The sequence below is a fragment of the Lytechinus variegatus genome, chromosome 13 (genome assembly GCF_018143015.1).
Source record: "Lytechinus variegatus isolate NC3 chromosome 13, Lvar_3.0, whole genome shotgun sequence".
Taxonomy (NCBI): domain Eukaryota; kingdom Metazoa; phylum Echinodermata; class Echinoidea; order Temnopleuroida; family Toxopneustidae; genus Lytechinus; species Lytechinus variegatus.
The window spans coordinates 21,811,285-21,883,373 of NC_054752.1; the positions used below are offsets into that span (position 1 = coordinate 21,811,285).

A 72,089-nucleotide genomic window follows, 5' to 3' on the forward strand; every position below is an offset into this window, starting at 1 on the left:
AAACATAGAGCTTTATACAAGAACCATCTACTTCGTAAGTTTCAGAAAACTAATTTTGATAACAAGTTTGCAACAAGTTAAAAGCTATTGAAATAATTCAGTTTGATTGGATGATATGTGCATTTGCTATCAAAACAAGTTTTTGTGAAACATGACCCTGGATCAATTGTAATTTATCAAGCTGTTTGCAATTTACAGATGACTTACATTGTTCTTTGGACAAAAAGTAAACAAAGGAAAAGGGTGAAGTATCATTTCATTTTCTAAATAGTACATCAAATCACAAAATTAAATTTGGGATAAATAAGGTGAATTAGATGTTTGGCTCACTCGCTTCGCCCTCTTGCAGCTTTAGAATTTTTAAACATCGTACGCCATGTCTAGCCACCTCAAATTATTTTGTTGGCTCATTATTACCCACCCCTCTGCCCTCAGATTATCCAACATTTTTATTCCCATCAGCCACAGCTAAATCCAATCTTTGAAGATGCAAATTATAATGTCGTAAAAAAGCACCATTTTTTGTCAAAATAGGATCGCAGTTACCATAATTACACCAAAGTCATTCAGTCATTTTTGCAAGTGAAACCTCGGGTAGGGGTCTTACCTCATAAACACAATAATAGGCCACCATTCGTGCGTATTCGTAACTTCCATTATAGGCTATGACTACCCTGTTTGCAAATTACTGGTTTTGATTTTTTTACCCCGATATGCCAAAAATGGAGAGCTTGAAAAATGTCAACTAGAAGACTTCATTTATTTTTAAGGAGGCTGTTTATTGCATGTATTCAACAAATCATAGACAAAGCGACATTGGGAACGCCATAAAGCTTTCACTTTTGAAAAGGAATATCAAAGTCATGGTTAGTTATGTTTCATCCTTGCTATGTGTGCTAGACACATAATGCAGCTATGTTATTTTTTGTAATATTTTATCACATTGTATGTTTTTTAAATGAATGATCAATAAATACTATTAAAAAGAAAATATATCTTAATAATAAAACAATGAAAAAAAGTTTTCCATATATATCACAAGACAACATATTCGAATAGTTATTTCTAAAGTATTATGATAAAACAAACATTTTAATCACAAAAGTAAACAATTAGCATATCAATGAAAAGATCTATATGCTCTCCTCAGGTTGTAATCATTTATAATGTTTACGAGCTTGTTGAATTCTAATCCAAAAGAATCTCGATCCTTCGGTGATACTTTGCTTTGATATACTATTGAGCTTTGTTTTTTTACCAAATGAATAGATTGTTCATAATAGAGTTAAGCCTTGTAAAAATCTCAGTATCGTAATCAATAATTTATCATCAACATCTTTCTGAGTTTATATTTCCTATGAATAGAATGGCCTTTGGAATTTTCCCTCCTTCATGTCAAACGATGAAATAAAAACGTTTTCCATATATATTACAATACAACATATTCGAATAGTTATTTCTAAAGTACTATTTATAAGTGCCTATTAATATTATCATAATTATTATTAATATTACGACAGTCTTCCACATTTCAAAATGTTTTGTGTCGATATTTGTATTTTATCTGCTATACATGTTTCAATAATTAAAAAAAGGAAATTTTAAAGTATATTGTATTTTAGTTGGAATAATGTTATATATGTATATGTTATTCATTATATTATTTGCTTATTGTTATGTTATGAAAAAAATGATTATACTTGTCTTTTATTATTGGAATGTGGAAATTAAATCAAATAGAGCGAAAGTACCATGAATGATCAATGCCTAAAATTTGTTAATTCTGCCACATTTTCTGATATCTGAGTATTATAATCAAAATATTTTTTTAGGTTTTTTTACAAGAAATTTACTAAACACAGACAAAGGTCTAGCGATTGTCTCTAATAAAAGCAGTCTTTGAGTAGTTTCAACATTTACTAGAACATCTATGTATAGTAATTGCTGGGGAATTTGTGGAGAATGTTCTTAGATTTTTAAACGAGAGAAGGAAGCACGTAAAGCTAAACATATGGCAACCACCATGAAAATGATAATGGTCTCAGCACAGCACCCAAGCAAGTTCAGGGTAGTCATGGCAAAATTACCAAAGTATTATTATTCATTTAATGGAGCTAATATGCAATTTGGATATCTAACACAACCATTGTTGATTTTGATGAAACTTAGTAACTGGAATGCCAGGCACACAACAGGTTCTTATTTAGTAACTTATACGACGGTGCATGACCAAAATATTTGATTTAGAAAATCGTTGAGTGCTCGAAAGAAAAAAAAATCATGAATAAAATATGGTAAGTTTACTGGCTCCCTTCGCTCACTCGCAAGAGCAATTTTAGAACGTAACCAAAAATTTAAATAATAATGATCCACCAAGATCTATTGCTTGGAAACCAATTGTGATTCATTACAAATATGCATGACCGATGGGCATTATACTGCATACAAAAATAACGCTGCAGCAGGGGGGCAGGCGCTAGACCATAAGACTTGGATGCAAGAGTTACGGCAAATAGGCCTCGCAATTCAAGATACAAAAAATATACAAAAAATTTCTAGACGCAGTGGCGTAACCAAGGGGGAGGGGGGCATGGGGGGCACGTGCCCCCACCACTGAAAAAAATGGCGGAGCCAAAAAAAAAAGGAAAAAGAAGAAAATAAAAAGAAGGGGAAAGACAGAAGGAAAAAAAAGAAGAGAAAAATAAGAGGAGGAAGAAGAGTGAATAAAATAATTTTTGGGGAAGACTTGTAAAAAAAAAAATCTTTCATGTTAATATTTAAATAAAAATTTTCTCGCGCTTCGCGCTCGATAAGATTCTTATTTTGCTCAATAGGCTGATATGGAGCTTAAAAAATATTAGGTTTTGAAGTCAATGTACAAAACATATTTCAGCTCGGACATCGAGCTTTTATTATATTTTTTCCATTTACAAATTTATTGCACTCTGTAAAATGTCCGTTAATATGGTCTGCATATCAACATTTTAAGCTCACGCTGTGTGGTCGCATTATTTGATTTGCCAAGTTCCTATTGTCTTTGTGTATTCCATAAAGTTATCAAAATATCAATTTTCAGATGTGACTTTCAAAACGTAGGCCTATGCGCGCTCGCATTTTGATTGGTGAGTACGTACTCTATATCACTTCTATATAAGCAAACAAAAACCCCAAGCCTTTCCATTACATTTTAGTTTTAAAAAATCAGCTCGCGATTTGCGCTCGCATTAATTGTTAAAATGTATTAACCATTGTAATGCCTATTCATAATTTAAAAATGCTTAAAGTTTCTAGTTTTCAAGCCTTAAAACTAACAACTTCCACACTGCCATTACACATATTAGATTAACAAATAAGAAAATATCATTTTCATGAATTCCTATTAACTAATTTGGGTCTTTTCAGAATGGAATATATTGACAAGCTTAGGAATAATAGAAAGATAGTCATCATTTTTATATGACAAAATGTCCTTAGAATGGCCCGGTCCTTTGTTATAACAATAACAAAAATGTATGCTTGGCTTCGCGCTCGCATCATTCATTAATTTAATTATACTTGCTTATACAGTGCGTATCACAAAAAATTTACACTTAGAAAAAGTCCTGTAAAATTATACATATGTAATATTTTGAAATTTTTTCCACATTTTAACATTGGTATAGATCCATTTAAGCAAATGACGATATAACTGTCGAAAAATATTTCCGCTTGAGTGAGCACCACCCACTTTTGAAAAGTTAGTGAAAAATGATTTGCGCAGAACTTTGAAATAGTTATACAAATAAAGGTAGACCTTAATCATGAAGAAAAAGTGGAATTAAGCTCGTAACATTGATTTGAAGATATATTTTACCATTTTTAACTTGTTTCCTCGCCCAAAACACTTCGAAGAGTGGATTGCGCCCCACCCCACTTCCCCACACACTGAGGCCATCATGACGATATTTGCTTAACACTGAGCTGTGATTTACATGAAATGGCTAAGGCTCGATTTCCATTATCTTAATCATTGCCAAGCTTCGGAAAAGTGGGGAGATACCACTATCAAGTGAAGAATGAAATGTAAAAATACTTTAAATGATAAAACTTTAGTGAAAAATGCTGGATATGTCTGATACCGGGGGGGGGGGGGGCACTTCCATTCACGAGTGGATACCATGCGCGACCATGGGGTCTCGAAAAGCACCCTAAACACGTAATTTTCATATTCTGAAAATGCACCCCTTAACAAGTATTGGCGTGTGAAACCCTACCCTTAACAAGTATTGGAAACAAAACGATACTCTTGGCAAATATTCCCTGAAATGAGCCCCTAAACAAGTACAGGAATGTTTTATTGTTACGGGTCCTTCGGTCGTCGGCTTTACCTTATTTGGTTTAGTACGACCCCACCTTCTACACCTCGCGCAAATCGGACTCTAAGCACGAAGTGTTGGGGCAGAAAGGACATCCTTTATAAAACATTTTAATTTTGTTTTATCATCCCCGCAAATTCGACCCCAAACATGTAATCTTCCTAGCGAATTAGATACCCTTTTTTCATTATTTTTGTGTTTTTGACACCCTTTTCACGTTACGTACGTAACTTTTTACGTGTTTTGTGGTCGCGCATGGTATCCACTCGTCAATGTAAGTGCTCCCCCCCCCCCGTGGTCTGATATAAACTTTTGTTCAGATTCAGTTATGTCCTCAGATCCAGCTGGGACAAAAAGGGTAAAGTTTGTGCTTACTAAGTGTTGAAATTTCAATTTGGGTGGCAAAATTATTACTAAATGCTTGAATGTATCCGTTTTATTTCAATTGACTAAAAGAGCAAAGGAATAGTATGATAAATGTTGTACAGGATAAGTTTGATTTTGTCCTTTCCCCATGACACAGCCTGAAAACAAGCATTTCTGCGCAAACAGATTTCTGCGAGCTTTACGAATTCAAAATGGACAGTGCTCACTCAAGTGTAACATTCTGTCAAAACTTTTAATTTCATTGGATAGATGAGACCCAAATCCAAGATCATATGTGAAAAAATTACCCACATACTGTATATTTTTTAATTCCCAGGGCTTTTTCAAAATGTAAACTTTTTTTTGATACGCACTGTATAGCGCTTAATACTTACTTTGTCAGAAGTCTCTAAGCGCTCTACAGTGTATGCAGCATAATTACCATGGCTTTAGCAGTGCAGCTGTTACGCGCGCTGCGTTTCAAGGAATATCCTGCCAGGTACCCATTCACCTCACCTGGGTTGAGTGCAGCACATTGAGGATCAATTTCTTGCTGAAGTGTGATCCACATTTAAAATATGCTTAAATTGCAGTTTCAGATCAGAATATCAATAATTGTCTGCTCGCGCTTCACGTTCGCATTATTAATGATACCCAATTAACCATATGATTACAAAAAGTGCTTAGAATGTCAATTTTTTAGGTTGGAATGTCAAAAAAAAGGTTTTAACTCGCGCTTTGCGCTCCCATTATTGAAATGTGTAACGTATTTGTGGGTAGCTGTAAACAGTCCTTATAACAGGTACCTTTCCGATCATGCTAGAACATGACATTAACATTTCTGCTTGCGCTTAACGTTTGCAGTAATTATCTTGTTACATACACATCTTGTTCAGGGTCACAAACATTGCCCAGAATGTTAAATTTTCAGGACAAAATACATGAAAGATTTTAAAAGAAATTCGCTTGCGCTTCGCGCTCGCACTTTTAATATTTGGCTTATGAGATTATTTCATATTTATGTTTTATAAGAATAAAGCTAAGAAGTGATTGGGGAAAATATAGGTGAAGATATTTTTGGGCCCCATCCCCTATTGGTGAAAGTCGGACCTGGGACATGCCCCCCCCCCTAAAAAAAGGTTTTCATCCCAAAAATAAGGTCATCTCGTCCTAAAATACATGTTTTATTTCGATTTTGAATGATGAATTTCTTATCATCATAAAAGACCAGAAATAGTAGGGGATGACATTTGATAGTGTGTCCCCCTATTTTGAGTAGGGGGGACACGTCCCCCTTGCCCCCCTGGGATTTCCGCCCATGTATATACATTGACATGCAACGTATATTTAACGATCGAACAATCATAAAATGCTTAATATGTTTTGCACAAACTGTCGAGTTGACAAGAGAGATTCAGACTGCATTCCCGGGGGGGGGGGGCACTTGCATTGACGAGTGGATACCATGCGCGACCCCAAAAACACGTAAAAAGGATCTCTTTTTCATAGGGCACGTTACGTACGTAAACGTAATAAGGGTGTCAAAAACACTAAAATAATGAAAAAAGGGTATCTATTTCGCTAGGGAAGCTACGTGTTTAGGGTCAGACTAAAATGTTTTATAAAGGATCATGCTTTTTGCCCCAACAGTCAAACACTTGTTAAGGGTAGGGTTTCACACGCCAGTACTTGTTAAGGTGTGCATTTTCAGAATATAGAAAATACGTGTTTTGGGTGCTTTTCAAGACCCCATGGTCGCGCATGGTATCCACTCGTCAATGGAAGTGCCCCCCCCCCCCCGGGAGAATTAGCAAACCTAGTACTAAAACGTACCTCCCCAAGCTGGCCAAGCAACACTACAGGTCTAATTAATGAATTTTCTTGAAATTATTTCGACAGATACAAATATGCCTCGAAGCCAAGTGATTTCACAGGTCAGAGCAGGAGCCAAGCGCTTGGGCTACACCCCGAGAGGGGTCAAATCCGGTACTGCCGCGGCTGGTCAGGTGTCATCCACCGCCAAGAGTCACGGCGGGTCAGTTCCAAAGGGAAGTCTCGTCTCCCAGTTGCAGTCCGCCGGAACCAAGGGCAGCTCCCGCAAGTAGGAGAGTGACTTGTCCGCCCAGGACGTGATTCGACATTGTTCATGGAGGCTATTAAACAAGAGTTGAATCTGCAAATTCATCTTCGATCTGTAGCAAATAGAAGTAGTCCATAGATCTTGTTCCTCGCTTGATGTTTTCAGATGCCATTCAATTATGTTGTAACATGTAGATGGACACTGTCACAGAAAGTAATTAATAATTGTAATTACTGAATTCTTACCTTCGGTAACACTAGTGATACATATCTGTTAAATTTCATATTAAATTGAATGATGCACAGACGTAGAAATAAATTCGTGGGAAAAAATCCATTAAAAAACGTTTGAATTATTTGCAAACGTTCTTCCTTAATTTAATTGCCATTAATTCATAGTTTCCACCCATTTCGATCGACGAAACAAATCGTTCACCGTTAGAAGTTTGTTTTTTGTTTAGTGGCGATGCAGGCAACTTTCAATGTGAGTGTGCGAATGCACTCGGCAATAAAGCCTCGTGATTCTTGTATCTTCATTGATACCATCTACATTTATGTTGTATGCATGTCACGAACACCACAACTGTGCATTATTTTGTACACCATTCCGTGGTCCCGTAACACAAACGTTAGCGATAAATAATCGTACGCTTGATTTTCACGACTGAATTGTAGTCAATGCAATCAATCGTAAAAAAAATACTGCCACTTACATTGTAATCACATGAAATTAAAGGTGCAATAGAATATTTCATTAAAAATGTTCAAACGACATGAAGGAGGGAAAATTCCAACGGCCATTCTATTCATAGGAAATATAAACTAAGAAAGATTTTGATGATAAATTATTAATTACGATCCTGAGATTTTTACAAGGCTTGGACTCTATTCTGAACATCTATTCATTTGGTAAAAACAAATATTTATCAAAGCAAAGTATCACCGAAGGATCGAGATTCTTTTGGATTACTATTTGATTCAATAAGCTCTTAAACATTATAAATGATTATAACCCGCAGAGGAGAGAGCATATAGATCTTTTCATTTAATTGTTTAATTTTGTGATAAAAATGTTTGTTTTATCATAATACTTTAGAAATAACTATTCGAATATGTTGTCTTGTAATATATATGGAAAACTTATTTTTATTGTTTTATTATTAAGATATATTTTCTTTTTAATAGTCTTTATTGATCATTCATTAAAAAAACATACAATCTGATAAAATATTACAAAAAATAACATAGCTGCATTATGTGTCTAGCACACATAGCAAGGATGAAACATAACTAACCATGACTTTGATATTCCTTTTCAAAAGTGAAAGCTTTATGGCGTTCCCAATGTCGCTTTGTCTATGATTTGTTGAATATATGCAATAAACAGCCTCCTTAAAAATAAATGAAGTCTTCTAGTTGACATTTTTCAAGCTCTCCATTTTTGGCATATCGGGGTAAAAAAATCAAAACCAGTAATTTGCAAACAGGGTAGTCATAGCCTATAATGGAAGTTACGAATACGCACGAATGGTGGCCTATTATTGTGTTTATGAGGTAAGACCCCTACCTGAGGTTTCACTGGCATTTCAACAAGACTGAATGACTTTGGTGTAATCATGGTAACTGCGATCCTATTTTGACAAAAATTGCAGTGTGCTTTTTTACGACATTATAATTTGCATCTTCAAAGATTAAATTTAACTGTGGCTGATGGGAATAAAAATGTTGGATAATCTGAGGGCAGCAGGGTGGGTAATAGTGAGCCAACAAAGTAATTTGAGGTGGCTAGACATGGCGTACGAAGCAAAAATTCTACAGTTGCAAGAGGGCGAAGCGAGTGAGCCAAACATTTGATTCACCTTATTTATCCAAAATTTAATTTTGTGATTTGATGTACTATTTAGAAAATGAAATGATACTTCACCCTTTTTGTTTGTTTACTTTTTGTCTTGGCCATGAGACTTTGGGTAGGGGGGCATCAGCTCAAGCCCCCCCCCTTCCACTCCATTTGTACTCTATTGACTAATAACACCAAAGAAAAAAAAAGGTCACCGGTTGTGTAAGTCATCCGTAAATTGCAAACAGCTTGATGAATTACAATTGATTCAGGGTTGTGTTTCACAAAAAAATTGTTTTATTAGCAAAATTATTTCAGTAGCTTTTGACCTGTTGCAAACTTGTTATCAAAATTAGTTTCATAAAACTTACGAAGAAGATGGTTCTTGTATAAAGCCCTATGTTTTACCGTATTCAGACCAACGATTGCGATTTCGTAATTAATTAGAAAATCCCCAATACGGCGGAGGGGTGATGGTTGCCTATTACTCCGTTCTAAAAATCCCAAGTATGTAAATTTATGTCACGCCACACTCTAGGTAAGAAACGATGCAGAATAATCATGATAATCAAGCCAGTATAACCAGAGGGTCGAGGGTTCGATCGAACCTCTAAATTTTTCAAAGGCAAGGAAAAAGAAATAGGGGAGAAAAAGGAAGAGCAATGAAAGAGAGAGAGGAAAAATGAGAAGAGAAATGAAAAAGAGAAGGAAGGGGATGAGAGAAGAGCAAGGGTTTATAAGGTCCGTGAGGGGATGAAGAAAAAATAAGGCGTATATATGAAGAGCTCACTTGCAAAAGAGGTTAGGTCCATTTTTCATCAAATTTGATTTTTATGTCTCATTATAGATTTTTAGTAGCTCTATAAGATGATACCAAAGAAAAGTTGAAATTTCTATTAAAAGTGAACTGAAATGGCAAAGAAAAATCTCCTTTTTTTTCAAAAGGGGTTAAGTCCATTTCAGTTTAGTTGTAAAAGGGGTTAGGTCCACGATGATAATTATTTTAAGAATATATAGAAAAAAATTGAAGACAGGTACATTTCTTTTATGCCCAATTTTATGCTCACATGATAGGTTAGACGTATCATGACAATTTAGTTTCTCATATGAGTATTGCAATAAGTGAAAGTAAAAAACAGGTTTTTTCTCGGAATGGTTCAAAATGGACCTAACCCCTTTTGCAACTACACTCTTCATATATATATATATATATATATATAGTACACTGCAAAAACTCCGGTGTTGATTTAACACCAGCCCGGGATCTTTGCTGTTTTACTACTAATTGCTGTTGTATAAACATCTATCTGGTATTAGACCAAAACGATGGTGTTTCACAAGTTCTCTGGTGTGGACATATAGATTCCGGGCTGGTGTTAAATCAACACCATATGAGAGAGTCGATGATGTCACTCACTCACTATACAATATTTCAATTTTTACAAATTTGATGATAAGGACCTCCTTGCCTGAAGCACAAAATTTTAACATAATTTTAACTCCCCGTGTTCAGGGAGGAATGAAACTTCATTTCACATGACAATGACGAGAAAATGAAAATATTTCATATGATAAAATACAAAAGAAATAGTGAGTGAGTGATGTCATCAGTTCCCTCATTTGCATACTGACCGAGATGTGCATAAAAACTGTTAAATGAAGCGAATCTTTAAAATGTCATAACTTTCTTATTTTACATCCGATTTTGATGAAACTTTCATTGTTATGCTTGTTGAATTTTTCTCTTTTTATTCAAATCAAGCTTTTGTTGGGATTGACTTGCCCTTGAAGTATTCCCAGAATTGAGCCCCTAAACAAGTACATCGATGTATTTTCCATATTCTGAAAATGAATTGTAAACAAAACGATACTCTTGGCAAGTATTCCCTGAAATGAACCCCTAAACAAGTACAGCGATATTTGATTATGTCACGGGTTCGTCGGTCGTCGGTAATATTACACACCGTTATTTTTGTTTGGTACGGCGCCCCAGCTTCCACACCTCGCGCAAATCGGACTTTAAACACGTAGTGTTGGGGCTAAAAGGACACCCTTTACAAAACATTTTGATTTTTTTTATCATTCCCGTGTATTTGACCCTAAACACGTATATTTTTCCGATCGACTCCCCTTTTTTCAATTTGACACCCTATCACGCTATGTACGTACGGAACGTGCCCTATCTTGAAAAAGACATGTTTTTTGGTCGCGCATGGTATCCACTCGTCAATGTGTGTGTATTTGAGTTTTGTAAGACGTGTATCGTGTGTCTGGACCTAGACCAAAAGCTTCAGTCTCTGTATTTTGGTTGTTCCGCTGAACTACGTTGGCTCCACTCACCATACATAGTAAAATGTCAGAAATTATGTTGAATACCAGACGTGACCAGGGCTCGAACCTCTACCTCTGCATCAATTTGTAACTTCCCCTCAGCTTGGATTACAGGCGCACGCCACAACGCCCACAACTCGTCAATGTAAGTGCCCCCCGGGATATATCCCCCCCCCAAAAAAAAATAAGGGAGATCGACAAGGGGGAACTGGGCCGGGGAATCCCCATATACCAGACAACGCTGCGCGCGCACACGTGACGTGCACATGTGCATTTTATTTTCGACGGAGACATTATTTCGGAAACACATCTGCTATTAAATTGATATTACCAACAAAATATGGGAGGTTCGAAATCACAAAGGAGAAAGCGAGGCAAGAATAGGAGTACGAACTCAAGAAAACATGGAACTGGTAATTTTATATGATGGGTTTAGTTATATCGTTTCATTTGGACTGATGATGAGCTGAGCTGATGAGTGTGATTTGCATTCGCATCTGTTTGGTCCGGGCCGTCGCGGGTTTTTAGACGGCATGGGGCCTGTTGCATGAAATGGTCTTTCGTAGAACCGTTCTACGTAAGAACGAGATATCGCTCAACTGTTTCACAAAGCCGATTTGGGCGATACGAAGAATGGTCCTTGGAAAGACACCTCCAGACATGTCCTACGTAGGCATGATCTTCTTTGCACCCCGCCCGCCACCATCGGCAATGAGAGAAAATGCGGTTACGGCAAGCCACACTGACATATCACCTTTAAACATATTTTTAGGGGTTTTTTATTTTATCTGGGATGGCACCAAGTTATTTTTTTTACATGGGGGATAGTTGTCATCACTTTTTAGGTCGACAAGACGACCATAACGGAAGTCATTTTAACTTCTCTGAGGGTAATGTAAGCCCAAATATTTTCAAAATATGTTTTCTTTTATTCTCCCTATACGTCCTATCCCCACCCCTTTTCCATTAAAAAATAAATAAACTTGAACTATGAAATGGGCTGCACTCCCTCTCTGACTCCTTATGCTTTCTCAATATAGATAATTAAACAACATGAAAACAAATTTCTTAAAAAGTAATTGATGTAATTAAAAAACGTGTTAATAACGTTCAGCGAAAAAAGACACAAAACTAAGATATTAAACATGCTAAATCATTTATTTTTATTTATTTTCATTATAATTATTATTCTTGATGAGCTTGATTACAATCAATGAAAATTAATTCTTGAATGGATTTGGGATAACTTGAGATGTAACAAAACAAAGATCTGCAGAAATAGCTAATTGAATTTAAGATACAGATTAGGCCCATAGCTTACGAATCCATCACAATCATATAAATGAAGATAAGTTCAAGAAGAAAAGATTATGAAAAGTCCATACGAAGAGGCGCATTTCAAATCGCAGGGTAGGCCCTAAAAGAATCACGTTAGTCATATATATTTTGTATATTCTTAAACCTTATATTCTTATATAAATTTCCATTGATCAACTTTAAATATGACCAACGTTTATGATCGTTTTTTTTTTGCATTATTTCCGGTTAATGGTATTTTTTCCATTGCGGATTACACAGCCTGAGTCTATGCTTTAATTATTATTGCATAGCTACTTTATTCACTTGGCCATGTTTGCAGCAATTATCATATTTTCCTTGTCTTCGGATACTCATCATGCAACTGAGGTATGTTTATACTCTAAACACTCACATTTGTATTTCTTGCGTTATATCTAACAAATAAAATAAATAAATTACATATTTCACACGCAGCCTCTCATATTTTCCTTTTTAGTCTCATACAATCAGACACTGTTGATTTTGTTTACACCATTCAAACCCTATTTTTACCTCAACAAATAACATATTAACGCATAATTTGCAAAATTGTCATCATATATAAGTATTCTATAAAATAAAGAATATTGAACTACTAAAATGTCTAAATTACTAAGTTAAATCAATTTTTATATCGGGCAAGGGTCTCTTTCGTTGAAATATCAATGAAAGGTGTCTTTAAAAGGACATCGTGTTCTAAATAAGGGAAATAATGAAAATTTCGATTTTATTCAGTTATGTTTGTGAATCTTTAAAGATTTTTCTCTTTTTACCTCATAAAGTAAGCTCCATACATCAATTCTACAATCAGTAATAAATAAAACATCATTTGATCTCTTTTTATTGAAATAAGTGATTTTAAGAAAACTCGTCATTCCGAAATAAAAGGTTCAGGTGACGATGAAGACTAAATATTTTTCAGATACTATCGATATAAAACGATGTCGTGGACTTGGAAGACAAAATTGCCTTCGTGAAACGGAAAGCGCTGATTTGTCGCCAATCTTCCTATCTCGGAAGAATGGTCCTAGGACGTTCCTACGTATCGCTCATCTCGTCATGCAACAGGCCCCAGTTTCCGCTGCGCGATTGCGAAGTGAGGGGTTGATTTTTACTGTCTGCACTGTAGTCTGCAACATGCAAAATTTGAATTTTCGTGGTTTATGTCAGCGGTCCTTTTGATACTTTTGTTTACTTCGACAGTGGTGGTTGGAGACGTCATTCAACTCTACTATAGGCCTACTATAGCTCTCATTCACAGCTTTGTTGTACTGAAGATTTAATACTAATACTAGGACTGCTGACATGACAAGTCATTATTTCATTCATGAACCAGAGTAGAAGACTCCAGTTAATCTATATGCAAAAAAGAGGGGAAGAGTTCCTTTCACGATAGCCACCCAGGAAAGACTTTCTTATGTCCCCTCCACTAATTAAAAAAAAAAACTTCTCCAAAACCCCCTTCTTTCGTTCTCTTTTTCTTTTCTTTTTGAGTTGGAACTTGGACCCGAACCTCTCGCTGCGGAACGAGGCATCGCGCATCTCCAGTCTGGGCAAGAGCTCCATTAACCCAGGAGCTCTCCGGCCTGCGGGCCGGAGCCCAGGAGCTCACCGTGTATTTACTCATACTCCCGGAATAAGGGTAGATTGTGGTCACAATAACTTGGAAAGTAAATTGTGAAAACAGAAATTATGCACTTACCACTATTATATGGATGGATCGTGTGGCAGGATCCTGACATCGAGGCACAGACTGGAACCTCAAAAAAAAAAAAGTTCTGTCGTGGTAGCTCTCCTTCTTCCAAAATTCAAAACAAAATGGCCGACCGAGACGGAGGCTATAGCACTAGCGCGCATATACTTGGTCAAATTGGTGCATGCACGACAGAACTTTTCATTTTTTGAGGCTCCAGTCTGTTCCTCGATGTCAGGATACTGCCACACGATAGACCTTCATCCATAAGTGCATAATTTCTGTTTTCCCAATTTACTTTCCTAGTTATTGTGACCACAATCTACCCTTGTCCCGTGAGTATGAGTAAATGGACGGTGAGCTCCTGGGCTCTGGCAAGCTCCCTGGGTTAGAGTTCCATATGCCCCTCACTAAAATTGAAAATAAAAACATGGAGAAGGTTGAGAATGTTATATCTAGCCATAATATAGAACATATATGATGGGGGAGTGGAAATACATACCAAAATATAGCTTTATTCCGTCAAATTTCGAGCAGGATCTAGTGAGTGTAATTGTCCATAGAGATCTGTTTATTTAGTCAGTAAAGGATCTGTGAGTTGATCTAGACTAAAATCGAACTATCGGCTGATAATCATTAATATACCCTTCCGGTATCAGCGCCTCTCGCTAGCATAGTGGGAAGAGGTCTTGACTACAGATAAATCGAGGTGAGTTTGAGACCCAACTAAGGTAAGCAACAGTAAGAAAATGATAGAAAAATCTGAGATGAACAAACCGGAAGTCTCAACAATCTTTTGTGATTTTTGGGGGGGTTGCATATGGAACTCTTTCCCCAGTCTGTCCCCTTACTTGGGCTAGCAAGAAATGTTGAAAGCCATGGGTTTCGTAGCGGTTATCAACCGATATTATAACTAGTCTACTCTCCAAGAGTATTGGGTATCTATTTTTCTGACTAAATAAACCAATTGGGAATTACACACACTCAAAATTTTGACGGAATATGCATGTATCCAACTTTTCCTTCTTAAATCTCTTAGATATATGTTAGATAATTCTGGATAAACCATCTCCTTGTTTTTTTTTTCAATTTTAGTGGAGGGGACATATGGCCACCACCCAAAGTGAAAAAAGGCTGTCGCAAAAGGAACTCTTTCCCAAATCTACTTTTGACGAATATCTCTTCTTCTTCAATCTACCCTGACGGCCTCCTTCAATCCTGAAGATTCTTGCAGTATTGTAGTACCAGGGGCCGGCAGGTGCAATACACCGGGTGAACACCTACTGTAATATTGTAAAACTGTTAAGTGTTAGTCACTTAGCACATACCACTTAGACCCTCTATTCAATGAACAAGGTTGGCGCATACCATATCCAGCCTGAGTGTTTGTCATGCATGACTCTTTCTCCGCAACCGTAAGTCACTTTTCAACCATACTTGGATGGTAGATGGACTTGAGGGACCTGCATGATAGGGTCATTGTCGTCATGATAATTGTATTTTTTGGTCAAATTTCTGTGTGAGCTCTGTATATCGCAATGACGGATGACACGGTGGGTTCGGGGGATACACGTGCTCAGCTGCGCGACCCGCCGAGCATCTATATTTTTTTTTCCATTTTAGTGGAGGGGACATATGGTCGCCACCCAAAGTGAAAAAAAAGTATATTATTAGATCTACTTTTTTTTCATTAAAAGGGAAGGATTAGGTGCAGGGTTAGTTTAGCCTAGGGTGGCTGTCGCAAAAAGGAACTCTTTCCCAAATTAATTTTTGATGAATATTGTAAAGCTGTTAAGTGTTAGTCGCTTTAATAGCGCATACCACTTTAGACCTTCTATTCAATAAACAAGGTTGGGGCATACCATATCCAGCCTGAGTGTTTATATTTACTGTCATCAATCTTCAATAACCATGATGCTGCCTTAATCCTTAAACTTTTTTATAAATGAAATCTGTCTTAGGCCAGCCTGGGGCTCGGGCAGCATTCATCAAGTTTACATACAATGCAGACTATGCAGTGATGTTATGATTGATAAAACGAGCTATGAGCTTTTTGCTGCGCCTTAAAAACTACTATTACTTGATTTCTATTTCCCCCAAATGAAAGCATGTGTAATTATGATGCCTGTTCGCCATTAATTTGAAGTTAATTTTGATCCTAATTCGAGTCTTACTCGTCAGTTTGTGTTGAAATAATTTATGCACGATGAATTCATGAATAGAATTTATTATCATCAATCGCACATGCGCATTCTGCTTAAATCAAACCAGATCAAAATTGATCTGAAAGGAAAATCATGACGCGATCAACATGAAATAAATCTTGCTTTCATTAACAATATTTGTTATTATGACCATAGAACATTATTTAATCCTAATATATAATTTGCAAATGATAATCATTCATATGAATTTAGAGCTTGATGTTATTCAAGTCAGTTCAATATGTATGTCATTTTTCAATTTTAATGACGGACATCACGAATTCTGTAACGAGTGATGGGTGCACTTGTCTAAAAAAAATCATACCATGGCAGGATTGATTTTGAAACATCGTTGCAAAAACTCTTCTCACAATCACTATTTTTTGTAAACCACCAAAGTTGCTTCTTTTTTTTAAATAAACGTAAGAAATCGTCGCATGCACCACAAACCGTCCTCTCTGCGTACTTCGATGTGAAAGTTAAGTGCACTGTATCTATTCCATGAACCATCCTCTCTGTTACGTTGCCCACTGTGGCGTAAATAATTAACTTCAAGAAAATATAAAGATACGGGATGAAACTTTGGAACCTGAACTTTTTATCGAAGACACTGGTAAATAATTTACTCTCCTTGTAGGTGCACTTATTGCTTTGCTGGTTTAAAAAAACTTTTCTTTAAATGCGTTTTCTGCAAAAGTTTCGCATCGAAGTGCGCAGAGAGGACGGTTCGTGGTGCGTGCGACGAAATGTTTGAGAGATCTAGCCAGTAGCCACATCACATTGGATCTTGGAATACCATGTGTGTGTTTTACATGTGTGTTTGTGTAAATTTGGGCATTGAAATGGCACTGTTTTCATACTTGACTCTACTGTAGTACTGCGCAAGTCCCCAAGCAATTGATACCTCACAAATTCCCAATTTAAGGAAAAATATGTCATGAATACATAATTATGATATACAACCTGAAAGAGTATGTGCTCCCAAATATTTTATGTGTTAACGCTTGGATGACAAGAAGCTATTCTTTGCAGTTCTGTAAAATTTGATTTGTGCCAAATTAAGGCATGACTGCAATGAATGAATCCAGATGTCAATGATGTCATAATCCTAAAAGGGTTGTATTAAAATCCATTTCAAAATAATTTTTCAGTAATGTACATGTAGATTGTAATTCTTTAATGAACTCTTTTAGTATCGATTCTGAAATTAATTCCATTGAAAATGGAGTACTTAACAAATGCTCACTAGTCACTAACTCGTGTAGGATTTTGACCTCATTGTCCTCTGGATTCATTCATTGCAGTCATGCCTTCCTTTGCTGCAAGTCAAAATTTACATCACTGCAAAGAATACCATCTGATTATCTAAGCGTGAAGACATACTACATAAATAAGGCATCAAATTATTTGGGAGAAGAACTGATGCTCTTTCCAGACATATAGCTATGTGTTCATGACATGACATTTCCCTTAAATTTTGGATTTGTGAGGTGTCAATTTGTTTTTTTACTTGCAAGGTATAATAAAGTAAAACAAAATCTTTTCATATGTTTGTTTATGTACCCACGGTAACAGGGGAAGGATCTTCGATGAGCAGGCGGGAGCTTCAGGATATGGTGGAGCAGAGACGGCAGCAGAAGAAAGCAGTGAAAAAAACCTCCAGCAAATTCAATATCGACCAACTTCTTGAGAAGGTCAGTATTTCACTTGGGTCTTATCTTTGATCAGCTACGTGGTGCCAGGGTACTTTGTAAGGAAGGAGTGTGATGTCCTGGGGCCCAGTCCTACAAAGAGTGGCGATTGATCCAATCAGTCGCAACTATGGAAAGCCAGCAAAGTCAACCTATATCATGCATGTTCAAAAAATTTTTGTAGTTATGTATCCTTACTATAATTTGGCTAATCTTGTGTGTCCTTCCGTTTGTTTGAAGCACGTTTTCTCCGTGGTTTTCCACTCAATGGAGCTGGAATTTTTTCTAAACATGGTTAAATTGTTCACAGATTGTCATGACGGGGGTTGTTTGTGGTATTTTGGTCGCATTATTTAAAGTTTTTTTACAATTCGTAACTTTTTGGCATTCCTTTTCGCCGCCCTGAGTATAGCTTCGAAATTCCCAGTCCCTTTTACCTCTCTCGGGTCAGCGAAATACAAAGCACGGTATACGGTACGTACTTACACTCATGCGCTGGCTGCATGTATACATGCATGTGTAGCGCTGCTGAAACGTAAACAACATACATGTACCGTAATCGGCCGATGTCCTCAGTGGTTACCGTACAAAATGTGAGCAGTTGTCACACAGAGGTTAACCCTATTCTGACTTGGCTTTTTGAAAACAAGTGTTGACTGGGGGTTTGCTGGGGGGTGAGGGTCTACATCTAATGTTTCTGCCCAGTTTCATTAACACATCCTTTGTATTTAATCCTATATTTTAACAGATTGGGCTACCTGCTACTCAACGCTTCAAAATCAAACTGTGCCAGTGCTCTGTTGTACACAGTTGAACAGTGCATGGTTAGTATTTTGACGTAAAATGTAATATTTATATTGAATGATTGATGCCGCAGTAAATCTAAATTCCAACATATGATGAAGTTGTTTGGTTGAGTCAGATAATCAACTCAGTGCTAAGTTCCAAAACCCAAAATTAAAATTGTCTTAAATAGATTTGCTATTAACCCTTTTATTTAAAGGCAAATTTGATCAGATTTTCTTCTGCAAATTGGCAACACTGGCATTTTTTTTGCTACACATATTTTGTTTGAAATGTATTCTACAAAACTCTGTTGTACATATGTAGATGTTTATTAAAAATGTAGATATGAATAATACAGTGTAAAAATGGTTTATCGCTTCAACAGCCAATACCGACATACGGGACCTTATGCATTATGCCATCTCAAATATTATGATCTTTTCATCTGTATAATGTTGTAGCATATCTTGCCTTTAATTAACATGATATTTTTATGAAAAAAGACATAATCTAACATACACGTATCAATATTGTTATTTATTTGAATGAAATTATAATCAGTGAAGATGCCCATATAACTTTTAAAAGACACAATAATTCCATACTACATTTACAGTGTACTTTCCAAGATTTTTATCAATTATTTCAATGCATAACTATTTGATCCACCAGTAAAAAAAAAGATATCTAAAACCTCTAAAAAAAAATTAAAATGCCCATGTAAGCCATACAAATCTTATCTTTTTATCACAATTAACATCTAAAACCTTTTCTCTCTCTCTCTCTCTATCTCGCTCTTTTGTATTCTTTAATTTCTCTATCTCTCTCTTCATCTCTCTCTCTGATTTTCCCACTGTCTCTCATTTTCCCCACTCTCTCATTCATTTTCCCTGTGTGGGTTTCTTTCATTTTCCCCTCTGTCTCTCTGTCATTCATTTTCCCCTCTGTCTCTCATTTTTCCCATTCTCTGTCTCTCATTTTCCTCACTGTCTGTCTGACTCATTTTTCCCACCACTGTTTCTGTCTCACTCATTTTATCACCCCCCCCCTTCTCTCACTCTCACTTCTTTTCGACATCCTGCCATACTTATATATGATTGAGCAACCTTTAATTTAAAAATTACAAACAACTGCAGTCTAATGTGCATTGTAAGGTACATGTGCAATGTACTTACATATTTATTTCCGACCCAATACATGTAATCATAACATTTCTATATCACAATAATTGCCTCTTGACTGCTTACTGAATACACCGTGTTCTAATACATTTTTCCATTTTATAGTTAGATTTGGATTTCACTCTGTAATGATTATTGAAGTTCTTCCTCCAGTTCAACCAAAGATGCTTAACTTAATTGAACCTCCTATCTATATTGAAAGAGAAGTCTGCTATAAATCAGTTGTCTAAATATATTTCATCAATAAACTGCTCGGCTTTCAGTGTAAATAGGCAGTCTAGCTGTACATACAAGAATGTCACCCCCTCCCCTCCCCCCACACACTTTGATAAAGAAAAATGACTCCTACCCCTGTGCTGCCACGGGTAATTGCTGCTAGTATTTATAAATCCCGCCATTCCTTGACAATTTGGTGTTTTCTCCTTTGTTTACAAAGGACGTTTTGCAAATTTCATGTAGAAAAAATTCTGTCACTGATGGATTTCCATACACGTACGATTGATTGGATCAATCTTTAATAATTCTTTGTAATACAGGGCCCTGAGGTGCATTCGGTCTTAGTTTTTTTTTTATTTGAAAGATGGAGGCATTTGAATAGCGATACCACTTAACGATCATTTCTCAGTTGTTATTTTTATTGTTTGTTATATATTTTTTTCTGTTTTCCTGTCATTTTGGAGAAAAACATGGGGGGGGGACACCTCTTCATTCTCCTCTTGCATTGTGCCCTTTAGACACTTGGTGGAGAATTGAAATCCATTCACCATCTTTGTGGGAAATGTTTCAAAATTAAATTTTCAGAAGTTTTGATGTACCATTGTGCTTGCTCTTCCTATTGTTACTGATAATCGGGGTGTGAGAGTTCAGATTTTTTTTTGGTTTGATTTCCAGCTGAATTTCAGCTTATATTTGGCTTTCCTCTATACAAAAAGTATGGGAGCTCTTTCTATTTCAGACTTTTTCAATACTCTTCAGCTTTTTGGTCAGATCTTTTTATTTGTGACCACTCACACCCCTGCTGATAATAACATTTTCATGATAGCAGGGCCTGCTGGGAGAGAAGTTTTCAGAATTGATGTGGCTACCCTGTGTAAAATATGGCATTATTATCTGTACTTTTCAGGTAGAGGAATACCTGGATACTTTTGAGTATGAAATGGCACAGAAGTTTTGCCAGAGGGCGCTAGAGATGGAACCTGACAACGTGAGAGTGCTGGAGCTCTCAGGAAACCTGCTGGCAGAGCTCGGGGATACGGATGGAGCAAGAAAGATATCCTTTTGCATTTTGTTTGTCTTTGGATTCTGGGGAGTTTAATCGAACATGTAGTGTGATTGATCTATACATGGTAGTAAGCGTCCTGTTGCACATGATCTGACCAAGACAATGATGTGTTAAACTGCATGACTCTGAGTCACACTTAAATTTGTGTGATGTATTGATTGATTGATTGATTCATTTATTTCCACACTTCATGAAAAGAACAATAGGGGAGACCGGGGTTAGTTGGAACATGGGGTAAGTTGAAACATTGTAATTTTCTTGAACGCCTGTAAAATAAATTTATGCAATACTGCCCTCAATTTATTGCTATTGATGATACAACAGTGTGGAATTATTATTGCAATAAATTGAGGGCAGTATTGCATAAATTTATTTTACAGGCGTTAAAGAAAATTACAATGTTTCAACTTACCCCATGTTCCAACTAACCCCGGTCTCCCTTACAACGTAAAGATGGTATTAAAGAATACAGTACAATATATATTGAATATTTGAATATTACGATGCATGAAGAAAACGTACACTACACAAAACAATAAACCAAAATCTTAACAATACTTAAATCAGACAAGAAAAGAAACAGTATATTATGAAAAGTGGGGGATCATTTAAAAAGTTAAAAACTTATAACATAATCCCAATTTTAGTCATTAAAAGTTTCAGTTTTGCAGAGAAAGACAAGGGGGAAAATTGAGGTAACTTAGTCTAGGAAATTAAAGTTTTTGTAGAAGAAATGTTTTAAGTTTGAACTTTTTACATCTTGTCTTGGGTTAAGTCGGCATATATGCAGACTTGCTGTACTCAGCCAAATTTATTGATGTGTGTGAGATCACCAAGTAAACAGGTCACTTAATAGGTTTTTGAGTGATTTTGGATTTGAAAGAGTCCAATGAGTTTATCAATGTTGTGTCCATGTTCAACTCGTTCCAATCTTTAGTAGTTCGAGGGAAGATGCCGTATTTATGAGCATCCCTTTTGACTAGCAGACGCCGCAGATTGATACTATTTCCTGTAGTCTGCGGGGTGGTTTGCTGGATGAAGTTTTTGGGGTTGATGGCAACGAGACCTTTGATTATTTGGAACATTAGGCTCAGTCTACTGTATTTCCGTCTGTCTTCCAATGATTCCCATTCTAAGGCCTGTAACATGGTTGTGACACTACTGGTTCGTCTATAGTTCCTTATACAGAACGAGATGCCTTTCTCTGAATCGTCAGGGAGATTGTTCCCCCCCCTTCGGTCATCTCGGGTCAGTGATGACTTCCACCATAATCTGAATACAGAGCAGTCCATATTTATACATGTAGATGCCTCATCGTCACATAAGCCTAGACCCAAGGGCTAGACCCATGCTGTTATCTGTTTTTAGGACCGCTAACTTCTATAACTTCATCTTAATCGATTCGCTTTTAAAATCACTTTCTGATTTAAAGAGAAATGCCAGTAGTTGCAGTAAACACTGATTTCATGAGAAAGTCTGTAAAACCAGCCTTTTAATTGTCAGTATATCATCGAGGATCTAGATCTGGTACAGTTACATAAGCTGAACTTTGTGAAATCTTGAAATCTACGCTGAAAAATGATCACACTGAAGATCACCAACACAGATAGGCACACGTGGGACAGTGTATTATTATTGCTGGAATAAAGAACCGACAGAAGTGACCGAATCCATGCTTATTTTGCTTATTTCTCAGCAATTAAACAATTTCTTCCAGAATCCTTTGGCACATATTATTTATTCACATAAACAGACACTTAGGTGGTCATTATATTAGATTCTGTAAAAAGTCATTTTGAGATCATTACCAAAACTGGAATTTATCTTTAAACGAGCTGCATTGCTGCTGGTCAACCAGCACAGGCATGGCTAGTGTGCCCGTGGCAGCAAGTGAGTGACCCCGCAACAGCAGAGTGTGAGCCAGCTAGCTTAGCACGTAGCAACACAACTCGTGGCCCCATCTTCAGGGGTTATGTTTTCTATTACAGGATTTGATAGAAAAAAATGAAAAGCAAGTCAAAACCCTGAAGACGATGATAGACAGAATTGCACCAGGTCACATAATGTAATTTTAACCTGTCAGTTATTAGAGTCTTGTAGGATTATAGTAATATTTATGCTAAATGGTTCTGATATTAAGTTTAATACCTTTCATTGATTCCTTGACTGAAATCAATGCACTGCTTTGGTCGTGCAATAACAGTGTGTCCTGAAGAGGGTTTCTCCAAGTACATGTACATGGGGCAGCTTCACGAAGGATTGGAAGGGCTTCAGTTCTTCCAGAAAGGTGTTGAGCTCATGATCAAGGAAAGGGACGGTAATCAGGTAAGACACTTACATGGTTTATCATAGGACCAGAAATATTCCACAAGTTAGGGACAAGATTGCATGAGTCAAAGATGAGTGCAGTATTGTCCCAAGAGAGAGGAATGATTCTGGTATTCCACAAAGGAAAACCATCCCGTAAAATTATTATCATCATTGATAATCATTTTTTATTAGACTGCAATGTGGCACAGTATTGCACAGCAAGTTCTTTATGTATGCCTATATATGACTTCATTAGATTTTGGCACTTTGTGCAGTCCGCTCTGCTACTGCACAGGTAAATCATTCAAATTCACTTTCTTTGAAATGGTATCTGAGGTTTATTTTATTGTAATTTCTGAATCTTTATTTCCTTCACCTGTGAACGTATATGAGCGCCTTTAGCATCTAACAAGGTGAATATGTGCGCAATATAAATACCCTATATTATTATAATTATTATTAAACTATACTATGAACCGTGGTGTAATTTAAGCTCAGGGGCTGTTTCATAAATCTGTAAGTTAAGAGTAACTTTAAGAATGACTGGTGATCCTTTCTTGTGGTAAATGGTATATTGAATTGGCGATGGTTTAGCGCATAAGAAGGATTCACCAGTTGTTCTTAAAGTCTCCCTTAAATTATGAGCAGCTTTATGGAACACCCACATGGTCTTAAAGTCTCCCTTAAATTATGAGCAGCTTTATGGAACACCCGCATGGTCTTAAAGTCTCCCTTAAATTATGAGCAGCTTTATGTAACACACACATGGTCTATAAGTGGTTTACATGTAATTATGGAAAGCTGATTGTGGGTACTTATCTCTATAACTAGAGGTCATGTAGTTCATTTATTACTGTGTGGGAATTTCTTCAACTTTAAAGCATTGGAAAAGAACACTGTAAACATATAAAACGTGCAATTTAAACATAATTTTGACATGTTGTGTTTCCTATAATTTGAGTTGGTCTTATTTGGACTTCTGAATATGGGTGCTTAGGAATTTCTATTCAAATATATTTTTATTTATTTTCTTTTTTTTTAATTGATTCCTGTAGGAAGAAACACAAGGGGCTTCAAGTTCATTAGAAAATGGTTCTTCAAATGTTTCCAATGCTGATATATCCAAAGCTTATTGTTCAATAGCTGAAATCTTCCTAACAGATGCATGGTAAGTTCACATGTTTATAGGCAGTTATGTCAAGGTTAATCTTGTTCCTGTAAAGCTGTAACAAATCTCTTGTTACTTTATTAGATTCCAAAATGCATAAAGGTATGGGTGTTTAGGCCTTTGCATACGCTGGACCGTTTTCTGCTATAACCTTCCTCTGGTAATTGGAGAATGCACTTCAGTTGATTCATTAATACCTTACCTGAATATGCGCCAATTATGCCTTCTATTCTTGACTCCTCCTTTAGATATTTTATCCCTGTCTCCTCTTTCTTTCATTGCTCCTTTAGTGCTATTTTGGATTTGGTGCCTTACAATTATATCTATTTTTATTATAGATTGCTTATCTAAATGTATACATTCCTATTTGAAATATACGCGATTGTATTTTGAAATTCTTGAAAGTAAAGAAGCTTGATAGTGGATATTAAGCAACGATAATGCTTGTATTAATTGTAAATTGTCCTGTTGTCTTGATGCTTAGCTTTGAAGAAGATTCGGATGAGAGATGCAAGGCAGCAATCGATCAGGCCGTCAACGAAGACCCTCACAACCCGGAAGCGTATCAACTCCTAGCTAGCTACTGGCTTAGTAAAGATAATAAAGAGGTAAGCATGGCTTGATGGAGAGTTTCATTCACTTTGCTTGAACTGTTGATTTGTATTCACATGGTCTTCTAAAAGACGATTTGATTCCTAGGTTATCAAATGCCATCTTGGCCAAGTCCAATCGACACTTCTTCCAACCATTTCTTGGTCTGATATTTACTTGAGCTAACATTTATTTGTCTTGTACCATGGTCTAACACGACATTCACTCCTGCGACAGTTGATCTGAGCTTTTATTTCTTTGAAGATATAGGGTTAGGGTTACAATAGGGTTTTATGTTGGTTTAGGATAGGGTGTAATGTTTAATCCTGGGGTTGAAGTTACCTGTTCCATTAGTGTGTGGAATTTACAGCGGAGCAATTGTCGCTGTCACGGAACCCTAGCTTGGTATTCTTTTTATTGCACTTTGCCATGTGAATATTTGATTCATAACCAGTTCATGTGATCATATAGACGTGAGTGTTTAATTGACCTAGTGGATATTATACAAATATTGCACATACGCATGTGCATGCGGGGCCAAATAATGAACGATGTGCGAGAAGAGCCAATGTATCATCAGTTTATCATCAAAAGATCTGGGAGTACTTCTCCCCAAAGATGATATCGAGCGTAGTCATCGCACTGGAAATCCTGATGGGAAAAAAACTCGCCCGATCATTGTGAAGTTTCGATCATATAGGAAACGTAACAAAGTGATAAGAAATCGTCGCAAACTCGCTGGAAAGAAGAAATCGATCATGGAAGATCTAACGGCAAAAAACGTTTCTCTCAGCAAAGTACGTGATTGTGAGAATGTGAAGAGTGCATGGACATTGGATGGTCGAATTTTTGCACTCTCAAGGAAGCCTGGTAGCAAGAAAAAACTGATTTCCTGTCAACAAGACATTGACAAACTCTAATTGAGTAATGTGCCTCCTGGTTGTGTTTATGGCTCCTACTTTTTTATATTACATTGTTTGGGCTTGATTACATGCCCTTTGTTTTTTTTCTTTTTTTCTATCTGTATTTTTCTCTCCTTTCTCCAATCCTTTTCCTTTTTTTTCTCTTCTCCTTTCCTTTTCTCTCTATCTCAAATGTTTTCATTTTATGTGTATTTATACTGTTAATAATATTGTTTGATATGCTACATGTGTGTTTTTATTGTAACTGTTTAGTGGAAATTGAAGATATAACATGCTCTGCTTGCTTACATGTAATCTCTGAATTTGATAATAATGATAAATGCCATTGTCTTTCTCCTGTTTGTATGAACTCTATTTTTGCATTCAGTGAACTTGAAGCTGACAGATTTTGTGCAATATTCAATGATAAACAAGTTGATGCTTTTGATTTTCAATCATTGAATTCTATAACTTATGCCAATGATGATACATATTTTGAAGATGATGTCGAAAATGATAATATACCAATAAGTTCACTTATTCAAGATTTCCAGTTACATGTAGATTGTAAATATTATTTTGTTGATGAATTTTCTTCAATATATGAAAATCAAACTGATACATTTAGTATTCTTCATTTTAATTCACGAAGTTTAAACAAGAATTTTGATGCAATATCTGATTTCATGTCTCATATTCCTTTTCAATTTTCAATTTATGGTTTTTCTGAAACCTGGTTACATAATAATACCCCTATGTTATTTTCCGTAGATGGGTATACATTCATACATTCTGATCGAATTCAAGGTCGAGGAGGTGGAGTTGGTCTTTTGATATCTAACATGTATAATTTCAAAATACGAACTGATCTATTTTATTCTACTGCCAACTATGAGTCTCTATTCATTGAAATCTTGTGTCAGAAACAAAAAACATTTTAGTTGGAATTATATATAGGAAACCCAATCTAACATTAAGGAATTTACTGAAGAAATTGATAAATGTTTGGATAAAATGAATTGTGAGAACAAAATAAATTATATCATGGGTGATTTTAATGTGAATATTATGAAAACTTCTAATAATTCAGTTAATAATTTCTTGAGTGTTATGCATGCTAATTATATGATTCCTCTTATTGACAAGCCTACAAGAATTACACCTACATCTTTCTCATTGATTGATAATATTTTTACGAACCATTTTGATATAAACATTTCCTCCGGCTTAATATATACATGTAGTGATATCTCTGATCATTTTCCAGTGTTCCAAATCTCCAAACAAAAACATTGTACTCAAGTTGAACCTTTATGCCACAGCCGGATTATTATTGATGTGGCTATCGAGTCTTTTAAGAAATCATTATGTAGTGTCAAGTGGGCTGAGGTGATTGATTGTTCCCATACTGATGAAGCTTACAATAGATTTTCAGATTTGTTTTTATCATTTTATAATGAAGCTTTTATAATGAAAAAGAATAAACCAAGGAAAAGTAAAATTAAAAAACCTTGGATTACTCGTAGTATTTTGCATCAAATTGACAAGAGAAACAGACTTTATAAGCAATATGTTAAGAATCGTAATAACTTTAACAAGAGAAAATATAATAAAGTACGAAATAGAGTTAACAGAATTTTGAATTCAGCAAAAAAGAATTATTATAAATTTAAATTTAAAATTGCTCAAGGAAACAAAAAAGACATGGGAAGTAATAAATGATGTCCTTGGCAAGTCTAAAAAAAGACTTCCTTCATATATTTCATTCAATGGTCAAGAAATTCATGATCCCAAAACTATTTCTAACCACTTTAACAATTTTTTTGTGAATATTGGACAGAAAATAAGTAAATCATTACCCAATACTGATAATGACTTTGCCAAATTCTTGCCGATACCTTGTTCAAAATCTCTATTTCAAGCCGGTTACTGAGAGTGAAATTGTAGATATTGTAAAAAAGTTAAAGGCTACAAATAGTTGTGGAATAGATGATATGAATCCTAGAGTATTAAAAAATGTTATTCATGTAATTTCAAAACCATTATTTCATATTTTTAACTCATCTTTGATATCTGGTGTTTTTCCACAGAAATTAAAAATAGCTAAAGTAGTACCCATACATAAGAAAAATGATATTCATAATATAGCAAATTACCGACCAATATCAATTCTCCCTTTCTTCTCAAAAATTTTGGAAAAAATTGTCTATAACAGGACATATGATTTTATTTCCTCTCAGTCACTATTTACTCATTGTCAATATGGTTTCTTGAAGCATCTTTCTCCTGAAATGGCTTTAATTGATTTATATGATTTTGTTACCCGTTCTTTTAGTAAAAAAGAGCATACTATTGGAGTTTTCTTGGATTTAACAAAGGCCTTTGACTCTATTGATTTTTCAATTTTATTACACAAGCTTCAGTTTTATGGAATTAGAGGATTATCTTTATCTTGGTTTGAGAATTATCTTTATGGTAGAAGCCAACATGTTCTGTATCAAAATACATTATCCGATTCACTAAACGTAACATGTGGCGTGCCGCAGGGCTCAATTCTCGGCCCCCTGTTGTTTTTACTATAATTTATTAACGGTCTTCCTAATTGCTCTGATGAGTTGAAATTTATTTTGTTTGCCGATGATTCCAACATTCTTTACTCAACTAAAAATTACTTATCAATAAACAATTTAAATGACAAATTAATCAATGTTTCATACTGGTTTAACTGTAACAGATTATCATTGAATGCTGAAAAGTCTAATTTAATCTACTTTCATATTAAAAAATCTAAATTTCATACAAATATTTCTGAACAACTAAAGATAACAATGAACGGCAAGATTATCCAGAGTCCACTCTGTTAAATTTTTAGGTATTTTTATCAATGAAAACATGTCATGGACTGATCACATTATGTATATTGCAAACAAAGTGTCAAAGGGTGTTGGTATCATTGGTAAACTGCGAACAGTATTACCTAAGAATATATTGAGATTGCTTTACAATACATTTATTTTACCATTTTTGACTTACTGTAATGCTGTTTGGGCAAACACTTACAAATCTAAGTGTGGCTTTTTAAAGAGAAATTCCAGTAGTTGCAGTTAACACTGATTTCATGAGAAAGTCTGTAAAACAAGGCTTAATTGCCAGTATATCATCGAGGATCTAGATCTGGTACAGTTACATTAACTGGACTTTGTGAAATCTTGAAATCTACGCTGAAAAATGTTCACACCGAAAATCCCCAACACAGATAAGCGCACGTGGGACAATGTATAATTATTGCTTAGGGCGTCGGGCCCGACGCCCTACCCGAATCCCGTGCTTATTTGCTGATTTCTCAGCAATTACACGATTTTTTCCAGAATCCTTTGGCACATGCGTTTTATTTATACAAACAGACACTTTAGTGGTCATTTCATTGGATTCTGTACGAACTCATTTTGATATCGTTACCAAAACTAGCATTTACCTTTAAAGTCCCTTTTTTTATTACAAAAGAGGGCTGTTAGAATATGTTCTTTGAATTCATATTATGCCCATAGTAGACCCCTGTTCAAATCACTCAATATTCTTAACATTTATCAGTTGAATAGATATTGCATCTTGATTTTACTGTTCAAACATAAAATTGGGTTTTTACCTTGTTTACTTAATAATATGCTTTCATTAAATTTGTCGGTACATAACTATAATACAAGGAATAAAAATAAATATCATTTATGGGCAGTTGAAAAATCCTATCTGCTATTTTCATTCAGTCATAAAGCACCAACAGTTTGGAATGACCTGCCAAGTGATATAACATCAATAAAGAATTATAATGCATTTAATATAAGTATAAAGGAGCATTTAATCAGTCTTCAACTTGTGTAGATATATTTTCCACCTTTTACCTTTGTGTAGGGTTTGTTTGGTTTTTTTTTTTTTTCTTTTTGATCTTGTGTTTTATTGTGGGCAAATAAGTTTCTTATATTTTACTTTGTCAATTATATTTTGTCGAATTTCTTTGTGGGAGGTTATCTTGACAAACTCTACTTTGGGGTTTTTATAATTTCCCTATTTCCTCTGTTTAAATGTTGACTTATTGTATACATTGGTTTACATTTGCTCAATTATGTATTTTATGAATTTTTATATTGTGATTTTTATTTGGAAATAAATGAATTGAACTGATATACCGCACAGAGGTCCTCAGGACCGAATGCGGTATATCCATTCGGCAAGTCAAGCACAGAGTTCATTATTTAGGTCCTCTATGCACAAGGATGCGTGCATTGTTTCTTTTATACAACCCCCCTCCCCCATGTTACTGAGTTGCCCCGAATGCTATATTTGATCTAAATTCTAGATAACTCTAGATAATTCCAGACCTCGCACTATCCTGCACTGTGATGTCAGAGTGCAGGATAGTACATTTGGTATGACGTCATAGTGCAGGGTATTGCAGTTGGATTCAATAGTGCTATTCACTGAATATCATGTGATCTGATTTGGACCAATCAGATTACAGAACATTCTTGGGAGTTGTATAATAGACAAAGTAGGTGTACAATAAACTGGAAATCAGGCAAAATGATAAGAGGGCTGGGTGGCAATTAGACTAAATTGATTGTAGATGAACTGGTTGTTGAACCATGTGTATTGGACCAACTGGAATGTATACAAAGTGGCAATTTTGGAAATTCCTACTCTAGATTATTTAACTTGACCAATTATTCAAGATGCATGATTTTTCTTTATCTTTTTCAGCTATTTTAACAATCATTTTGCCTTTCTTTATTCCATCAAAGATATTTGGGTTCAGGTTTAGATAGGGTTTCAATATCAGACTTATGTAAAGATTTGTTAGTTATTGGTAGGTTTGGGTAAGCTTTAGGTATGGCTGAATGTGCAGGCTTTGCATGGGAGCGATTTTTGTTAGGGAAAACTGACTCTTCTCATGGGGCCATGTTAATTTTTTTTATTTTACCAAGGGGTGCCACTCTTTGATTTGACCATCTTCTGATTCTCTTCTTCAGAGTATCATGTTTGTTAATCGTTCCTTCGCTTTTAAATATTTTTCTAATAAATGTACCTTATTATTGACATACACAGGAAGCCATGTCATCAATGAAGAAGAGTTTATCACTATGGCAACATATGGAAGGAGATGGAGAAGGAGGCGGGGCTAAAGACGATGGCATGGTAGCTGAACCCGTCTTGAGTTATGAAAACAGAATAGGAGCCGCAAAGATTCTTATGGAGCTGGAAATGTGGGATGTTAGTCAAATTCATTTGTTCTAGATGAGATACTCAGATTTTTCCCATTCTAATGATATTAATGTGAAATGTTTGTATAGGGCTTTACGTTTCTAAATGCTGCATGCTATTTTCCTGGGTTTAGCACAGGCACTTTGATCAGGCACATCAAGCATTCAAGGCATAATTTCCTACCGAGTAACCTTTTAATACACCTGGATAGAGAGTGGCAAATGTAGATTAATGCCTTGCCAAATGATGCGAGTACTGTGGTGGGATTTGAACCCCAGACCTTGTGGTTCAAAGTCTGGAGACTTATCCACTGAGCCACATCACCTCTAACATAGTCCGTGTCTGGTATATGTTGTGCATGGTCCTTGTAAAGCACAAAAAAACCAGATCATTGTTTGCCTTCTAGTTCTATTCATTTCTGATCGAGTGTTAAATCTGCTATTAAATGTTCATTTTTTGATGGTCACTCGACCTTTATCATATCACCATGTTCACTTTATAGGAATCAGAGAATATACTTCATACTCTTTTACAAGAGGATGATGAAGTAGAATAGGTCTGGAATATGTTAGGCCTGTTCCATCGTAAACCAAAAAAGTCAGTGTGTATGTTGTGGTTATCTCTTCATTCCTGATCTACTGATTCTTTTTAATCTGCTAAATATTTACATAATAATAATGAAACATTTTTGTATAGCGCAAAATACATAAGCAAAGTTGCATGTCTCTGAGCGCTTTTTACAAAAGGAGTGGAGATGGAGGGGAGAGCACTGGGTTCTTACATTAATTGTTTACAAAATGGTGAATAAATGTGTTTTCAAGCTATTTCTAAACTTTTCGTGTGGTTGTATATTTCTAAGATATTCTAGCAGATTATTCCATAAGTAGCAGCTGCATGTGAAAATGATCTTTCCCATTTTACTTTGTCACAGTATGTGGGACCTGTACTAATGACTTTTTACCTGAACGTAGCATTTTGTCAGGTTTATATGGTGTTAACAATTCAATGAGATACAATGGAGCAAACTGATGGAAACATTGGTAGGCGAATAGAAGTACTTTGTAGTGTATGCGGGATTGGATAGGTTGAATACATTTCCACTAGTAACTAAAAAATCAACCTTTATCATTTAATTATCATTCACTTAATAATATAGGAATCAGAGAGTATTCTTCATACGCTTATAGAAGAGGATGATGAAGTAGTCCAAGTCTGGTATATGTTAGGCCTGGTCCAGTTTGAGCGAGGATCAGATGAATGTAAACCACCAGCAAGATACTACCTTCATAAAGCAAAGAAAGTGAGTGATTATTTATATTTTAACCATTCGACTGCTAACAGTTACGTATTTCCGAGACCATCTTGTCTACTGGAACAGACTCTACTTGGATCAACGAGTGGGTCATGATAGCAGTCAAGCTCGAGTTCCATGTTGCTGCTATGAGCTAGAATTCATGATACTCTTTTACCTCTGTTTGAAACCAAACTGGTGTAGAATGTGTGACAAACCAGAGTAATTTGGCTACCAAATGGATTACTAGGTTGACTGAACTGTAAAAGAAAAGTGTAACTTCATGAATTAAAAAAGGTTGCATTGATTGATCTATCATCAGGGTCCCATAACACAAAGATTAATCATACGCTTGATTTTCATGATTAATTATATATGTACATTGTAGTCATTGCAATCAATCATAGAAAAATGTATTAAGATCATTGCAAAGCTTTGGCCCGAATTCACAAAGGTGGTTTTGAAAACCCAAGGTTGGATCTATGGTTTATGCAGATTTCTTGTATAAATTACGCTTGATTTAGCGCGTATTGGGCGCGTGTATGAAAAATTCCAATCCTGATGCGCGCTTTTGTCAGTGCGCCAAATTGTCGCCTGTTACCATGGTTAGATATGCTATTTCATTCATGAGTCCACTGTTTGGAGAGTATAGTATACAGGAAATCTGCATAAAACTCTGGACTCAACCGTGGGTTTTCAAAACCACCTTTGTGAATTCGGGCCTTTGTGTCTCAGGCCTGGCTGATTATTATATTACCTGAATTAAAGGAAACCAAAACCCAAGAAGAGAAGTAATCTTATTGGAAAGAGTAAAATGAGAGGAACAAATTACAAAAATTTTGATCAAAGTCCGTTATGAAATAAGCAAGTTGTGGGAGTTTGAAAACTCTTGTACTTTCTATGGGCATCCTCAAATTGGCAAACGTGCTTCAAAATGGCTGATTTTGTGGACAACTCTCCATTTGTTTTGTACACAAATTTTCAGATTTTCCTCATTATCTTTCAAATTGCATGTTGCCTCCTGAGCACAACATATGTCATGGGAAAATATAATCCACACCATATATGTCAAGGTCAGGAAGAGATAATATGAAGTATGTAAAACAAAGGGGAAAATCTGAAAATATGTGTACAAAACAAATGGAGAGTTGTCCACAAAATCAGTCATTTTTAAGCACGTTTGCCAATTTGAGGATCCACATAGTAAGTACAACAAGACTTTTTAATATCGTTCATAACTTGCTTATTTCATAACCGATTTTGATGAAACTTTTTTTTAATTGTTCCTCCCATTTTACTCTTTCCAATAAGATTGCTTCTCTTCTTGGGTTTTGGTTTCCTTTAAATAATTAGATTGGAATACCCTGATGGCTAGTGTGATAACTTATCCATCTTTTTCTTTATGTCTTTTATTTTGCAGCTCTACTGTGCATTAAGCTGTGATGACGAACAGGTCTTAGTCCACATCGACGAGCTCCTTTCATCATTAGGACCAGGAGAGGGGGATCAGGAAGACTGGATGGAAAGACAAAGAAAAGAAGAGGAAGAAGAGGAGGATGAAGATGATGAAGACATTGACAGCGAAGCTTCGTCAGATGAGGAGGAAGACATGGAACATTGACATAGACTTTTATAAGATTCATGATGGCTCGGACTTAATAAGTTACTTACTTCCAATGATGCCTGTGGGACTATCCCTGCTCTGTGATTGCTGCACACTATCAGTTTCCAGTAGTTGTATGTAGCAAAAGAGGATGTGGCTCAGACAGAAAATATTATAACATAAAAACCTGTAATACAATACATTATCGTCGCACGCACCACGAACTGTCCTCTCTGCGCACTTCGATGCGAAAGTTACTTTTGCAGAAAACGCATTTAAAGAAAAGTTTTTTTTTAAACCAGCAATAAGTGCACCTACAAGGAGAGCAAATTATTTACCAGTGTCTTCATTAAAAAGTTCAGGTTCCAAAGTTTCATCCCGTATCTTTATATTTTCTTGAAGTTAATTATTTATGCCACAGTGGGCAACGTAACAGAGAGGGCGGTTCATGGAATAGATACAGTGCGCTTAACTTTCGCATCGAAGTGCGCAGAGAGGACGGTTTGTGGTGCATGGGACGTTATGGTAAAATGTGCACAGTAAGACCTCAATAACTTTAATCAAAAGTCATATCCTGATGTAGTAATCATCCAGGACGACTGAGAAAATTAGAAAATTGATATCCCCGATTCCCCCGATTCCACATGGGTTTCATTAGACAACTAGTTAGAACCACAACAGAGAAAGTTACTAAGAACCTGTTTGTCATTTAGATTGCACTATGAGTCTTATTTTCATAGTCCACAGCCCAAGATACCTTGTTAACAGTCTCAACAGTTCAAAGGTTTGTTCTTCCCCTGCTACGACCATAAAGATGGGGCTAGTTCATTGGTATCACTGTATGGGTGGAAAGAAAATGTATATGTACAGTCCATGTACATGAAGGCGTACCATTCTGTTAGGACTCACCACAGCCTACATGTAGCATTGTTTTTCAAAGCATAAGTCCACACTTTGCCACTCTCCACCCAGGTGTTATGTGAGTACCCACTAGGATGCGAAAGCTATGTAGTATGCCTGGCATCAGAGTTTTTGTTGGAGTTCTCCCCAGGGAGTAGAGCGAGTGCATACATTGTATGTGGGCAATTTATGATTATATGACTGGGTTTTATATACCTGTAAACCATTTAGATATGTTCTGATGTATTAAAGGGATTGTTTAACTTTGTGAGCAACTGATTTAAAAAAAATTCTCAAACTGAGACGAAACATGTGTATGAGTGCCTGTATTTGTTCTCAAAAACCCTGAAACAGACCACAATATAGGATAAAAAACTCTGATTTAGATACAAGTAGCAATTTATCAGCTTGATTTTGAGAACCGTCTAGTAGATGGGTTCCAGCTTATGACCAGTTTTCTCCAATTCAAAATTCCGTTGGTTATGTTGACTGCCTTCTGCTGTGTGTATCTCGTATACACACACTGTTATTAGCTGCACTGTACATTCAGTGTATAGCTTTAATATACACACTGTATGTATGTCATGCTGTGTTCATCTAGAGTTAATGTGTTGTGTTGTACAGATTCGCTCTATACATATAGTCATTGAAACCAACTCCCAATTATTTTCAAACTTTGGTTTACATCTCCAAGGTTTTAAAATTGATACTGTAGATATGATACTTTGAAACTTTTGGGATGGTATTTTTACAATATAAGCCTAATGTTTAGCCCATTTTCAAGAACCAAAATGAGAATTTTTGAAATCAGAACAAAGTGAAATGATCACTTTAAGTTCTATATAAAGCAGAATACTATATATTATTCTTTAAAGTCTTTGTGTTCAAATTAAAGGTCAAGTCCACCTCAGAAAAATGTTGATTTAAATCAATAGAGAAAAATCAGACAAGCACAATGCTGAAAATTTCATCAAAATTGGATGTAAAATAAGAAAGTTATGACATTTCAAAGTTTCGCTTATTTTCAACAAAATAGTTATATGAACGAGCCAGTTACATCCAAATGAGAGAGTCGATGACGTCACTCACTCACTATTTCTTTTGTTTTTTATTGTTTGAATTATACAATATTTCAATTTTTACGAATTTGATGATTAGGACCTCATTGCCTGAAGCACAAAATGTTAAAATAATGGAATTCCACGTGTTCAGGGAGGAATGAAACTTCATTTCACATGACAATGACGAGAAAATCAAAATATTTCATATTTTATATAATAAAATACAAAAGAAATAGTGAGTGAGTGATGTCATCAACTCTCTCATTTGGATGTAACTGGCTCATTCATATAACTATTTTGTTGAAAATAAGCGAAACTTTAAAATGCAATAACTTTCTTATTTTACATCCGATTTTGATGAAATTTTCAGTGTTATGCTTGTTGAATTTTTCTCTTTTTATTCAAATCAAGTTTTTTTGGGGGTGGACTTGTCCTTTAAACAGTTGTCAAACATTGTACTGCTGGCAGTAATCTTAATCACAGTTGCTTATGATGATATTAATAATAATAGATGGACTGTCTTGTAATGCACCAAATTCACTCTGTAGAGTGCCCGAGGCGCAGTGAAAGAAAGAAAGAGAGAAAAGTACAAATACAATGAGGAATAAAATAAGAAACAAGAGTAGGAAGCATTGAATAGACTCGTCTTAAGGCAACATTTAAATGTGTACTTGGAAGCTATTTTAGAATGATGCACTTCGTGTCGGTGCCAAGGTGCAGTTACTGTGTTGCTGGACATGCACTCAGAGGGTCTACGTTCAACTTCAAAGACAAGGGCCCCGTCTTACAAAGAATTGCGATTGATCCGATCAATCACAATAATGGACGGCCAGTAACGTCAACATCTATTATGCATGTTTGTTCAAAATGTTTCTAATTATGATGGATATTCGAGCATTCATTGTTTTCTTTAAAGTTCACTGTGCTTCTCTTTGTTTACGAAGGACATTGTGCAAATTTCCTGTAGACAAAATTATGACAGTGATGGATTTCCATAGAATGACAATTGATTGGATCAGTCGTAATTCTTTGTAATACGGGGCCCACTTAAGCGCAAGATTTTCTGTGACGCGGCGTGAGAGTACACTCACTCAATACACTGTATAATATATATGGGGATAGGCTGTGATACAGGCATGAGAAAGAGATATTGGGAAATGAGCAAGTGTCCCAAGGGCGGGAGACTCACATCCCAAGCTTGACACTTGGCACATGTATGTCTGTCCATTACCCTCCAAAAGTTAAGTACACCTGGGGGGGGGGGTTTATTGAAGTTGTCGGCACTGACAATTTCAGTGAAATCTTTGGTTTTGATTGGCCGAGAAGCACAAGCCTCTGGCTGTTACTATGGTAACTGTCGGAGAAAAACAACTTGTCAGTGCTGACAAGTTTCATGAAACAGACCCCCTGTGTTCATCTCGCATTTTTCAACCTCTGCCACATTTTATAATTTGGTACCAAACTAAGGAAGAAACATCGGCCTTCAAGTTACACCAAAAGCCGTTATGAATCAATTCAGGAAGCATTCACAAAAAGTTGAATATAAGCAGGAAATAAGAAACAAAAACGGCTGATTTCAACTGAACATGCATGCCTTCTTTTTTCTTTTCTTCTGAAGTTGATGATCTGATTTTCATTCCTGAATATGTTTCATCACTTTTGTTGTCAAACTCTCTATAAAGGTAAAGTCATGTTTTAATGCAGGAAAGCCAAATTGATATATATTTTTTAGAAAGTTTTTAAGTTGTGGTTATCCTCTTAATTACACAGATATAAACAAAGTGAATTGGTTTCCTTACCAATGTGAAATACCGAGAGTGCTGATCATGGGATTAACAAGCTCAGTATCGAGTCAACCGGAATGAAGAATAAGTAATAATTTGAATTATACATCGCCATTTCTTTGCTTTAAATAAAAATTATTTATCTACAAACGTCTTGCATCTCATATGTGTGTTCTTTGTGTTTACTCAGAAAGGATTTGGTTTGTCAAGCAAAATGAAATTGGTACGTGTGTAATCCTGTTGAAAGTGGTATTGGAATTGACCAATGTTCATAGTTAATGCTTGATTTGATGATTACATCGTGGTTCAGAACTTCAGAGAGAAAGATTGAGAAATCAAAGAGAGAAGGGGTGGGAGAGAGAGTGAAAGACGGGGGGGGGGGGGGGGGGGGGGGGGGGGGCGAGGGAAAAAGGAAAAAAATAAGGGGGACAGAAAATAGAATCGGGGGAAACAAATGGAAACAAAGAAGATAATGTGTGGTGGAGGGGATTGGGAATGAAAGCAATGCCACGTTCCAGCCTCAAGTCTGAATTCAGACTTTCATCCAATTTTTTGGCCACGGAACACCTTTTTCTTGTAGGAAAGGGGGTAATTCTAAACGATTTTCATACTTTTTTTTATAAATTCTTAGTTGCATCCCTGATAATATGCAAGAGAAAGTGTGCAAGGGAAAGGACAGAATAAAAGTGAGACAGGGACACTGAATAAATGGGAGTGAAGGAACAGAAAAGAGGCAAATCTCATCAGTGGATAGTCTAATTGTGAAATATTGATGAGTTGGGATCTATTATGCAGGAAAAAATTTGTATGCATGAGAAGAACAAGGCAGTTTAAGTGAAGACAACATTGCTCTTGCTCTCTCTGTTCATCAATCTCTCCCTCTGACTATCCCTCTCTCTTATATTTCCCTATCTCCCTTTATTCATCTCCCCTTCCTCCCTTCTCTCTATCCTCTATCTCCTCTTCTCTCCCTCTCCTATTTCCTCTCCCCCTTTCTCTTAGATGACACGACAATTGATCCTGCAACAATTGCTCCGGGCTTTTATTGTCTTGGGGCCCGTTGCATAAAACTTTTTACCTGAGAAAACTCAGGTTGTTTTTACCGGATTTTTTGCCCTGTGTTAAAGTCAATGGCAGAAATCAGACTAACCTTAGTTTGCAGTCTTTACCAGAGTTTTCTCAGGTAAAAAGTTTTATGGAACAGGCCCCAGATGTAGGGTTAGGGTTTTAATAAGGTTTCATGTTGGGTTGAGGGTTTTGATGGGGCTTCATGTTAGGTTTAGGGAAGGGTATAGTGTTAAACCAAGGGTTGAAGTTGGCCATTCCATTAGCGTGTGGAAATTAGAGCCGCGGAGCAATTGTCGCCGGAGCAAATGTCATTGAACCCTTTCTCACTACCCCTCACACAAAAGCACATGCGACTAATATACGTTTCATGGAACACAGATCCGAAATAGTCCTCGCCGTACCTTCACATTGCATTGTACAAGTATGCGTGATTTCACATGCAAAAGTAATGCCACGTTGTCAACATTTTGTTGGGGAAAAAAAACAAAGCATCACAAGGAATGTGCCAACGTACAGACATTTGAAAACATTTTTAATGTTTGGAGAAACTTTCCTCTCATGTACATGAAATAACAGCAGGGAAAATGAATATTCTGAGAAACTGATAATCACTGCCAAAGAATCAAATGGAAAAACATTTACACATGTCATTTTCAAAGCTTATACTATTTCATTTTATTTGATATTCATACACAGAATACAGACAATACGGGAAACATATACATGTACAGATATATCTGCCTTCCCATTGTATTTTCATTTCAAAGGTATTGCAAAATTCGAATTTTCACTAATTGAAAGTGTACCCACCACAGGGGCCGCGGAACCGGGGGGGTGGGGGCTGGGGGGCTTCAGCCCCCCCAACTTTTTTCCAAAACCGTGTACAAAAACGCAAAAATGACCATACAATTGTGACTTTGAGCAAGGTCAGCCCCCCCCCACTTTGGAAACCGTTCCGCGGCCCCTGCACCATACATGTAAGAAGAGATTTGTTTATGATTGGTTTATTCTACAAGCATTTTTCAAACATGAAATAAAAACAATTGTGAAAGAATGTTGCACGATTAAGTAGACTACGCATATATATAAACAAACATGCCCTGTCACATTGTTCCGCACAAGCCTTGTGAGCGACTCTTTTTGCTGCCTGCAGGTTGCCTGTTAGGTCACCTGCATTGACAGCATCTTGCATGTTTCTCACTCATGGTTGCCCGCAGAAGCGCAAGTAAGTCTTATTCACACACAGAATAGGCCTACTTTTGAATATGCTCCAAACTTTGTTGTGTAAAATACCCTCAACTCATCTGCAAGACTTGCACAGAACAATTTGGCAGACCTTAAGAATGACATGTGAATAATCGCTTCAGCAGGACTCAAGTCAAGAATCTGTTCCAAATGTACACAAAATCAGAATAATTTCTCAGGTTGTTAGTACATTTTCATTAATACTATGATAAACAATGTTCATTTTATCATAAAGTACCTATAGAATGACCTGAGAAACAGAAGCATGTTTTAATTGTACTCCTCATCTCCATAATTCTCCTAAGGTTTTAGATGACCATACACCTATCAAGAGAATGGAAAACGGTATTCTCCTCGTAGTTTATTGTTTTATTCGATCCCATCAATAGAATATTTGGCATAGCGCCTTTTCCTTGGGGTTTCAAACCGCTTCACAATGTGCCCCACTAGATATACATCTTGAGAATTTAAAGTCAACATTGATAACATTTATAGACCTATAACATAGTAAAAATTCATTAGTAGAATGAATAGGCCTTCTCACAGACTCCTTGAAGCAGGCCGAGTACAAAGGTGCAGACTGCTGAAGAACGCTAGATATTATTTGTCTTGCAACTTCTACAGGTTCGGTTTTCTTGCGAGCCTTAATTAGTACTGATATCAACAAACGTGTACTAAAATATTAATTTATTTTAGTAAAACAAAGATTTCTTAATTGTAATGAATATAACTTATGTAAATTATGTTGATGCAGATTCGTTAGGGCTTATTTATTAGTGGTGCAATCGATGGTCAACAAAAAATGGTGGGTCATAAAGTGGAGAATACCATTGCAATGCATAAAGAAACAAGAAACAGATAAAGAAAGCTAGGCTCTGTAATATAAATCTTTAAGTGCCCTGTCACTTCATTCTGTGTAACACTTGCGTATGACTTGCGGGCAGTGTTTCTATTTTGAACAAAATGTCCTAAATTCCATGAAATCCTGATCATTTTCAGGTAATTTTTCGGGAAATGAAAAAAATTCTAGGAAATTCTGGGAAATCAAAAATTACAATAAAAGTAGCAACTTTCAATATTCATGATACATTCAAATAATTTTTGCCTGCTATGAAGCTCAAAATTTTCTTCAAGCGCTCCATGCTGGCATGTTGTAAGTTTGTTGCTATTGTCTGATTTTTGTACAAAAAAAAACACATGAAAATTCCAGGAAATGTCTATGAATTTCAGGAAATTTGCGATTCTGTTTCTCATGCATTATTATTATTCTTTTCCATGCAGTAACGTTGTGGGAGATTTGTGAGTGACTGCCTGCAACTCACCTGCAAGGCTAGACAGGGATTTCCTTAACAATTTCTGACATTTCACTACAATCCCCATTCATATGTATTGGTGAGTGGAGCCAACATAGTTCAGCAGAACAACCAAAATACAGAGACTGAAGCTTTTGGTTTTCTCCAAGGCTTGCAAGGAAAGATGTGACAGGGTCTTGAACATAGGGCTGATTTCAATCGCATACATTCGTAATTCTGAAGCTTTGTTATTCCGAAGGTTCAGATATTCTGAAGATTCGTTATTCCAAAGGTTCGTAATTCTGAAGGTTCGTAAGTCGAAAACGTAACGATTAATGAACCTTATTTTGTTTTCGGATTAAAGAACTTTCGGAACAACAAACCTTATTTCATTTTTGGAATAACGAACCTTCGGAACATCGAACCTTATTTCATTTTCAGATTATCAAACCTTCGGAATAACGCCACAAATAGTCGGATTAACGAACCCTTTCATGTTTTCGGATTAACGAACATCGAGGTATAGGCAATTTACGTGTTTCGGAATTACGAAGTGTAACCGATTTCAATCATTCATTCCAATGATAATTAATGTAAATCAATTACACAAATCAACAGAATGATTGATCGTAAAGCTTTGTGATACAATCCTCTGATCACCTGCTACAATGCTGTGAATGCCTGTAACAAAAGAGCTTAACCTATAAACGGCACAATGATTAGTGGAGTTGACCCCTGTACAACCGCCAATAGAAAGTAAGGTCACAATTCATTCACCAATGACACGGTACATGAAAGGTCAAAATAGTTGTTTTTGCAACAACATGTCACATCATTATTTGAAGTATTGCACTAATCCATAAATGACCAGGGGCAGGACCCTGGGAACGTTTTTTTTTTAAGTGGGGGTGCTGATGTAAATAAAAAATAAAAAAAATGTTATTACTACAAAATTGAAGTCAAATTGGTCCCCAGAAATCTGATAACAAAAATAAAAATAAAAAAATAAAGACAAATTGGTACCCATAAATTTGAAAAGCAAAAAAAAAATGCAGTGTGAAGGTCATTTTGGTCACATTTTTCAATTTTCACCAACTTGCAGAATACATGTACCTGGTGGTGCTGCCTATGGAGAATAATATACACAGCACCCCCAAGGAAATTGTGGAGGGTGCTTTGTTGCATCACTTTTCTCTCCCAAAATTCTGTGACAAGTTTCAAAAAAGATTATCATTCCATTCACCCTTCCCCCTCCTCTTGCTACCAAAGGTGGGGACTCAATTTTTTCACATGCTTTTAATAATATTGTCTTTTTCCAACATTTTCACATATTTTCCTCAGGGTATGGAGGCCTAGACTCTGACCTGCATCTGCCATTTTACATATGGAGGTTATCTACCTGTGAAATTACTAATCACTCATCGCGAGACACGACAATCTCCAGCAAAGAAATATGTTTTTTAAAGTTGAGTTGCTCCAATTTCATACACAGTACTCACTCCCTTCAACTATTAAGGAGTTGCAACTTTTTCTTTAAACCCATTTTACCGCATTCTGATCTCTGGATGAATTTAAATTATGGTATTAATTCGTGGTTTAGCTATGGATAGCCAATTCTGACATAAATTGCTAACAGTAGAGGTATAATGTATTAGCTCATTTGACTCTTAATCAATCTGTACTGTCTGGCAAGGATAAATAAGAGAGTTGTCTTAACCATAAAAGAATAAGGAAAGAGCACAGTAAACATAAGAAACTTACGATGTAAACAAAACTTGACATTTTGGGCTTCACATAATTTTAGCAAAGGGTTAGACAACGGTCTATCAAGTTAAACCTGATCTTGGAATATGAGCTCTCCTCTTCATGCATACAAATTGCACATTACATATCTACCGGAACCTAACATCTATTATCTTCCATTTTTTTTCTGCAGCATACTGCATTGCTAATGACCAAAAAAAAAAAAACCCTAGCGATCTCCATGAACTGTAAGTCTTTTCAATGCTTAGACATCTCACAGCATGGCCCAAAGCATGGTTAACATCTCTCATTGTCAGACACTACCCAATCTTCCTATGCCACACCTACATACGATATGCATAAATCTGCAGATTAGTGAACAATGAAACAATGACCAAATTGGAATTCACTACAATGACAAGACCATATATATTTTGATACAAAGTCTTATGCATTATACTGGTGTGTCAATATCACTTTTTTTTTAACCCAATGATATATCTAAACCTGCACAGTAACTAGAAGAGTATGGAATTACACACAAAGGTGGCCTGTGGTTCCATGCAATTGATGGTAGGTAGCCTGCTTGTCAGACAAGAGACTATTTTCACTGACTCTGTTCTCCCTCTTCAGTAGTTCCTCTCATTTTACCTCCTTCCTTTAAACCCTACCGCTCTATCCTAGATGATCTTAAAACTTCAAGAAGTCCATTAGATCAAATCGCCTTTCCATGCAGAAGAGTCAGCTTATCTAACAGTATTAAACACTTGCAGAAACTCAGAATACACAAAATACCTTAGGTCTCCACTTGTTTCTCCACGTCAACTACCCTTCTTTCAACATTGAATGGCATCAGAAATCGACATAACAGAGATATCTCTGATCCTGTATCATTACTTCTTGCTATCTTCGCTTCGTAAGCCCTGCACAATGACAGCCAGTTGACTACACAGGAACCTATTCCATCTTCTACATGGTGCAGTCCTTCAGGGGCTTTGTTTAGGACCCTCACTATTCATGACAACCAGCTGAGTCAACTAGAGAAGTGAAATTATGTCGTCCCACAGGCCTATACTTGTGTTGTCGATCAGGGGGCCCTGTTTAGGACCCCGTCTAGTGACAGCCAGCTGGGTAAACTATAAAGGCAAAACCTGTAATCCCACAAGTCTCAAGCTGTGTCATCCTTCATTAGCTTATCTGAGACCACGTACCACAGCAGGAAGTCAGCAAATCCTCAGATTGGAACCGAGACTAGTCCCAGGAGTCTATATTCTATTCTCCATGTTGAGTTGTCCCTCGTTGGCCTTGTTCAGGACCCAGTCAATGTGTGGCCTCTCCAGGGCTTCTACCACCAGCATGCCTGATATAGCATCCAGGAGACCTTGGGAATACCTAGTGCGAGTGTGGGTGGTGGGTGTGAGAGGGAGCAGGATCAGTCACAGGAGTGTGCAGTGAATGTTATTATTACGATGTATACCAGAGATATGTTCATGAAGAAATCAGAAAGTATGACAAATGATGAGGAAAGTTGGGAATATTAATGATACATGTATGTATGTGAAAAGAAAGTGATAGTTTTATTTCATGGGAATATGGAATATGAATTTTTTTTCAAAACAAGAAGGCAGGGCACATGAGATGCAGTTGTATTGAGGAGGGTGGGTAAAGTATTGAAATGGTGTATTTTGATAATGGAAAATTTTGTAAGAGGACAAAAGAGACAAGGTAAAACAGTATATATATTTACCACCACCGACAACAATTAATATAGAGGGTGAAATAGCCACAGCACATAAGTATAAATAAACTTTCTGGTATGTGAGAAATGGAATGAGTATGACACTTTATAGCAAATATCCAACTTGAAAAAAAAATACTTCAAGGGGAGAGATGAATAATATATTCTCCAACAAAGTCATTAGCAAAATTCTGAGACACACAAATCGCTTTATCTTTATAAAGAATAGATTAATACCAGTAATTATTTTCCCATGTGTCTTTTGTGATGCAATTCCTCAACCAAAATGTGAATATATTGCTTTGAATGGCCAACAAAAGCGATCCTATTGCACTTTAAAACAAAACCAAATTTATAAAAACATCTAATTTCAAAGATTGCTAAGTAAAATAAAAAAAAAAATAGGTAAAAAAAAAGATAGGTCAAAGTTTAACCAACATTTAAACATCCAGAGACTTTTAAGGCCTAACTTTTATTGAAGAATGATATCGAACAGATGAAAACACAATACTTTCAATTAAAGGGTCTACATCATTAATAACACTTGCATTTAAAGCTTGGATACCAATCTTTTTTATTTTGCAATTAAGAGTTCTGAAAACATACTTTAGATCTTTTCAGTGCACATTAGGTATATACAAAGCTTATTTATACATTTATTTTCCTCTTTGAAAAAATAAAAGATAGATTAATGGGTTAGTTTTGCACAAATTTGATTTATTGAGGGTCTTTCTTGAGGATCAACATGCAACATGTCATTGATAAATTCAATTAAAAGCCCAGCAAATCCCCTGTTATAATATATTATGCATTTCAAAGAAGATTAGAAAGGGTAAAATGAAAAAATAAAAAGTTGCATAGAAATGACAACATAAGAAACTTTGAGGCAATTGAAATATTTAATTCTGACGCTTTATGTGTGGGACCTTTCTCGAATCATTTCCTCCTGTTTTCTAGTTTTTACTGACAGTTGTAAAGCTTCCAATTTATCATGGCTTGAATATGTTAAAAATTAAAAAGAACAGAAATGGGGAAAGGGTTCAGAATTACAAATACTTTAATGTTTTGAAAATTACTGGAAATATAATTTTCTTCAAAGCATGTATTGCAGTGTATCTATCATAATATTCTATGCACATTCAAAAACATTTAAAACTTTCTTTATGGGATTTATATCTGGGTTGCTGCTAGCATGTAATGGCATATGGCAGCACAAAATTTAAAATAAAAAGATTCATAACTATACGATTCTTGGTCAATTTTCCCAAAACCTTAATATTTGTTTTCTCTCATTCTTGTACACTATATTAAGTTCATTGTCATGGAAACCTTCCAATAGGAGAATGAAAACCTACAATGTGTGGAACAGAAAAATCAAAGAAACAGATCGATGAAAATTCAAAACTTCTCATTGGTCTGTTTCTTTGACTTTTCTAATTTCAATCAATTCCACTGTTCTGGGTTCATTCTCCTTTTACTGTTGTAAAAAATAACTATTCCTCATGTTTCAAGGTTCAAACTTTCAATTTTTGAATATAAAAAAAAATTCTTCTGATTTTACCTTGAATTTTCAGGAAACTTGAAACTCCTGCTGAGTACTGCTAAATGAATACTATCCCCTCTGGCATAGATAGGTTCAAACGGTGAGTGAAGAAACGCCATGTTGAAGAGAACACAGCCAAGAGACTGAGGATACAAAATAAATTTAAAGGATGTAAAAATATAAGTTTGTAAATTTATTCAAATCAATCTTCCACTGCAAGTTTCTTTTTCTTTTATCATTATTGCTTAATTTACTAAGTATTATCGTATTTTAAATGCATATAAAAATTCAATTCAATTTGAAGTTTTCTTACATTGTAAAATGCAATAATACATATGTTTTGCATAACCATCCTCTTTGGTGGGCAGTTTACTTAATTCTCCCCCTTTTTTTTACACAATTTATATTGAAATTAATTTTACCACAGAGATACAGTTTTATTTCAATATTATGAACATGTGCTCAATGAGAACTCAATAACAACTACAATGATATAATTTTACTTCCCAAATATATTTCATAAATAAAAGTTTTAACAAAAATTTGATTAACCAAACATGTTCATATCTTACAATTACTATTTTCAAGTCTTAGACATAGACTACTAGTGGACTACACTGCCCATCTTAAGCAAAAGGAAGCAAGTGACACATTGATCAGTCAGATTGAAGTTATTGAACATGAACAATTCCTGCAGGAAAGGCACAGCTCTGACTTTAAACAAGATGCCTAAAACAGGGATTTTTCACAAGCTTTGATCAGAGATACTCACCCAGATATCTACTTTTTCATCCACAATGCAATGGCTATCAACATGGAAAAGTTCTGGAGCTCTGAATAGCATACTGCACTTTTCAGCTGCAAGATCCTAATAATCAACAAAGATTTAAAAAAACAATATCACACTTTTTCCACAATTCTGAAATGTTTTCGTAAATCTTCTGCAAAGACTTACATATCAGTTACAGATACTTCAAGTTTTGATTTGATTTTATGATACTCAGATTCAGATTCATTTATTTCACATCTCTTTCAAATACACAAAAATACATAAATACAAATAAAATTCTTATACAGCAGAACAGATATTGACAAGTATAAATTATAAGTAGTCATAAACAGATAGTAAAACACAGTAAATAAAAATGATTTCCGCTGTATGGCGGATGTGGGGGAAAGACAGAAAGCCATTGGCCTATTGAGGTCTACCCCCTGATTACCGTACAACAGGAAAAGGCTTACACAGTTACAACGAAAGAGAAAAGAAAAAAAAAAAACATAACGCAAGAAAGGGAAAAATAATCCTAATTAGCAGGGGGGGGGGGAGGGAGGCAAAGGAGAAGTGTTAATTATTTAATATTGTATGGTAATAGGTCATTATGGCATATATACACATAGATATACTGATACAGATGTATAAATTGATATACCCAAGTCAAAATTTAGAATTTCACTTAATTATTCTGTATTTTATGATTAATATGACTCTTAAAAGAAAAAGGAAAAAAGAATATTTGCACCAACATGCTGTATGACATAAGCAGAGTAAGCTACAGTATAGTATGTAAGAGAGCATGTTTGTATTTTCTCTTAAATATGTTTAATGATTGACTCTCTTTTAAATCATTTGGAAGGCTGTTCCAAATCTGAGGCCCTTGATAGCATATACTTCCTCTTGAAACATCATATTTAAGAAGTGGTATATATAGGTCTATAGAATTTCTGCAGTTATATTTATTTATGTTATAGTTATAGAGGAAATATTCATTCATTGAGAGAGGAAGTATGATGTATAATAGAATACATAAAGACTGCTACATGAAACTTATAAAGATTATTCAAAGGGATAATTTGTAGTTTTTTTGATAATGGTTCGGAGTGAGCAAAATAATTTGAGTTTGTTATAATGCCGATAGACCGTTTTTGAAGTTGAAATAATCTTTGGAAAAGGTATCTATTACATTGTCCCCATACAGTTATACCATAAGTAAGATGTGAGAAAATCATTGAATAATATAAATTTACAAGGATCCTCAGTGGAAGGAGGTCCCTTACTCTGTATAATTCTCCAGTAAATCTTGATACTTTTCCTGAAATATAGCCGACATGAACTTTCCAAGTTTATTGGGAATCTATCAATATGCCAAGAAATTTCACAGTATTTTCTAGTTTTATTTCGATGTTATTTATCCTTAATTACATATCACAGTTGATGGATTTGCCCTTCGTGTGGAACATAACATATGAAGGTTTTTAATTTGTTACATAAAAACCATTGCTCGTAGATTTTCAACTCATTTTGTAAGTTATTTTTTTTTATCAATTCAATATTATTGCCTGACAGGAAGAAACTAGTGTCATCAGCAAATTGTATCACTGATGTATTAGTACTAACATTTTAAAGGTCGTTTATGTATATCAGGAATAACACTGGCCCTAGAATTGAACCCTGAGGGATCCCGGTGGTAATAATTTTTGGTCATGATTTAATATTTCCAATTGCAACATATTGTTGCAATTGATTCTTATTACTGTCATCATCTCCTTAACATGATTGGAAAAGCACATAATTTTAATCATATGTTACAAACCATACAATGCATATAAAGAACATATGTGACCGTTGGCCTCAAAACCAGTATCATTGTCATACAGAGTCCGAGCATTTCATGAAGAATTTTGTCTGTGACTGAACAATTTTTCAGTTACGAAATTTATAGTAGCTCATAACTTTCATCATTCAAAATTATCTCATAAAACACTCCCCAGGTCTCTCTTCTTACCTGTAGAGCACATGCCTCAGATCGACCTTTGACCTCTATTCTTGCTTCGCCCATTGAGCCAAAATCCATTATGACAGGTGCATCATCCTCAGATAACATCACATTACCTGGCTTCATATCTCTGAAGAAAAAAAAACACAAACATATACCGGTATGTATATTTTAATCACAATGAAAATTATTCTGACCTGAATTACCATAACTGTCATTAACCACCCTTTAACAGAGCATAATTTAAGCACATAAATGAGAAATCTAAAAGGGCACAGATATTTCCAAGGCCAATATTTTCACCCTACTTTATTAAACTGGGCTATTTCAGACCAGGATATACTGGGGGAGGGGTCAATTTGACCCCCCCCCCCTTCAGATCTCTGCCATTGATTGCGCGATCACAGTGAATATAGTAATTTTTGTAGCAATTTTCACATAGGACTATAAAGAATTCAAAGTTAATAGCTTCTCTCATATATGACAAAAAAGGAAATTAATTATGCCCTGTATTAGATAAAGAATAATACTAAATATTCAACTTGGCATAGCACTATAAAATCTCTTCCAAACATGAATGTTACAAAAAATTGTAAAATATGAAATATAAAGAAACATTGAGACAAATTGGAAATGATTTAGTAGTCAGTCAACTGTTAATAATCACAGTACTGTGGACTTTTGGGGGGAAAAGGTTTAGTACATTGGATGAGAAATAACTTCAACACCAGTATATGAGTGAACTGACCTGTGTGCTAATGGCTTGGGTTTGGCTGAGTGTAATGCCTTGATCCCTTCACATATGCCTCTGAATATCCTCCAGATTCTGTCTTCAGGCATGTGACTGCCATTGGCTTTCATCTTATCCAGCTCATCTTGTAGTGTTCCTCTCTATAAGGAGAAAGAACAGATAAGCCTAAAGTTGTATAGTGTTTTTCATGGGGAGTGGGCTATTATAAGTTTGCTGAGGCATTTGTAGTGTAATCTTCATGTGGGGGGGGGGGAGAGTCAATCTTCACGTACCTGGAGGCTATGTTGTTAGACCAAGCCTTGTTATAGCCACTGGAAACTGTCAAGCCAGAACGTGAGATACATGAAATCACATTACCACACACACATCGTGTAATCTTCAGTGAGATTACATAACGTTTGCTGGTTGTAATCTTGATCTTGAAATCCAAATGGTGTCAAATTCCCCATGAAAAGGGATTATATGTTTTTTAATCTGAGAATAATAGAATAAACTGAAAGGAGAAATGAGTTCACTTTGCGCGTTAAGAAGTTTCCACTTGAAGAATGAGTCTACAGTATGCAGACTGTTTTCTGCCAGAAATGTGTATTATTCTCGCCAGTCTCTTTAACAATTGTAGATTTATAAGCATTTTTGTTTGCTTTCAATGAAAATGGGGAGACACATTTGTATTTAATTCAAAATTCAGTCTCCTCACCCCCCCCCCATCCCTATGTTGGGAGTTGATTCATTGTTAACCTCATTTAAAAAAAAAAATCCTTTATGAAATGATAATCTATGATTTCATACAATTCTTTCACAGGTTTGTCAGAAACAAGATAATAATAACCACTTTACCTAGTTAACACTGGTCATTTGAGATCACCTCAATAGATGCAGGCCATAAAATATATCATAAAGATACATGTATTACTGTACCATACTGGCACTGGCACCATACAATTGCACTTTGAAATCTTGAAAGAATGTAAAAATCATACATTATCATCAACCATAAATAATCACTGAACTTTTCACATATCATACTACTACTATATACCTTGAACAATGGCAAGACCAAAAGAACTTCTGTGAGGCCTTCCTTTCCTTTCACCGAGCCCCATTCCTCTAGCCCAATGAGGTTCTTATGTTTGAATTGACAATGATATTCAGCCTCCTTCTTCGCCTGTCTTTCATCTTCAGCCCCGTGGCACTGAATCCGCTTCAGAGCAAACTTATCCCCGGCTCCGTCTTCCACTTGGTCCACAACACTGAACCCGCTGTAATGTAAACAGGGTTGAAATGGTTATACCTGCTCCATCTGTGTGTCACTGAACCCACTGCAATTATAACCAGACTGATCACTACACTGAACCCACTTTATTAAAAAGCTGAAATTGTCATATCTGCATTTTTACTTGAGCCCTATAAACTGATTATAACCAGATTCACAGACCATGTTCTATACAGTTTAATTAGCTATTTACACTTACAGCCCCCCAAAAAGTAGCTATCTGAAAAAAAATTGTGTAATTTGTAAAAATATCTATTTGCACACAAACCCAAACAGAAGGTGATTTATGAGAACCCCCCCCCCCCACTTCTAGGGGTGTTGTTACCCATAGTTACAAGGCTGTTAAAAATCCTGCATGTTTGATTTTTTTAGTGGCATTAACCTTGTATTCATGTAGCTATAGTTTATACCAATTCTTTATTCCATGATCATTTTATCTATGCTTTGTATGTTCGATGAATACATATTGATTGTAAATACAGGGGTGTGAGTGGTCACAAATAAAAAGATCTGAAAAAGACTGGAACCTCAAAAAATCGAAAAGTTCTCTCCTCCCCAGTTTCGATCGGCCGTTTTTGTTATGAATCATAACAAAATGGCCGATCGAGACTAGGGTAGGAGAGAACTTTTCGGTTTTTTTAGCTTCCAGTCTGTGCATCAATGCAATGCCAGGATTCTACCACCCGTGAGACCTTCATCCATATAAGGCCAAGTAAAAAAAGAAAGTAGTTGATCGTCCAGGTTTTTTGAGAGCGGTGATGAGGGAGGTCCTTACTATTTGCTATCTTACTATTTTTTTTAAAAACAAGGAGGCATTTTCTCGGCCCTTTTTTTGACATCAGTGATGAGGGAGGTCCTTACTATTTACTATTTTTTATTGAAATCGTTGTCAGGCCATGTCAAGCTCGAAATATGTGATCGATGCATGCTCAATATTAATAATAAATGAATAGAAATGTATATATATATATATATATATATATATATATATATATACAGTGCGTCCCAGAAAAAACGAAACCGAGATTTAGCGATCATTTATCATTACTTAATCATAAATAAAATAGACAAATGACCTACCAATTTAAAGCTTAGAATCTCCTCTTTCATCTGATATTACTTAGATTATTTCTTATTCACGCATGAGTGAGCAAATGCAATTTGAAGAAAGGATATCAAAAACTCATTTGGCGGGGGGTATCTGGGTTTCAAATAGAAAACCACATTTTTGAAAAGTTCAATATCTCCTCTTTATTTTGATATATAAATTACAGAAAATGGTCATAAAATAACAAAGTTCTGCTCATTTGAAATAAGGTCTAATTTCAATAATTTCATAAAATGAAGAGGTTCTCCAGGATGGCTTTCAAACTCTCTCGACACTCTGTTTTGTTGACGATCAGCCATGCATTAAATCTTTTGTTCACCATGCGAAAGCTTCTGTGGGAAACCGATGAAAACACGTTTATCTCATGAAATTATCGAAATACAAGCCTTATTTCAAATGAACAGAACTTTTTTATTTCTTGACCATTTTTTGTAATTTTGGTACCAAATTAAAGAGCAGATATTGAACTTTTCAGAAATGTGGTTTTCTTTTTGAAACCCAGATAACCCCCGCCAAATGAGTTTTTGGTATCCTTTCTTCAAATTGTTTTTGCTCACTCATGCGTGAATAAGAAATAACCTAAGTAATATCAGATGAAAGAGGAGATTCTAAGCTTTAAATTGGTAGGTCATTTGTCTATTCTATTTATGATTAAGTTATGATAAATGATCGCTAAATCTCGGTTTCATTTATTCTGGGACGCGCTGTATATATATATAAAAAACAACTGTCATTCAAACTTGTCACAATTCACGAATCTTCCCTGAAGAAGGTAGAGGTCTACCGAAAATTTGGAGAGTGAATAAAGAACTTAATTGTTGGCATTACAAAAACTGCATTACTCGTGAATTTGTTTCGCATTCCTGATGTCTTAATATTGCCAATACGTGGAAAACCAAGATGCTTATATAAATATATATATATATATATATATATATATATATATTATATATATATATATATATATATATATATATATACATACAGTGCGTCCCAGAAAAAACGAAACCGAGATTTAGCGATGATATATCATAACTTAATCATAAATAAAATAGACAAATGACCTACCAATATAAAGCTTAGAATCTCCTCTTTCATCTGGTATTACTTAGATTATTTCTCATTCACGCATGAGTGAGCAAAAACAATTTGAAAAAGGGGATACCAAAAAGTCACTTGGCGGGCCGTATCTGTGTTGTAAAAAGAAAACCACATTTTTAAAAAGTTCAATATCTGCTCTTTAATTTGATACCTCAATTACAGAAAATGGTCAAGAAATAACAAAGTTCTGGTTATTTGAAATAAGGCTTGAATTTCAATAATTTCAGAAAATGAAGAGGTTTTACAGGCTAGCGTTCAAACTCACTCGACACTCCGTTTTGTTGACGATCAGCCATGCATGAAGTCTTTTGTTACCGTGCGATAGCTTCTGTGGGAAACCGGTGAAAACAAGTTTATTTAATGAAATTAGGGAAATACAAGCATTGTTTCGAGGGATCATAACTTTTTTAATTCTCGACCATTTTCTGTGATTAAGGTATCAAAGAAAAGAGCAGATATTGAACTTTTTAGTCATGTGATTTTCTTTTTGAAATTCAGATACCCCCCGCCAAGTGAGTTTTTGGCATCTTCTCTTCGAATTGTTTTTACTCACTCATGCGTGAATGAGGAATAATCTAAGTAATACCAGATGAAAGAGGAGATTCTAAGCTTTACATTGATAGGTCATTTGTCTATTTTATTTAAGCTATGATAAATCATTGCTAAATCTCGGTTTCGTTTTTTCTGGGACACACTGTATATATATATATATATATATATATATATATATATGCATAATATACAATTGATTGGAAATCTATGGAAAATGTATTATGTGATAAAAATCTATTGATGTATTTATACTGATGTATACCGGTACTGTATTGTAAAACAAAACGTTCATGTCAAGTGAATGATTTAAACATTATTCTTGTAAAGGTAAAAAATGCGTGGGGGTGGGGTCATTTTATTACCATGGAGCCATGTTTAGTTTTCCAGAGCCAATCTCTTTTTTTTTAGCTCTGGGCATGGTTTCGCATCGCAGTTTTCCAGCTGCTTGTATATTCATTTACATGTTGTTTAATACTGTTCAATTTTTATTCATTTTTAATTGATATCAAATGTTAAAGACCCAGACCGGACCCAAAAATGAAATTGACAAATTATATACCAATCGAAAGCTTATAAGCTACTAAATACAGCATTGTAAGCTTTATTCATTTTCACCCTTCCCAGCTGAGTATATTGCTTAAGAATATTCCAATTATCGGGCTTCGAACCCGGCTTAGAAAATAGGCTTTAGTGTGCTTTTCAAATGCCTCGAGACCGTGACGTCACGTTGTGTAAGAAGCGTCGCGATTCCATAGGTTTGTACACAGAAAAACTGGGTTATTTTTTTGCTTTCCAGATTACGCATTTCATTTTCTTCACTTCCATCACAGAGTGATATCACATATATTTTTTCCTACATGCTTAAATTATGAAATCTACAGTTTTGAACTAGTTTTTGCCATATTTTATTTCCTGCTTATTTGGCGTAGATTTCAAATCTATCTGCATTCAGATTATGTATCACAACTTTTCCTGACATAGCAATTTAGGCCCAATAAGAGCCAAACAAAGAAGTCACAAAAGAGGCAGTGAATAGTTGTAGGTTTCCATCAATTTCAACAGTGAATAATTGTGAGTGCCATTTTCATCTGAAAACGGAAAAAAAATTGGATTCATAATATAGAAATGGAAGAAAATACCCAATGCTTTTGTACACAAACCTATGGAATCGCAACCCTCCAGACACAACATGACGTCATCCTTTCCAGGCGACGTGGGGTGCTAGTCGAAGCGTACTTTGGAGGAGCAGTTTCTTTGATTTTTATCTAATATTTCTTGAAAATGGAAGGAGATGTATAGAATATTTTTGGTATATTTGTATTGTATGAATCATTGCCTTTCTTTTAATATGTGATTGTTTTAACACCGGTCAGGGTCTTTAAATGATGATTGAGTTAATTGTTAATTGTTCACATGGGCCTAATGTTTATTATTTTCATGTTTGTAACTGTGTTAGATACTAATTTTTACATTTTTCCATCAAATTGAATAGCTCAAGGAAGAATAAAGTTTATCAAATTTGAACAGAATTGGCACTTCTTGGAATCCCATTAATTATTTTCAATCTTCATGAAGAATAACCCACTTGAAATTATTTGTTAAATATTCGATGCACTGCCTGCTGATGTTAGAAAATTCAATTCATTTCACAAATTCACATGTTGCGCCAGCAGTCAATAACATTATCCCATCACATAAGTCATGCATTACCCAACAGAGTCACAACACGCAGTCGATCACCGTAACACACATCGAAGTACAGGTGCTATCACTCGTGAACCAAAAACCCCGCCGAAATACAAATTTACGTCATTAAAATTGATTTTTCTGCGCCATATTTCCAAAGCATGCGACGGATTAGTTCAGATTCAGGAAGCGGGGTCCCCGAAAATGCACTAAAAATGAAGAAATCTGTGATCTTCCCCGAGTTTGCAAACTTTATTTTCACGCTAATTTATGATGGTATCTTCAAAATTCCAATAGAAAAACAAATCAGAATTTTTTTCTTTCTTGCAGTTATGGCGATATCGGACTTTGCAATTGTTTTTGAAGTTGCGAGAGTTCCCAAAGCACATGAGAGCAAATCGCTCGCCAATTTTGTGATTTTTTTCGCTATTCAGCAGCCATAAAAATAGTAAATATCAAGAAAATTGATGCTGCAATGAAAAAGGGAACATCAAAAAAGGAACATCACGATTTTTTTTTTTTTAGCCAATTTTTGAAAATAGTAAATATCAAAAATTTCCATGCGGCGGCCAAAATAGATGCGCGCGAGGACGATCAACTACTTTCTTTTTTTACTTGGCCTAATCGTGGTAAGTGCATAATTTCTCTTTTCACAATTTATTTTGACCATAATCTACCCTTGTCCCTTGAGTATGGCGCTCCCTGGGTTAATTATTTAGGTGTGTACCTCGTGACTTGTCGGAAGCCATATTTGGCATTTATTTTCCTTTCAACATTTTTTTTAAAATTCTATATCAAGAGCGTTCTGCTGTTGTTTTTTGGATTATATTGACAAGTGGGGGCACTGTGTCTGTGCAATTGTCTAAATTAGCTATTAAAAGTATTAAAAAAATAATAAATGAACCAATAAATTGGAATTTGGATGACCAAATCCCAAGTTGAAATATTAATTTAGCTTGAAAATGAAATTGATGATATGAATTATGATCCCGGGGGGCCACTTCCATTCACGAGTGGATACCATGCGCGACCAAGGGGTCTCGAAAAGCACCCTAAACACGTAATATCCATATTCTGAAAATGAACCCCTTAACAAGTATTGGCTTGTGAAACCCAACCCTTAACAAGTATTGGAAACAAAACGATACTCTTGGCAAATATTCCCTGAAATGAACCCCTAAACAAGTACAGGAATGTTTTATTGTTACGGTTCTTTCGGTCGTCGGCTTTACCTTATTTGGTTTAGTACGACCCCACTTCTACACCTCGCGCAAATCGGACTCTAAACACGAAGTGTTGGGGCAAAAATGACATCCTTTATAAAACATTTTAATTTTGTTTTATCATCCCCGCAAATTAGACCCTAAACACGTAATTTTCCTAGCGAAATAGATACCCTTTTTTCATTATTTTTGTGTTTTTGACACCCTTATCACGTTACGTACGTAACGTGCCCTATCGTGAAAAAGACATCCTTTTACGTGTTTTTTTGGTCGCGCATGGTATCCACTCGTCAATGTAAGTGGCCCCTCCGGGATTATGATAAGTAAAACTAAAGCAGGAATCGACTTAACACAATTCACAATCCACATACGGGGCCTAAATCTTGATGGCAATTTCATATTTCAAAATCAAAACTAAATGTCTAAATGCACTGTACAATTCCTTTCTTAGAAATTGCCACTTCTATTAGACTAAGTTCTAGTCTCCGACTACATGCAGCATCAGTCATGATCTTACGACCGCACAGCCACAGGCACAGCTCAGTACCGTATACAGCCAAGTCAGCCATCCGGCCGCGCCGCCGGCCGGAGCGGCGGGCGCGGACAGGAAACGAATTTGCCACTCACGCTGGACCGAGCTAGGCGCTGCCGAAAAAGAGCCTTACCCTTCTCCAAGTCGTTTAATTATATAAAATCGCCTTCCTCCAACTGTTATCCGTTCCTTGGTACATGTACAACCCATTTTTACAACTTATTTATAACTTGGAAATATAAAACCTGACGAAATCAAATAGGCATATATCAGGGATCGCAACTAGATCTCAGTATTGACAAGGATCAGTCCCATCCGATGACTTCGGTGTAAGTAGTGTACACGTCATACATATTGCAACGGTTCATTGGCTGCACTATCTAGGGCTGTATTACATGAGCACAGAAATCCCGGGGGCCACTTCCATTCACAAGTGGATACCATGCGCGACCATGGGGTCTCGAAAAGCACCCTAAACACGTAATTTCCATATTTTGAAAATGCAACCCTTAACAAGTATTGGCGTGTGAAACCCTACCGGGCGTGAAAAAGACATCCTTTTTACGTGTTTTTTTGGTCGCGCATGGTATCCACTCGTCAATGTAAGTGCCCCCCCGGGCCCTACCCTTAATAAGTATTGGAAAAAAACCATACTCTTGGCAAGTATTCCCTGAAATGAACCCCTAACCAAGTACAGGAATGTTTTATTGTTACGGGTCCTTCTGGTCGTCGGCTTTACCTTATACATAGGCGGATCCAGGGGGGCCCGAGGGGCCCGGGTCCCCCTATTGGCGGAGCAAAAAAAAAGGGAAAAAGAAAGGAAAAAAGAAAAGGAAGGGAAAAGAGAGGAGAAAAGAAGAAAGGCAAACATAAGAGGAGGAACATGATTGAATGAAATAACATGAGGGGAAGACTATGAAAATAATTTTTTTTTAATCTATTTGTTAGGATATAAAATTTTCGCTCGCGCTTCGCGCTCTTATTGTCTTTGGGGGGATTTGCATATCTTGCTCAATATGGAGCTTGAAATATCAAACTTTGAAGTTAATATACAAAACATATTTCAGCTGGGAAATTGAACTTTCATTATTTTGTTTGATTTACAAATTGATTTTTAAAAAGTGCTCTGTAAAATTGTCTGTGTTATGGTCTGAATATTATCATTTTCTGCTTGCCCTGCGCGCTCGCAAAATTTGATTTGTCAGGTACCTATTATTTTCCTGTATTCCATAAAGTTCTCAAAATATCCCTATCCAGGTCAGATTGTCAAAACGTATCAGCTAGCGCTGCACGCTGGCATTTTGATTAGTAAGTTATGTATATCCCAATATTAATTCTAAATCAAACTACTTTGATGACAGTTTATCAAAAATTTCGGCTCGCGATTTCCGCTCGCATTGATAGATATCATGCATCTTATGCATAATTACAAAAGTGCTTTAAATGTCCAGTTTTCAGGCCATAATATTAACAGATTTCGCGCTCTCATGCTTAGGAAGAGAAATAGGAAGATAGTCATCATTTTCATATGATGACATAATGCCCTTGTAGAATGTCCCGGTCCTATGTAAAAACACAAAGTAATAATAATAAAATACATCAGCTCTTTTTAACTGTGATCCATCACAATTCACAATTTTCCAACAAAGTGTTTGCAATACAGAGCTCAAATTGACCCTTTGTTAGATCGGAATATCATATATTTTTAGCTCGCGCTTTGCGCTCGCTTTATTGATTTTCATGATAAAAAAGGTACTTAGAATACCCAAATTCTAGGTCAAAATCTAAAACACACGTTAATTCAGATACGCAGATTGTTCTCTACTTAAATCATTATCCAGTTTCAGATCACAATATCAAAAAGTGTCTGCTCGCGCTTTGCGCTCGCATTAGATAAATAACTTATCCTTTTCATGATTTACAAACAATGAATAGAGTGTCCAGAATTTTTCCGCTCGCGCTTCGCGCTCGCATCAATAAAGTTTAGTTTATATACTGAGAGTCCTTCCAAGTTAACAAAAAGTGCTTAGCATTTCCATTATTCAGGTAAAAAAGGTCAAAAATTTCAGCTCGCGCTTCGCGCTCGCAATATTTGAATGTTGAAATATGTAACGTCTTCATTGCTAAATGCAATCAGTCCATAACAGGTACAATTTCGAGCAGTTCAAAACGTATACAAAAATTTTCTGCTCGCGCTCTGCGCTCGCATTATTAATGTAAGGAAGATCCCCACTTAGTTATACTCATCCTTTTCATGATTTACAAAATTTGAATAGAGTGTCTTGTTCAGTAGGTCTAAATCTCGAAATTTTTTGCTCACGCTTCGTGCTCGCATGTTTAATTATATACCTATTCTGTTAAGTTACAAAAAGTGCTAAGAATTTCCATTCCTTATGTAAAAATGTCAAAAAATTCGGCTCGCGCTTCGCGCTCGCATTATTTGATTTTTAAAAATGTGTAACGTCTTCATGGCTAATTGCAAGCAAGTATTTAACACTACCTTTTCCATCACTTCATTTCTGCTCACTCTTTACAAACATTTCCTAGAATGTCCAAAATTTTAGGAAAGGGTACATAAGATTTCCAAAAAAAAATAGCTAGCGCTTTGCGCTCGCATTATATAAATAAAGGCTATGGTATTATACATTTATGTTTCATAAGAATAAAGCTAAAAAGTGACCATTAGGACTACCCCTTCAAAGAAACAAAAAATCACGGCAAAAATCATATTCGAGCGGCCGATCGGGGAAAATATGGCTGAAAAAAATTCCGCCCCCCCCCCCATTGCCCAAGGCTGGATCCGCCCCTGCTTATATATTTGGTTTAATACGACCCCATCTTCTACACCTCGCGCAAATCGGACTCTAAACACGTAGTGTTGGGCAAAAAGGACATCCTTTATAAAACATTTTAATTTTTTTTTATCATCCCCGCGAATTCGACCCTAAACACGTAATTTTCCAAGCGAAATAGATACCGTAAGGACACTAGTATTCAACCCGTTTGGAGAGTTTCCTCAAATATATAGAAACATAGAATTTACCTGAATTTCATACCCGTCTTATTTCTAAGAGCAAATGCTGGTTATTCTTTTTCCGTTATTTTTTTCTTCAACCAGTACTAGTCGACTGTGTGCGCGGGCGATCGAATTATACGGCGACGGTTTTTTGCACTAGTATTCAACCCGTCTGCACTAGTATTCAACCTAGCGATGAAAGATGGTCCTGTCCCTCAATTTGCCCTTGTCCCATCCGACTATGGACTAGACCATTTGAGATAAGACCAAACAGGGAATTAATCAAAGCCAGAGACTTACATAGATCTAGATCTAATTTACCAATATAAACCCTTTTGAGATTTGCTATCTATCCTCACTAGGTTGAATACTAGTGCAATTCAGTGCAAAAGGCCATCGGCGCATACAGTCGACAGATTGATAAAGAAAATACCGACAACAGATTATCCTGGAAATAATAAAGGTATGAAATTAAGATTCCATATTTCTAAATATTTTTGGACATATGTCAAAATCTTTAAAATATGCCGGGTTGAATACTAGTGCCCTTAGGGTACCCTTTTTTCATTATTTTTGTGTTTTGACACCCTTATCACGTTACGTGCGTAACGTGCCCTATCGTGAAAAAAATATCCTTTTTACGTGTTTTTTGGGTCGCGCATGGTATCCACACGTCAATGTTAGTGCCCCCCCCCGGACAGAAATACTGGGGCTATTGGAAAAAATCTCTATAATGAAAAAAAAACGACTATAGGCCTAGAGCAAAATTTCCTTCAAGATCACTGAAAATACGTTTTATAAAGAAAAAAAATACGAAATTTCTCTATTAAATATTGAACAATCACTCAGCCCCCTGACCGGCATGCCCCTTTCTTTCTTCTGGCTTCATCTTTTAATTTCTACCATACCTCCGTGTTTTTTCTACATTCCTGATTCTCCCGCGTCTATATTGCTCTTTAATTAGTTCATGATACCATTTCAAGCTAGCACAGATGGGGCATTAATAATTAAGTTTCGCGACCGAGCAAAAAATATCATGGAATGATAGCATTTTACCCAGGCATTTCATAGGTGGATCAGGCCCGGATCCCCTATCAGGGGAGCAAAAAAAGAAAAAGGGGGAATGAAGGGAAAGCGAGAGGAGAGAAAAAAAGAAGGGGAAACATAAGAGGAGGAAGACGAGTGAATTTTAATATGATGACGGGAAGACTTTGAAAATAATTTTAAAAATCTGCTTTCATGTCACTACATAAAATTTTCGCTCGCGCTTCGCGCTCGCATTGTCTTTTAGGTGATATATCTTTCTCAATATGGAGCTTAAAATATCAAATTTTGAAGTCAATATCCAAAACATATTTCAGCTCGGAAATCGAACTCTCATTATTTTGTTTGATTTAAAATAGATTTTTTAAGTGCTCTGTAAAAAATTCTGTTTAATAGTCTGAATATTAACATTTTCTGCTCGCGCTATGCGCTCTCAAAATTTGACTTGTTAGATACCTATTATTTTCCTGTATTCCATAAAGTTCTCAAATTATCCGTATTCAGGTCAGATTGAAAAAAAAAACGTATCAGCTAGCGCTGACAACGGGAATTATTTATATCTCAATACTAATTCTACAACAAACTACTTAAAATCTTGATTTCATGACAGTTTATCAAAAATTTCGCCTCGCGATTTCGTAACCCAAGCATCTTATTTATAATTACAGAAGTGCTTTAAATGTCCAGTTTTCAGAATGGAATATCGACATGTTTCATCTCGCGCTTAGAAATAAAAATAGGAAGATGGTAATCACTTTCATATGATGGCATCCCGGTCCTATTTCAAAACTCAAAAAAATGATAATGAAACATATCAAGCTCCTTTTTTATCTGTGATCCATATTCACCTCACAATTTTTCTTCAAAGTGCTTGAAATACAGAGCTTAAATTTACCCTTTTATAGGTCGAAATATCAAATATATTAAGCTCGCGCTTCGCGCTCGCTTTATTGATGTTTATGATAAAAAGGTATTCAGAATGCCCAGATTCTAGGTCTTCTCTTAAAGGGGAATGGAACCTTTGGAACAAGTAGGTTTGTGCCGAAACAGAAAAATCAAAGAATAAGAACAAAGAAAGTTTGAGAAAGATCGGACAAATAATGAGAAAGTTATGAGCATTTGAATATTGCAATCACTAATGCCATGGAGATCCTTCTATTGGCAATGCGACGAGGATGTGTGATGTCACATGTGAACAACTTTCCCTTTGATGGACTATAAGATACCCCTAAGATGTCTCTTTTTGCGTTTTCTTATGGTGATACAAACTCTTTGTCGATGATGTATTATTTAACAAGTGGAATGCCTCTGGCCGTCTCACCTGCATCACGCGGTTCAATATAGCAGCAGTGCTGATTTTGACAACTACTCTAACTCGCACAAGATGTTCAGTGATACATGGTTATACTCTTATGTCCACTTTTTATGAACTAGACCAATAAACTTACAGAGATATGATGGTTATTCAACAAAAAAACCCAACATGGCCAAAGTTCATTGACCTTACATGACCTTTTACCTTGATCATGTGACCTGAAACTCGCATACTTGATTACTCTTATGTCCAAGTTTCATGGATCAGATCCATAAACTTTCAAAGTTATGATGGTAATTCAACAGATACACCCTATTCGGCCAAAGTTCATTGACCTTTGACCTCGGTCATGTGACCTGAAATGCGCATGAGACCTGGGGAGCCGCTGCGTTTCATCAATATTTTCATCTGACAAATTGTCAGATCTGACATCTTACCATGATTTTCATTGGCTGAGAGGCACTGCTCCTATGGTAACTGCACAAACTTGCACAAAATGTTCAGTGATGCTTGATTACTATTATGTCCAAGTTTCATGAATCAGATCCATAAACTTTTAAAGTTATGATGGGAATTCAACAGATACCCCCAATTCGGCCAAAGTTCATTGACCCTAAATGACCTTTGACCTTGGTCATGTGACATAAAACCCATGCAGGATGTTCAGTGATACTTGATTAACCTTATGTCCAAGTTTCATGAACTATAGGTCCATATATTTTCTAAGTTATGATGACATTTCAAAAACTTAACCTCAGGTTAAGATTTTGATGTTGATTCCTCCAACATGGTCTAAGTTCATTGACCCTAAATGACCTTTGACCTTGGTCATGTGACATAAAACTCTTATAGGATGTTCAGTAATACTTGATTAACCTTATGGCCAAGTTTCATGATCTAGGTCCATATACTTTCTAACTTATGATGTCATTTCAAAAACTTAACCTCAGGTTAAGATTTGATGTTGACGCCGCCGCCGCCGCCGTCGGAAAAGCGGCGCCTATAGTCTCACTCTGCTATGCAGGTGAGACAAAAATCTGTATTACATGCCCACCTATATAGAAAGGGCACATGATCTACTGATAGATGTGATAAAAGAAGCAATTTAAAAGAAATGTACCAAAGTAATTGGAAGAGTTGTTCTCAAAGTCGGACATCACACATCTTTGTTGCATTACCAATAGTTGAATACCGTTTAGGATCACAGAATGTTTAATTTTTAGGATAAAATACATGATATAACATCAAGAAAAATAGCTCGGGCTTCGCGCTCGCACTATTCAAATAAGGCTTACATGATTATCATATATTTATGTTGATTCATAAGAATAAAGCTTGGAAGTGACAAATAGGACTACCCCTTCATATAAAAAATACAAAAACCAACTTCGAGTGGCCAATAGGGGGAAATGTGGCTAAAAAAAAGAAATCCAGGCCCCCTAATGGCGAAGGCTGGATCCGCTCCTGATTGCCGCGGCAGTATACACATGGTAGAGGAGAAAAGGAATAATTTTGTATTATTTGTAGTCTAAGCCTTCATAAGCATCGTAATACAAGGAAAATCCCGTGATGCTTCACTGAATACATCAAAGTTTATAATCCATCGAGCTCCTGGATTATGAGAATTATAGCAATATCGACCCTATAAATTGAATAGGATATTGCGAAAGTACTAGGGCGTATTATAAATGCGATTCGATCAGGCGATTATATTCAACCACTGCAAAAATCACAACCGCAAGTGAGAGAATTCTACCATTTCATTGAAAGTGAGCAGACCCTTTTAACAAACCACATTGAATGTAACTCCGGCTCTCGTGGCGGCTAGGCCTTCGGAGAAGGAGTTGGACAAGGCGACCAATTTTTCTGAATTAAGATGACAGCATATAAAGTTACATGCTTTATAATTTCATCTTTTTCTTCTTTCTCTCTTCCATTTTATACATTCAATTACCTTCCCTTTTTTCACGACTTACTAAATCGTGTGGGCGGTTGACCCCCCCCCCCCCTGCATGCCCCCTGTCGTTCTGGCCCTGCAATCTCCGTACACACGCCTACAAATTGTGATCGTCTTCCAGATATTTTTCAGAACCCTTTGGAAACTGCAGAAACAGACCGCTATATCAAAAAAAAAGATCGTCATTGCTGAGATCAGCTTTCCCCAATGCAAGAGGCGGGATATGGACAACACTTCGTCTTCGTATCCCTCTTTAAACGACGTTCCAGCCTATTATTCCTTTCAGAGGATAAAAATAATCTTGGTGGGAATTTATTTGATCAGCACGACTCTCATTTTAATTTCAAACTCTATGAATTTGTTTGTTATTCCCCGTGTTAGCGATTGGGGTGAGAACACAAAGGTTGCATTGTTAGCTCTGACGATTGTGGACCTTCTGACCGGACTGCTTTGCTCTAGTTCAGGTTTTACTTTCGTACTTCTCCCGGTACCTGATGTCATACGTAGCATCATCATTGTTATCTGCCCCGTCTTATCATGGCAATCGATGTGGATTCTAACCCTGTCGTGCATTGACCGCTTCATCGCGGTAAGCCGACCGCTGCGGTATTACGTCATCCTACCACGTCGCCGTTTCAAGATACTTATAATGACCATAACATTGGTAGCCATTTTGAATTCTATTACATCCTTCACTCACAGCAAAGTGGAAGGTGTCTGCAATCCGTATGCAGGGGTTTGTTCATCGGGTATCAGACCAACTTTCGTTATTTACACCGTTTTTCCGATTTGTGGTGTGGTGTTGACGATTTACAGCAACGTTTGTTTACTGTGGATAACTCGCAAGCATCGGCGTCAGATTGCTGCACAGCGTCAGTCGATTAACGTCGGTAATTCGTCGGACACGCCACCAACATCGTCAACTAAAGGCGTGAAGACGGTTCTCATTATAACCGCTGCCTTCTATATATCATGGATACCGTCCACAATATTTGGCTTTTCCTCAGCGATTGTCATGCACCAGGTCTCGCCCTACACCACCATAGCTCTGAGGTACTTGATCATATGCCAAAGCTGGTGGAATGCAGTGATCTACTGGTTCATAAGCCCACCATACCGCCGAGTCGCAATAGGTTTATTTCTTCGTCTCATTGGGAGGGGTGATGGACCTACACGTCACTCGGACAATTCTGCACAGTACTTATCTTAGGTAGATGTGAACATGGTGTGTCCTCATTTGCTTAGACAGTTGTAACAACCGCACCCGCCTCTGACCTTACTGACGGGAAACTTGAACTTATAATTAGATTTAGAGCAACGATGGTATCCTATAGCGTCCTTCAACGAGTATACATGCCATTTAATAAACTCATTTCGGATTTTATTTGTATCTAGTGCAAGAGCAAGGGGTAATTGATCTTGATAATATAATACACTTTATTTTTCAGCGAGGCTTTGAAAACATCTCATTGTTTCCTTTGCACTGGGATGCATTATAATGATAAAACATTTTCCATTCTCTAAGATACTAAGATACATTAATGACTGAAGTAACGTTACTGAACTATATATTATGTATAAGCTTAATATTAGGACTCATACATTAACCCAGATATTGTTTTTTGTTGAGTTAAACATTAACTTATATAGGCCTATACATGAACATGAATAAACGACAATGAAGCGATATACAAAATAGTCCTTAATTCGTTGAGAATAAGTTGTTTTAAATGCTCTATAAACGCAATTATACAACATTTTATCACACAAGTCCCTACCATGGGAGAAGGAATCAGCCACAACCTTCACCGGTCGGTCGCTTCTCTTCCTCACACTCTCACAGTTAACTCATCTCCGTGAAAAGTCAAAGGAATGCGAGTTAGCCGAACAAAATTAAAGGACATGGAATAAATCGGAAAGATAATTGTCTACCCAACCTCCTATGTGTTCAACCTCCGAACATTGACTATAAAAATACACGCGACAAAACAAAAAGAATCCCAGCAACAATTCATTCCTCGGCTGGCTCATTCCATTAAACACAGTATTTTGCTCTATTCCCAAATGACATTAACATGATTAAGAGCAGGAGCTGTCGAACGGGAGGAGGGGCTATGGGACTTCAGCTCTCTCTCCACCCCCCCCCCAAAAAAAAACATTGACGAAAATGTAAAAATGACCATCTGATAATATTTTTTTGCTTGGTCACCCCCCAGGGTAAGCCTTCCACTTTCAAAGCCGTTTCGTGGCTCCTGTGGAGATGAACAGTCACTCTCATTCTTTATTTGTACGAGATATGTTAGACTGACCCAGAAAATTGGCAGTTAAAATAAACATGTCATTTTCTGTATTGTGCTAAGAAGTCAACGAACCTTTTGATAAAACATTAAAAAAAGGCCCCAATTTCCATTCCGCTATCTTAGACCAATGGTGGAATGAACATCTGAGAAGAAGAAAAATAATCTCGGGAAGAGTTGTTGGTTTTGTTTGGCTTATCAATTTATTTTAAAACACGTCGAATCACCTTGCCCTGTTTTTTTTTTGGGGGGGGGGGAAGTGAAGGGGGACTGAAAAAATTGATCATCCCCTTGAAAAATAGATTCACATCACAAAACGACAACAATGGGGAAAGGAGGGATACGATGCTATCATCTAAATACGATGTAAAAATCTATCATAGAATTTGATTTTCTATTAAAAGGGGTTAACATTTTTGCTCGCTAGCTGAATGCTCTCTCGCAGCTATTACGAAATTTTACTCCATACGCCATGTCTGAACCTCTAATTTTTACAATTTTGTTCAGGGGACTCATTACGCTATTGTTAGTGACTGCTTCCCGAGAGGTTTTTGTTGTTCACTTCAGGTGTCGCTCCGCCATTTGAAAAGAATCATTGTTGTGTTTAATGCGACAGTCATACCGACGAAGCCATTTCCAAACCGAGCGATGGTATGTCATTGTTAACAATTGGTCGTTATGGAGTGGTTTCGCCGTTGTGACTGTAGTACTACTATAATTGAGCTCGTGATGCGATGATTTAGCACATTTGGGGTCTGTATGACACAAAGATGAGCAGTCATTTTCTGATTGTGCAACATTTTGTTTTACGATTGATTGCATTGACCGCAATCGTACGATTAACGCTAATCTAAGTGTTGGAACATTTGGGGACTGACAAAAGATGGTTAAGCTTCGATATCAACCATAATGATTGCAGTCCAGTGGTCAAGCTCAATGCAAAGGTATTCGGTCATTGTCAAGACTGGTGTTTCACGACGAATCTTCACAGTGAACAACCGTGTTACAAGCTACCAATATCCTTGCACCCGATTGGCTAGTTCTAACTTTGTCGACGCAAATCACTGATCATAATGTTTCATAAGAAGTTCCATGGTTTTTAAAACCGGGGATTTTGAATTCGGTAGACTCGTCCTCCAGATTTAGAAAGTAAACGCCTTTTTCTCACTCTTCTTCTATTAATCCGGAGGTAATGTATCAAGTGTATTTGGCATTCTCGTGATCGAAGCCACTAGTGGACTCTTTCCCCCGGACACTTTTGGTATTCAAATCATGTCCTACCTTTCGAAATTGAAAGTCTTTTTTTCAGCAAACTAGCCGTCCATCCAGAGATATCGTGCGCTTACATTGTACGTCGTCGCATCTGCTCGCTCAAGCTCTGCCCAATTCGTGTGCAACTGTCATGCGCAGACACAAGTCGTACACAATACGGTACACACTACTAGTGATCACCCGATGCATTTGATGACGATTGGGAGGCGGAGGCGGAGTTTGGAAATCTGTGACTTTGGGGGTGAAATATACCACGCGCATCAATTTCTTTCAAATTCTGTGGTTTATTTCGTTTTCTAACAGGTGGCTTGGATGTAATCTACTATGGGCTCAATCTATTTGGTCTCCTTCGAGGCCACTACTGTGTATAAACCTATGGTGTATTTTCCATAGACTTCTACACAATAGTGGCCTGGAAGGAGACCAAGTATAGTGAGCCGATATTTCCAAAAAGTTATTGTTCAAGCTATACTTGGTATCCTTCGAGGCCACTACTATGTATAAACCTATGGTATATTTTCCATAGACTTGTACACAATAGTGGCCTGGAAGGAGACCAAGTATAGTGAGCTGAAATTTCTTTAAAAAATTATTGTTCAAGCTATACTTGGTCTCCTTCGAGGCCACTACTGTGTATAAACCTATGGTGTATTTTCCATAGACTTCTACACAATAGTGGCCTGGAAGGAGACCAAGTATAGTGAGCCGATATTTCTAAAATCTTATTATTCAAGCTATTCTTGGTCTCCTTCGAGGCCACTACTGTGTATAGTTTAACGGTGTATCTTCCATAGACTTGTACACGATAGTGGCCTCGAAGGAGACCAAATAAAGACAGATTTATATTGTATTTCATCAAATATTTTTTATATTAAAGCGTTCTTTTAAAAAAAGATAAGTTGTATAATTGTGTTTATTTTTATTTTCAGGAATAGGTAACTGTCTGAAAGTGGCAGAGTGGTCTTGAAGAGGAGGGAAATGAGGGGTAGATGGAATATACAGGTTAATTACCTTACTTCCCCTGTATTAGCAGTGGACAGTGCGAACAGTCCACATTTATGTGGACTGTTCGCACTATCCACTGCTAATACAGGGGATCTGCATTATTTTGTGTGCACACGCTCACAATTTTGGCTGTAAACGTGATCGTGAGTGCACACGGTACTCGGTGTCATCTCGCAGCTAATTTACCCTGCATGGGAGGCGGAGTCTGGAAATCCGTGCCTGCGCATTATTTGGTGATCATAAGCTTATCGATTGGAAGAATGGGCCGCGGAGGCGGAGTCTAAAAATCCGTGCCGTGATGAAATTTGCGCATCTATGTCAAATTCTGTGGTTTATTTCGTTACTAAGCAACACATGTGGCTTTGATGTAATGTACTTTTAAAAGTGAATCAGCTTTAAAAATAGTCTCATTCGAAGCCATATTAAACTCTTGACGTATTTTTCTTATAGACTTTTGGTTCGAACAGACAATCATCTGAATATTTTTAAGGATGCAGGAATAACCGTCTGAAAGTGGCAGAGTGGTCTTAATTGAAGAGGACTAAAGTGGACCTTCCTCATTTGATAGATTTAGGTTATCGTCAGATCTACTTCATTGTTTTACCTTTTTTCTTTAATAATTATTTTAACTAAATAAACTCAAGGGTATAATGAGTAGGCCAATAAACTCAAGTGTAATGAGTAGGCCCAATCTGTCGAAATATGCAGGTGACAACTTGGTTGATTTGATTACTTTTTATAACTTCATTTTATTTTCCAAATATCATGCAGTGCTAGAGGATTGCACTTCAAAACTGCGGACTAAATAAAGCCTACATGGCCCATGCACCTCACCAGCTGCAGCCCGTCTCGATCGAGAAAAATTACATGCTTAACGCTCGCTAGCGCTGTGCTGCAAAGTCACGGACAATGTAATAAAAACTGAAGGCGGAGACTCGGGCATGAGCAAAACTTTTCGCCAATATGCACGTATACATGCACGTTGCACTGCCGAGTGTGGCGCCTCCCATGTAGTGATATCTGCAATCTCATTGGCCAAAAGTACATACATCCACGGCGACGTGCGCAGAGAATTGAAATATACATGTTTGGTTGACTGGACTATAAATTCTTGAGTACTTACGCCATGTACCAATATCTTGCGCATGCCTTCTTTCGGCCAATGACATTACAAATAGGTCACTACATGGGAGGCGCCACTCGACGGTACTCGATCGTGATTGGCGAAAAGTTAGCGCACGCCCTATAGCTACAGATTCTGCCAATTGGACTGCACGCATGCAGTAAACGGCAAGCTTTTATCAATTTGAGAAGACGGGTTGTTGAGCTGCATGGGCCAGCGCCACTACGATAGGCTTTATTTCGTACGTCCGTACAATTACAATAACAAAGCAACCCAGTCGTCATTTGCGTATTTCGTATATTGGGCCTAATTCGGGGCCGGCCTTAAATCAAAATCCTTGAGTTTATTTAGTCAGAATAATAATGTTCATATATCAGGGTAGACCAATGCAAATAAATTTGCGAGCTTGCTGTGACAAAGCAATTGAAAATAGCGGCCTAATTATAATAGTGAACATGGTGAACTTCCATAGATCTATAAACCAAATGAGGACGATAACGTTAGATCTATTATGTTTTGCTTTATTAAGTACATTAAGTATGTTAAAAATAGAATTGAAGTTACATGTTATATACTTTCAACGTTGTGGAATCAAATACTTTGATAACTCCCCCTTGCGGCAACTATCAAAGCTTTCAATTTGGGCAAAATGACTGTTTGAAATGTCGAGTACCCATGTTTCATTAATTTTCATTATTTTGATTACTATTAATTGTGGACAGCTCGAACTGTCCACTGTTAATACGGAGAAAATTGGAAATTAGGGTAATTAACCTGTATATTCCATCTACCCCTCATTTCCCTCCTCTTCAAGACCACTCTGCCACTTTCAGACAGTTAATACATTTCTTGAACAATCAACATAAAACACAATAAAACAAATTAATCTTTTTAAAAGAATGCTTTAATATCAAAATATTTGATGAACACAAATCTGTCTTTACTTGGTCTCCTTCCAGGCCACTATTATGTACAAGTTTATGGAAAATACACCGTAGATTTATCCAGATTTATTCACAGTAGTGGCCTCGAAGGAGACCAAGTATAGCTTGAACATTAACATTTTGGAAACATGAGCTCTCTATACTTGGTCTCCTTCCAGGCCACTATTGTGTAAAAGTCTCAGATAGGAAATACTTCATAGATTTATTCACAATAGTGGCCTCGAAGGAGACCAAGAATAGACAGCATTCATACGAAATAATAGTTGATAATAGCATCTATTCTGTTAGTTTTGTGATAGACTTAATACTATTTTTTATACTATCGTTCATTCTATATTTGGTCTCCTTCCAAGCCACTACTGTGTACAAGTCTTTGCAGAGGGCTCCATAAAGTTGTACTCAATAGTGGCTTGGAAGGAGACCAAATATAGAACGACAACTAAGTAAGAGTCAAATTATTATTATATTTATTGATTTA

At 36.3% G+C, this 72,089-nt stretch overlaps 2 protein-coding genes across 2 annotated transcripts; one reads left to right on the top strand and one right to left on the bottom strand.

Moving 5' to 3' along the window:
* The first annotated feature begins 11,207 nt into the window (after positions 1 to 11,207).
* On the top strand, positions 11,208 to 34,543 carry LOC121426291 (probable assembly chaperone of rpl4). The gene is made up of 9 exons (XM_041622527.1): positions 11,208 to 11,381; positions 17,779 to 17,897; positions 20,985 to 21,131; positions 23,325 to 23,468; positions 24,509 to 24,621; positions 25,106 to 25,229; positions 31,215 to 31,379; positions 32,527 to 32,670; positions 34,082 to 34,543. The coding sequence occupies exons 1-9, from the start codon at positions 11,309 to 11,311 to the stop codon at positions 34,280 to 34,282; spliced, it is 1,230 nt and encodes a 409-aa protein (XP_041478461.1). The 5' UTR covers positions 11,208 to 11,308; the 3' UTR covers positions 34,283 to 34,543.
* Positions 34,544 to 42,681: 8,138 nt separating this feature from the next.
* On the bottom strand, positions 42,682 to 58,046 carry LOC121426735 (serine/threonine-protein kinase 16-like). The gene is made up of 7 exons (XM_041623116.1): positions 57,772 to 58,046; positions 51,203 to 51,422; positions 50,161 to 50,303; positions 49,422 to 49,542; positions 47,411 to 47,506; positions 46,657 to 46,781; positions 42,682 to 44,749 (listed from the first exon to the last, which is right to left on the bottom strand). The coding sequence occupies exons 1-7, from the start codon at positions 57,846 to 57,848 to the stop codon at positions 44,623 to 44,625; spliced, it is 909 nt and encodes a 302-aa protein (XP_041479050.1). The 5' UTR covers positions 57,849 to 58,046; the 3' UTR covers positions 42,682 to 44,622.
* Positions 58,047 to 72,089: the final 14,043 nt, after the last annotated feature.

Coding starts and splice junctions, on each gene's coding strand:
- LOC121426735 (XM_041623116.1), bottom strand. CDS start 57,848: ATGGGTTGTACATGTACCAAGGAACGGATAACAGTTGGAGGAAGGCGA. Junction 51,423..57,771: donor ATTAAACGACTTGGAGAAGG/GTAAGGCTCTTT, acceptor TTTACATTACAG/CGGGTTCAGTGTTGTGGACC. Junction 44,750..46,656: donor AAGTTTCCTGAAAATTCAAG/GTAAAATCAGAA, acceptor CACTCGCACTAG/GTATTCCCAAGGTCTCCTGG.
- LOC121426291 (XM_041622527.1), top strand. CDS start 11,309: ATGGGAGGTTCGAAATCACAAAGGAGAAAGCGAGGCAAGAATAGGAGT. Junction 17,898..20,984: donor TCGACCAACTTCTTGAGAAG/GTCAGTATTTCA, acceptor TGTACTTTTCAG/GTAGAGGAATACCTGGATAC. Junction 25,230..31,214: donor TTAGTAAAGATAATAAAGAG/GTAAGCATGGCT, acceptor TGACATACACAG/GAAGCCATGTCATCAATGAA.